General features: G+C 41.8%; 3 protein-coding genes across 10 annotated transcripts; 1 reads left to right on the top strand and 2 right to left on the bottom strand.

Annotated features, from left to right (window-relative positions):
• Nucleotides 1–901: 901 nt before the first annotated feature.
• LOC120301263 (ovochymase-2-like) lies at nt 902–10,723 on the bottom strand. The gene is made up of 5 exons (XM_039328257.1): nt 10,667–10,723; nt 3,559–3,730; nt 3,170–3,414; nt 2,592–2,731; nt 902–2,131 (listed from the first exon to the last, which is right to left on the bottom strand). The coding sequence occupies exons 2-5, from the start codon at nt 3,711–3,713 to the stop codon at nt 1,292–1,294; spliced, it is 1,380 nt and encodes a 459-aa protein (XP_039184191.1). The 5' UTR covers nt 3,714–3,730; nt 10,667–10,723; the 3' UTR covers nt 902–1,291.
• A 3,496-nt stretch (nt 10,724–14,219) lies between these two features.
• LOC120301260 (dynamin-1-like protein) lies at nt 14,220–29,845 on the top strand. 5 transcript variants are annotated; one of them, XM_039328247.1, is made up of 19 exons: nt 14,220–14,481; nt 14,669–14,810; nt 15,241–15,391; nt 16,579–16,625; nt 19,140–19,211; nt 19,309–19,395; nt 20,817–20,979; nt 21,906–22,026; nt 22,183–22,332; nt 23,695–23,901; nt 24,003–24,123; nt 25,380–25,535; nt 26,242–26,331; nt 26,814–26,912; nt 27,001–27,144; nt 27,605–27,714; nt 28,285–28,444; nt 28,961–29,013; nt 29,538–29,845. In XM_039328247.1, the coding sequence occupies exons 2-19, from the start codon at nt 14,709–14,711 to the stop codon at nt 29,539–29,541; spliced, it is 2,037 nt and encodes a 678-aa protein (XP_039184181.1). In that variant the 5' UTR covers nt 14,220–14,481; nt 14,669–14,708; the 3' UTR covers nt 29,542–29,845. The 5 variants fall into 5 exon arrangements, with proteins under 5 accessions (XP_039184181.1, XP_039184182.1, XP_039184185.1 ...); XM_039328248.1 differs by having other exon boundaries at nt 14,229–14,481; nt 22,201–22,332; nt 28,961–29,845; XM_039328251.1 differs by lacking the exon at nt 14,220–14,481 and adding an exon at nt 17,262–17,320 and having other exon boundaries at nt 14,672–14,810; nt 15,246–15,391; nt 28,961–29,845.
• A 1,009-nt stretch (nt 29,846–30,854) lies between these two features.
• LOC120301273 (IQ motif and SEC7 domain-containing protein 2-like) lies at nt 30,855–54,782 on the bottom strand. Of its 4 annotated transcripts, XR_005554854.1 has the most exons (14): nt 54,369–54,776; nt 53,099–53,497; nt 49,822–50,699; nt 46,270–46,431; nt 45,296–45,418; nt 43,122–43,288; nt 39,659–39,798; nt 39,421–39,546; nt 38,527–38,626; nt 37,891–38,052; nt 37,411–37,584; nt 36,587–36,681; nt 35,927–35,976; nt 35,475–35,564 (listed from the first exon to the last, which is right to left on the bottom strand). XR_005554854.1 is itself a non-coding variant. In XM_039328290.1 (13 exons), the coding sequence occupies exons 1-13, from the start codon at nt 54,759–54,761 to the stop codon at nt 34,515–34,517; spliced, it is 3,924 nt and encodes a 1,307-aa protein (XP_039184224.1). In that variant the 5' UTR covers nt 54,762–54,782; the 3' UTR covers nt 30,855–34,514. The 4 variants fall into 4 exon arrangements, 3 of the variants coding, with proteins under 3 accessions (XP_039184224.1, XP_039184227.1, XP_039184225.1); XM_039328290.1 differs by lacking the exon at nt 36,587–36,681 and having other exon boundaries at nt 30,855–35,564; nt 54,369–54,782; XM_039328293.1 differs by lacking the exons at nt 35,927–35,976; nt 36,587–36,681 and having other exon boundaries at nt 35,411–35,564.
• Nucleotides 54,783–66,603: the final 11,821 nt, after the last annotated feature.

A 66,603-nucleotide genomic window follows, 5' to 3' on the forward strand; every position in this document is an offset into this window, starting at 1 on the left:
AAGCCGGTGGAAGGGTTCTCCTTTCAGTCCATCAGGCAGGCACCAAGTCCTATTGCAGAGGACCGATACAAGATAGATGAGGTGCTAGTTTCCTGAGTCCCCCAGGATCACTTGCATTACCTGGTACAGTCGATAGGGTACCCTGTCACGGATGTATTGTGATAGGGGAAAAGGACATAAAAGCCCCCGGTTTGCTAAAACTATTCCAATGATGGAATCCCCGTAAGCCGAGGGGATGCTAACTGAGTTGATTGCCATGACTAATGACTAATCGCACGTCTCTTCTTGCCTTCCAGGTGGAGCCCTGGTAGAGGGGGCCGCCTGTTAAGCCCCTGTGGGCTTGCTACAATGGGAGGGGGGAGGGAGGACAAGACCATTGGATGGAGGCGTCTGGAGGCAGCGGATGGGACCAGTGGCAGAGACGGCAGTGACTGCCCTTTCCATCCTCGTACCTGTATGCTGGAAGGGGAACCCTGCAGAGCGCAGCTGCGAGGCAGTCCCGCCAAGCAGCTGATCGGCGTGGAGAAATGACAAGGAGACGAAATCCTGCCTCGCTTCCTTGCCTTGCTGCCATACCGGCGCTCACGCCGGATGCTGGCTAGGTGGGTGGAGGGTGGGGCCAGCCGGGAGGCATCTATTTAGAGCATTGGGAGGCAGTTGCTGCCAGCGCTGACTTTGTTTGCTGTTTGTTCAACCACTGCATGCTGGAGCATTCCATAAATAAACCGACCACTTGTGAACTCAAACGGCTTGTTTCTTGTTGGAGCCAGGGGTGTGGCAAGGACCTCTGACAGCTGGTTATTAAATTCCCTCAATATTTAATTTCAAATGATATCCATTCCTTTAAATATATTATGTGTACCTGACTTTTTCAAAAAATTGTTCTGTTGACTTAGTTTCCTGTTCACAGTTCTTTTCAAACGTTATTGGTTCGGTCATATTGGTAACTTTCTTTCACAGAGAGAATGGCTAAGCCATTGTGCTATACTAGAAACATTTTATTTTAAACCCATTATAGAAAAAGAAAAAAAAAGAGAACAAAAAGAAATAAATGATTGATTAGCCTGATGTCCTGTGACGTTTATGTTCCTGGACGTCCAATACCTTCATTATCCGTTCCTGGTTCCCCTCTCATTCTTGTGGGGATTCTCCTGATCAAGGCAATTCTGCGCCCACCTCACCGCACTCAATTTCAGAGCTGTCTGCTCAGAAATGAGGATGGGAGACTGTGGCTATGCTGAGTGGGGCAATTCATGCCAGAAATTGAAACCTCCTGTTTACTCCTTGGCAACTATGGTTCAGCTATCGCAATATGAACAGGTAAACCTTCATTGACATCTGTTGCAGTAGTGGATAGTGGAAGCTCCATAGGAGTGGTCTCTAAAGGTGGCAAAGGCGTAGGTGGCAACGTTATACTTGTTTGTGTGACAGAATGTGGTTCAGCTGTGAAAGGTAATAACTTTTTGGGGAAAGATTTTCCATGGGTTTCTTGTCGGACCGCTGTAATAGTTAGATGTTTTGGCTCTCTAGTGTTCCAAAAGGGCTGTTTTGTCGTGGGCATGTCAACACTTTCTTTGCGTGTAGAAGAGATTACATATTGAGACTGGTGTGCTTTTGTAGATATTGCAGATAAAGGCTCTGTAAGTTTAGAAGAGATTTTAGATGGTACTTTTGTAATTGTTGTAGAGATCCTTTGAGTGACAAAAGATATTACAGGTGATGTCTGTTCTGTTGTTGCTTTTACATTCTCAGGCTTTTCAGTTTGGGGAAGGAACTGCCTTGATATTGTAGATGTTTCGTTATTGTAGGCTTTTGTAAGGGGTACATATTTGGCCACTGGTAGTGATATGGTTGTTTGAGAAATTGGGGCTGCTGTTGATACTTGCTGAGTTGCTGGAAGTGTCTTGATCATTGTTTTGGATGTGATCGATACACCTGGAGTAGCTAAAGGTAATTCTTGCTGAAGAGGATTTTCTAGGGAACCCTCTTGCCTTAGCCATTTTAAGTGGGTTAAAAGCTGGGCAGCCAAAATAGGACCAGAACAATTGTATAAACTCTGGCTCACAATGCCCATCACTTCCCATTTTGATATAGCTGGGTCACTGCAGATCACTGGAGTACCTACAGGCACCTGCAGCAGAAGAGAAAGACAGCATGAAAATCAACTGGGTAACTCAAAGAGAGCCTAAAATACTTGCACTGGTGTGCTTTTTTTTGCTGGTGGGTTGGCTATCCAGCTGAGATTTTTAATGACACTGTTGTAGTAGGGATGGGCTCAGCCAGCGTAACAGGCTTCTGACACATCCAATGAGTTCTAAAAATAGATTTTCTTGGTTAGCTAATCCAAATTTTTCCAGCAAAGTTTCAGAACCTTAAAATGTTAGAAACGCAGAAACTATTCTGAAAACAGATTGAAAAGGCTTTATTCCCCCTTTGAAACAGTAAAATTCAGATTTTAATTATGTGGACAAATAAGTGGGTCTTGGGAGGGATATTATTTCAATGACCTTCATACTTAAAATAGTCAAGGAAAGAAAAGGGAAAATTTCTTCATCCACAGATTTGACCCTTAGTCCACTTACATAGGTTACCTTGCAATCTGCATGCCTAGGAGGTTTTTTTCTTTCAACACACAAGTTCCGTTCATTTGTAGATCCAGGCCAGTGCTTGGAACACTCTAAGACACTCAGACTCTCCACAATGGTTATCTTTAACAACAACTTTGTGGTTTCTACAGAGAGGGAGAAAAGATCCTCAGCTATCTGAACTGTTATGCTATGTCAAGGTTTCCTGCAATGCTTCTTTTTTCTTAATATATTTATGATTATATATGTGCAATATAATTCTTTAAATATTGGTGCTCTTTTTTATTTTTAAATTATCAAATTCTGCAAAAGCTACTTATCCTCTTTTCTGGTTTTTGCCCATATTTTCAAATATTTTCAAAGCAGCAAGAAGGATAAACAGTCCCTAAAAATAATATTGATTTCGGGTCAAATACTAGCTGCTATGCTTATCCAATAATTCTTTGCAGCTATGCCAAATACACTGAATTCTGCCCTTAGTTAGTTGGTTTTTAAAATAACCTGAAGATATTTGTACTTGTGGCATTGATCCTAACACATTTTTCTGAGGTCCAAAAACCCAAATGGAATGCTCCCAAACTCACCATTATTACTTTGCTCCAAAATCCTGCATTCCTCTGTTACGTCATAAGGTTTTTTTTCCTTGGGGATACAAGCTGGCCACATGTCTCGCCTTCTTAAATCAACTGGCTGACCAAGCAAGATTAGTCCCAGGTCATTATTGGGTGCCGTATTCCAAGAACTGAAGCCCCGATGTAGCAGAAATTGGCTCACTGTATTGGTGGAGAAACGCCCATGAGATCCAGTCAATTCTACTTGGCTCGGATTCCTATAAGACATACATAGCATGAGCTAATCAAGTATGCTCAGAGGCAGGACTTTCCCATAGCATGGAAATTGTTTGGTATTATATTCCCCGGTATGCCAATCATTCCTGAAAGGAAAAAGAGTTCCAATTTCTTCCATTACTCACATCAATAGGAAGCAGTTGGCTGCCGTCAAGACCCACCAACTGCTCAGGATAACTCCCTGGCATCTCCTGCCATTGCCATAGATGTTCACAAGCCACGGTATTTCTGAGCTGTTATTATGTTCCGATTGTTCCTCTTTGTCTGATTTGGTTTGCATATGCTGAAGATCACAAACTGTAGGAGACCAGTAGATTATTGTAGGAAACTCTAATCTAAATATCTTATCTGTGCAATATAACATACTCTTCAGTGATGGTAAGCTTTAGTTCTGGTCACAGAGCTAACAAGTTTACCAAAACTAGAATTAGTGAAGAGATTATTCACTCACCAATATCCAGACAATTAAGGGAATAAATAGGAGAACTTCATATAATTCTTTAATAAAAAATAAGAAAATCAAAATAAGGGTCTGGAAACAGAATTCCAGATTCTATATAATATTATTAATAATAGTAACAGTAGTACATGAGGAGGATAAGAATAATAACATAATCATGGATAAAAATGTCAAATCAAGTCTGAAGATCTGGCTAACTGTGTGATGAACCATAATAGACCCCCATTGAGGCACTACCTTGATATGGTTGTGGGACTTGTGTGCTCTGAGAGAGATGAAAGCTATACCAGAGGTTGAACCATATTGGAGAGATCTCACCATATTGGAGCCAGATGAAGAGAGTCTCTCCCATAAAAAATATGGAGACATAATTTACAAAATGCATACAAAAATGCCTTAGTCATCACCCAGGTCAACAAGAACCTCGCTAGGTGTGGAGTTCCTTGACATCTGGTAAAAATGGGCTATAGGACTCAGGACTGTTGGCTGAGCAACCAGGGCCAGCAGCTGCAAGATTTCTGGAAGGAAAGAGGTTTTACCCATTGCAAATCTACAAAGATTGAAAACAAAGAGGTTACAGATCATATCCCACAAGAAGAGGATTTTTGAAATGAATGCACTAGTCCTGGAAAAAAACTACAAAAATCAGAAATAATAGAAGGGAGGCTAGCAGATCAACATTAATTTATCATACGTAATAAAGTATTCACAGAAACAGAACTGGAAGAACTGCAAAGGTCTACCCAGGACAAAGAAAACGAAGCCTCCAGAGAAGTAACTCAGCCTGTTGAGACAAACCAGGGGGGATTGGCAGTAGAAGCTGCCAGCACAGCTATTGAATATTTTTCATTTGGAAACCAGGCATCCTCTCTTCTGCCTCAGAAAGAACACAGCCCCTAACTAAAGAAGTAGAAAAATTGAAACAAAGAACAACTGAGCATCTAGAACGGCAATAGAAAACAATAGAATAAGGTTGCTTGCATTGAAGCTTGTTCTAAAGAAAAAGCTAGCATAAGTATTAACGGAACAGAATAACAGAGTTGGAAAGGACCTTGGAGATCTTCTAGTCCAACCCCCTTCTCAAGTTGCAGACCCTATACCATTTCAGACAAATGGCTGTCCAATCTCTTCTTAAAAAACTCCAGTGTTGGAGTACCCACAACGTCTGGAGGCAAGTCTTTCCACTGATTAATTGTTCCAACTGTCAGGAAATTTCATTTCCTTCATTGATTCATTGGTACCTGACAGATATCATTTACCTCAAATATTATGGGTTATTGTTTAATTGCTGGGTGTTTTTAATCTTTGCATACTGCCCAGTGTCACTTCAGTGAAATGGGCAGCTACATAAATTATCTAAACAAAAAACCAAAAAGCCTTACCTATTATATCATTGTCTCAGAGTAGCCATGTCTACTCTGTCATGCTCAAGACTATGCACCCCTAGGAAGTCAATTAAAGAAGCAGAAAACAATATAATACATGAAAGTTCACACTGAGGGGATTAGGCTAGCATTTGAATCCCAGGCTAGTCTTAATGATCTATGAAATGGCCATGAAATTTAGCTGCATCTCTTAAAGCTTTATATTCCAAAAGCATTGTGTATGTTTGGGATAACCTTCTAATTGGCCCTTTGAAAATATTGAAATTGCTTTTTTCTCCTTCCTGTTTTTTCTTAAATTATTTGAAGATCAGAGTTTTTGCAGAATGTGACATTTCTTGAGAATATGGATATGGGATATGTAAAAAGCTATGAATAAGTGCAATTTTGAAGGATACTTTTTCAAACAGACCTTCAAATATTGATAATTTTCAGCTCAAAGGGTAGTGAGCATAACAAAGCTTCTGTTTTAATACAGAATTGAAGTGCTTAGCCAGAATAACTGCAAATGCTTAATAATGAATTATGCCAACACTGTATTTATTTGCATCATCCTTTCATACTTGATTATCATAAGCACCAGCTCACTGCAAGAAACAAACCAACTAATGCAGTTATAACTGAATACCTGGGATACAAAATCAACAAAGAAGAGAAAAAAAGCCAAACAGTGTACCACCAAAATAGAAGATCAGGTTGGAAAATAAGATCAGCAAGCTGAGATCAGATGAAAGAAAAGAACTGAAGAACAAGAAGATCAAAGAATACTGATCAAGAAATATCACCTAGAAATGAGGAAGATCGAGGAAGCACTGGAACTAATAAAGCAGCAAATAACAGCTATAGCCAAGAACATCAGCAGATACAAAGCTCAAAATGAAAATTATAGGCAGAAACTTCCATTTCAATCCAATTAGAAATATTTCTACCAATCTATCAATGGAGAGACTGCATTAAATCAGTCAAAACCTGACAAGGATGAAACATGCTTTTCTGGGCACAGATATGGGATAACCCAAAGAAATGCAATATGAGTGCAGCTTAGTTAAAGTAGGTGAATAAGAATAAAAAAGAAGTTGAAATGAAAGAACTTGTAATAACAGAAGAAATGGGAGAGAAAAAAAAGGAAGGATGATCAACAAATGGTCAGCACCAATTGAAGATAAATTACTTGAATTTTGGTTGAAATATCTTACTGGTCTATATTTACTCCTTGCCAAGCAATTAACACATACTGTAAGGAGGTGAGATTGAAGAGTGGTAACATCTGGCAAAATCTACCTGATAATGAAAGATCCAGCAAAAAGGGTAGCAGCAGACAACTACAGGCCAATTACCTGCTTACCAACAACTTTCAAATTGCTAACTGGTGTTGTAGTTTATGGAGTTCAACAACATCTAGTTGAAACAAGTTCTTTCCACCTGAGTAGAAAAGAAACCACCCAAACAGCAGAGGAACAAAAGATCAAGAATATTTGAAGGACAGTGAGGAAGATGCACTGAAGCTACTAGTATACCATGAAGGCTTACCGAGTACTGAAGTGTTAGGTTTTTGGTTTATTTAGGATGGTTGTTTATTTTTTCAAACACAAGTCTATTGAAAAACTACTCACACCAACCTAGTGCTCCACTACCAAAATAACAACCCAACTTCCCATAAGAGAAGCTGTTTCCATTGCACAAACACATTGCAACAACTCTGAACATCAGAAAAAAGAATCAGAGCATCTATACAAGATCTTCTAACAAAATGGATACCCATGCAACTTTATCAAAAAGTGCCTGACTACTCAGTCTACAATAGCTCAACCAATACAAGCAGTGGAAAGGATAACATTGCCATATATCAAAAATATCTCAGAAACCACCAAGAGACCATTATAACCACATGGAATCACTGTAGCACACAAACTAAAGCCCTCCAAAGCATCCTAAGTAAACCATATAAGGACTGTAACAGCCATTATGTAAGACAGGGGTGTCAAACTCGCAACGTCACATGATGTGTCGCGATGTATCGTGACTTTTTTGCCATTGCCGGCAATGGGGTGAGTGCAGTTTCGCTATGATGCATCCAGCCTGAGGGCCAGCAGTTTGACATCCCTGATGTAAGACAAACAGGCAGAAGACTAGCAGAACACATCCTTGAACATCAACTAGTAGTCAAAATATGATGAAAACTTCTTAATTTCACAACCCATGGACAGACTCAACCATAGTTTCAACTAGGAAACTCTCAGCAACCTAGATCCAGCCAAGTCCCAAAACACCAGAGAATTCCTGGAGGTTTGGCACTCAGACAAACCATCAACAGGCACAGAGATAAACAACATTTACATACCACTCAAAAGTGATAGTCAAAGAACACAAAAGGAAACAAAGAAACTAAAATACCTCCTCATCAGCAATCAACACCCATATAAGCAGAGAATAACCCCAACAACAATAATAATAATAGTATAATAAAGTTGGAAGGGACCTTGGAGGTCATCTAGTCCAACCCCCTGCTCAGGCAGGAAACCCTATACCATTTCAGACAATCTAGACCAACAGTCAAGAAGTAAACAATACCTCAGTCAAGGAATACCAACACAGACAAACAAGTTAACAGTAAGCAACAACCTAATCAAGCAACAACTAAGAAAACTCCCACCAATATAGACAGGGCAGTTGTTACGTGAGTCCTTGACTTATGACAACAATTAAACCCAAAATTTCTGTTGCTAAGTAAGGCAGTAGTTAAGCAAATTATATCCCATTTTATGACCTTTTTGTCACATTTGCGAAGCAGATCACTGAAGTTGTTAAGTGAATCATGCAGTCATGAAATGAATCTGGCTTTTTCCATTGACTTTTCTGGTTGGAGGCTGGCTGGAAAGATTACTAATAGTGATCATATGACCATGGAACAGTATAACTCTACTAAATAAATGCAAGTTGCTAAGCACCCAAATTTTGATTATGTGACCATGGGAATGCTGCAACAGTTGTGTGAAAAATGATCATGTCATCTTAAACAGTCACTAAACCAGGGCTTTTCAACCAGTGGTACGGGTACCACCTGTGGTACATTGGCACCTGGCAGGTGGTATGCGACCATCCTAGAAAAGTGGTAGCGGGGGAGGGGAATGAGCTAAACCGGTGGCAGCACTGCACAAGCCTGAGCGAGAGATGGCTGGAGCTGCAGGGCTGTCAGCGCTCAGCGGAAGTGCCAGGTTCAATATTGCTTTCCAGCTGATCGGTGCTTCGGGACTGTCAGGGCTCAGCGGAATGCCAGGATCAGCGCTAGGCTCCAGCTGGAGCTCGGCACTGATCCTAATGCTTCTGCTGAGCCCTGAAGAAGCACCAATCAGCTGGAAAGCAGCATTGATCCTGGTACTTCTGCTGAGCCCAGAAGAAGCGCTGATCAGCTGAAATGTTGTAGCATCTCCAGGTTGTTGTGATTTACATTCAGATGCTTGACAACTGATTCATATTTATGACGGTCACAGTGTCCCAGGGTCATGTGAAGTGACCAAAACTTGCTGCAACCATCCAGCAGACGGGGAATAAAAACCAAATACCCCCCCCACCCCACCCCCACTGCCAATCCTCAACAGAAATGCTCACAACAATGAAAACCTTGGACAGGAGGAAGAGCGCGGCCGGGTGGGCAGGCAGGTGTCTTGCTCAGTTGTGGCTTGGGGGGCACTTTTTTCAGTGCCATTGTAACTTCGAACAGTCACTAAGCGAACTGTTGTAAGTCAAGGACTAACTGTACTTTATCACTTTTTTTCCCTTTTGGGGGGGAGGGTGTCATCAAGCTTTTGACACTTTGCTAGGTGACTGGTGGTACTCGGATGTTGCCATATCCTAAAAGTGGTACAATGGGTGAAAAAGTTGAAAAGCCCTGATCTAGAGAAATGTGTTACTTAATAATAAATTGGAGTAAAATCACAAACGATAATGGAATTGAAATAATGAATGCCCAAACTATCAGGAGTCATCAGGATAAAGCCTCCAAGTATCTGGGCATTTTACAGTTGGATAATATCAAGCACGGAGAAATTAAAAATGTGATTACTAAAGAATAGATCCAAACAGTGAGAAAAGTGCTAAACCTCGACTATACCTATGATACCATACACTGCTGGAAATATTAAGAGGACTCAAGCTGAACTGGACCAGAAAACAAGAAAACAGATAACTATTCACTATGCATTACATCCTGTACTGATATTAATTAATTATATCTATCCCACAGAAACAGAGGCAAAGGTTTACTTCAAGTCAAACAAACTATCAAAGAAGAAAAGCATGCCTGGCTGATTACATAAAAGACAGCCAAAAACAAGCATTGATGCAATTTAAAAATTATTGAATGTGCAGGAAACAAAACATGAATATCAAAATAATGTAATAAAAACAAGAACAGCATGATGGCAAGGAAAAGTAATATATGGTCAGTTTTTACAAAAGTGTGAGGCGAAAGTGGATAAAGCTAAAACCTGGCAATGGTAAGGGCTCATAAGTGGAATATTAAAAAAAAGAAACTGAAGACTTGATTTTGGCTGCTCAAAAGCAAGCTATTAAAACTAATGCAATCAAGGCCAGAATTGAAAAAAATCATCAAATGATTCAAAGCTCAGATTGTGCCAAGAGGCAGAAGAAACAGGAGATCATATACTTAGCTCATGCAAGAAGTTGCACAAACTGATTATAAACAAGAAAACACAGCCATCAAAAATGATTAGCTGGAACATCTGTAAAAATTATCATGTGCCAGTTCTAAAAAGTTGTAGGAATATAGAGTTTAAAAAGTGGTCAAAAATGAGCAGGTCAAAATATTGTGGAATTTCTGAACACCAATAACCGAGATCTAACAGTGTTAAAAAAGAAGAAATAATAGGAGATAATAGCATTGAACACAAAGAATTGGAAAAGATCACAAATGATCAAGATCTGAAAATCAAAATTGAAAGATTATGGCATAAACTGGCTATGGTGGTCCCAGTGGTTATCAGCATACTGCGTACCATACCAAAAAATCTTGGATGGCATTTAGAAAATCTGCATTGAAAAAATTTCCATCTGTCCATTACAGAAGGCCCCATTGCTTGGATCTCCACATATCCTATGCCACTAGATTATAATATTCTAGGTTCTTGGGAAGAACTCAGTGCATATGAAGACCAACATTAACTAAAGAATTGGGAGCTGTGAATTTACATTGTTGAGTATGTAATAATATAGTTCTAACTTCTAAATAATATATTGTTTCTTGAGTCTTCCAACTTAAATATATCACTTAACTCAAAAAATATTAATATTGAGGTTGCCTAGACCTCTCTCTCAGTCCGCCCTAAGAGGGATTAGGACTCAAGTCTACTACATTGGCTTGTTGTTGCTTACAGTGGGAAGAGGAAGAGGAAGACAGAAGTAGCTGGAAGATAACATACAGCCTGAATAGATGCCCTATCTTCATTTCTGTGGCTAAGGCCACTGAGAGAGAACCTAAGATATCCAGGATGGAACTTTTGAACTCACAAAAGGCTAATCTGTGACCTCAGCACATAAAGCTCTAATGTCATGGCAGATAGCCTTCAGTATTACTGGTACCAACTCTTCTGATAATCCTTAGTCCTAAACTACCATAATTTGCATGCACATTTATTTCAAAGATGCTTCTATTACCAGCACAAGTGTTCTATATGTGTACTGTAAATGTAGTGCTGTGATAAAGTGACATTGTTGCACTATTAAAAATTGCAGATAGAAATGATATTTTATGACATTTGATAATTTAGCCTTTAAATGGCCTTTACCATTTAAAAGAAGGCTTAGCTGGCATTATTGCTACATGAATACAATAGTTTGTAATTTATTGGAATTTGTAATTTATTGGAACACTAGCAATAGAAAACAATCCAACCAGTGTCTTAAACTTCAAAAAAGCTGACTTTAACAAGCTCAGAAAGAACCTAGGAAAGATCCCATGCATGAAAATCCTAAAGGAGAAAACAACCCAAGAAGCGTGGGAAACTCTGAAAAATGTGATCATAAAAGCCCATACCACCACAAAACCACCCAAAAAGAAAAACAAGAAATTCAAGAAGAAACCAGCATGGCTGCACAAAGTTCTCTCTGACAAATTGAAAGACAAAAAGGACAAATACAAAAAATGGAAAGAGGGGCACATAACTAAGGCCGATTATCAACAGACAACCAGAACATGCAAGGATGAAATCAAGAAAGCAAAGACTCAGAATGGACGAAGACTTGCAACAAAAATCAAGGATAATAGAAAAAAATTCTTCCAACATATTAACAAGAAAAAAGTCAAGGAAACTGTAGATCCACTAAAGAGAGAATATGGCAAGGAAATAACGGGCAACAGGGAGAAAGCAGAGCTGCTTAATTCATACTTTGTATCAGTCTTCACACAAAAAGAAACTATAACCCAACATACCAAAACAACCACTGCAAAAGACAAACTAGAAACAAAAATTAAAATAAGCAAGAAAATGATAAGAGAACATCTATCTGACCTTGACGAGTATAAATCACCGGGACCCGACAGATTACATCCCAGAGTTCTGATGAAGCTGGCAGATGTTATCTCAGAAATGGGCTGATGTGGTTCCCATCTTCAAGAAAGGGAAAAAAACAGATCCAGGAAACTACAGACCAATCAGTTTAACATCAATACCTGGGAAGATCCTAGAAAAGATGATCAAAAAACAGATCTGTGAACAACTAGAAGCAAACAAAGCTATAACTAGTAGCCAGCATGGGTTTGTTAAAAACAGATCATGCCAAACCAATCTTATTTCATTCATCGATAAAGTGACTAAACTAGTAGACCAGCGAAATGCTGTGGACGTAGTATACTTAGATTTCAGTAAGGCATCTGATAAAATGGACCACAACCTACTCCTTGGTAAGCTACAAAAAGGTGGAATAGACAACATCACCACCAGATGTATCTGTAGCTGGCTTGCAAACTGTTCTCAATGAGTATTCCTCAATGGCACTACATCCACATGGAGAGAAGTAAGCAGTGGGGTACACAAGGTTCCGTCTTAGGTCCAGTACTCTTCAATATCTTCATAAATGACTTAGATGAGTGAATTGAAGGGGAACTCATCAAATTTGCAGATGACACCAAACTGTCAGGAGTAGCCAACTCCCCAGAAGACAAACTCTGAGCAATAGAGCAACTAAGATGATCAAAGGCCTGGAGATTAAAACATATGAAGAACGGCTGCGGGACTTGGAGACATGATAGCAGTATTCCAGTATTTGAGGGCTGCCACAAATAAGAGGGGGTCACATTATTCACCAAAGCACCAGAGGGAAGGACAAGAAACAATGGGTGGAAACTGATCAAAGAGAGAAGCAACCTGAAATTAAGAAGAAACTTCCTGACAGTGAGGAAAATTAACCAGTGGAACAGCTTGCCTCCAGAAATCGTGGGCGCTCCATTACTGGAGATTTTGAAGAAGAGACTAGACCAGACATGTCAAATTCGCGATGTCATGTGAAGTCGCACAATGTATCGGGACGGTTTTACCATTGCCGGCAATGGGGTGGGTGCAGCTTCCGGATGACGCATACAGCCCATGGGCCGGCAGTTTGACACCCCTGGACTAGAAAGTCACTTGTTTGAGATGGTACAGGTTCTCCTGCTTGAGCAGGGGGCTCAACTAGAAGACCTCCAAGGTCCTTTCCAGCTCTATTCTAGTCTAGTTTCAAATTAGCATGCTAATTCAGAGTTGAGCAACTCTGAGCAGAAGTCTGGATGGAGAAGCTTATTTACAAATATTGCTAATTCTCTTATGGGATTGATAGACAATAAAAGGATTAAAAAAACCCACTCTATTTCAATGGACAGAACAGAAAAGAAAAGAAAGCATGGTGGTATGTGGTTTGACAAAAGCAGCAAATTACATTATTTTGGTCATTATGAAACAAATCTCTCATAATTATGAGTTGATATCTCATATTCACACTCTAAATGCAGTGGATATTACACTGTATGGTAAATCATTTGATTATTGAAAGCAATTGTATTTTTTAAAAAATGCAGGCAGTTTAGTGCAGATTCTCCCCACCATTACCTGAAAGTGCAAATCATCTTTTTCTCTTTTTTTAGCACCAGACTTTCCAATTACAAACATTGGGAGGCATCCCTACCATCATTTGAATTAAAATGGGCCTCACATATCATACTGAACCATAGTTTAGTTAACCATGACTTTTCAAATAAACATTTAGATGGATTCATCCTAGCATGCTAGGCCATTAACCACAGATATCAAGTCACAATGGTGGAATTTGAACGATCTGCTAAGGTAAACCAAACAGGCTGTTTATTATTTATTTATTAATCAAATTTATAAACTCAACATTGTATTACTTTGTACAATGATTACGCTTAATGCAGATCTTAAAATCTTCATTGTTTTACTATAGTGGAATTTATAGTGGAATTTTGGATTTTCATGCTAATCCATATTGAAATAGGATATGTTTGAGCAAATATTGCCATACCCAAAAATATTGGCAAGAAAACTGCATGGACTTGTCCACGTGGTCACCAGGAGTCAATATAGATTCGAATGGACAAAAAAAAGTTATGCAGATTTTAACTTCTTTTTGTGTCTAATTTACAAGCCTTCCCCAAGCCAGAGCTGCATTGGATTACAATCCCCATAATTCCTAACCAACACCGACCAAGATGTTAATCTAGTTAACACAATGAAAGTAAAATAATTCATTTTCAGTATTTTAATTTAAAAAACACAAGGGGCGACTAACAAAACAGAGGTTGCTGGAAGCCTTCATCAGTTTAACCGCCGTTCCGAAAATTATTTTGCTAGTCGCCATTTTACTAAAAAGAATTCTTGGCTGTTGCTATAGTTTCGGTTGCTAAAACCTTTCTATCTCTTGTAACTTTGTCTCTATGGTCGTATGTTTAAAAAGCGTTCAAGATGGGGGGCGCATGATTTGTTCCCGAGTTGGCCAATGAAAATGTAACCTCGTCCTAGAAAATTTTTATTCTCCAATAGAGCTGAAGACTTACTTGATGGACAGACGAATAACCTAAAGAAATCAAGAAGATCAGAGATCTTGAGCAATACAGCTAGGGAAGGAGGCGGGCAAATCGGGGAATATTTCCTGGTTGTGGAGTGAATGGAGCTGTATTCAGAGTAAATATTCTAAGGGTGAGTGTTAAGCACTGCTTGGATGCTCGGCTCCGTTATTTGGGCTAAATTTGTCGGGAACGGCTCAGGCCCTTACTCGGAGAAATGAGATAGCGTGCTTTTTTGGAGGGGAGGGAGAAAACAAGGCTGCATGATGGCGGGGGGGGGGTTCCAATTTCCTTTTGGCTAATCGTCCTCTATTTTCTAGGGAATAAGAGCCCCGTTCCACGAGCTGCACCTTCGTCATTATGGAGACTCTTATCCCTGTGATCAATAAGCTACAAGAGATTTTCAACACAGTGGGAGCCGAAATCATACAGCTGCCCCAAATTGTGGTAGTTGGCTCTCAGGTGAGATTCTGCCTCCACTTAAAAGGCTTATCCATGCCCATTCTAAATAGCGCGGCTTGAGTCTGTAGTACAGTGTTTCCCAAACTTGACAATTTTAAGGACTTCAACTCCCAAGCGTTGCTGTCTGTGGAATTCTGGGAGTTGAAGTCCTCATGCCTTAAAATTGTCAAGTTTGGGAAACACTGCTGTAGTAGAACAAATGGTGGTTAAACCAGTGTGTAAAGCTTTTTGTCAGCTAAGCAAACTTCAATTTAAAGATAAAGTGGGAGCTGAAAATATCATCTGCCCTATTAATGTGCAAGTTTGAGAGGATCTCATGAAAATGAATTTGTGAGTATGCAAGGAGGCAATCAACATTTTATAATATGTTCTTCTTATACACAGGTAAGACACTGCTTTTTTCTTTTTCCACCTGTATTTGTTTCCACAGAGTAGTGGGAAAAGCTCTGTGCTAGAGAGCATCGTAGGTCGGGATTTCTTGCCACGTGGCTCTGGAATTGTCACACGGCGGCCCCTTGTTTTGCAGCTGGTCCATGTGCCAACCGTGGAGGAGAGGAGGCGGAAAGCTACTGGAGAAAGTGGTAAGGGAAAAGTTACTTCTCTTAGTGACAAAGCAAAACAGATGTGAGCATCAGAACATTACCTCTTTAACTCTGATCCAGAAGATGGAATATTATTACCTAGAAAGGGCTGACTTGATCTCTGCCTTCCCAGTACTATAAATAACATCATTTATTGACTGAAAAGGTTGATCACCGGGACCAGAGGTTTATCCTTCTGAGCTTTCAGACTCGTACTGGAGCCAATCTTCAGGGAACTTCTCTCTAGCAGTTCTAGCAACTCCTCCTGCTAGAGAGAAGTTCCCTGAGGATGAGGTCTAGCATGAGTCCGAAAGCTCAGAAGATGAAACCTCTGGTCCCAGTGACCGGCCAGATTGGATCCTGCAGCATTATCCCGGGAGAGGTATATTCGCATTCATTTGTGAAAAGGGTTAAGTTAGAATGAGTTAATGTTGTCATCTCAAGAACTATATTGGCTTGAGAGTCCTGCATAGTATTGCATAGTACTGTATGGGTACGGGTGTCTGAAATGTTATCATGCTGCTGCTGCGACTTACGCTTGCATCAGACTTCGCAGAGGAAGTACATAATGCCATTGGTATGCCTATACCCTCATTTTGGTGTTACCGCAGTTTGCTGCAGATGCTGCCGCACGATATCAGTGGACAGGCCTAAGTTCCTTCCTCTTCCCATATCTTTTTCTTCAGAGGAATGATTTACTGAGGGAGAATATAAAGATTCTGCATTCCCAGTGAACATTAGTAATCCAAAACAGTTCCTTTGCATGATGACAGACAAGAATTGAGCAGCAAGCAATCTCTAGAAATGATTTCATTGAGTACAGGCTAAAAGGCTGGTGCTGCCTGATTCTGAATGACTGTACTATCTAATGGGTGGAAAGGGAATAATGGGTGGAATGTTGTTGCCTCATAGGGAAATAGAATGGTAAAATTGGAGATTTTTGCATCAGTGAGCTGTCAGTTTTTCACTGGCTCAACTGTATTTGCTATTTTATCTGACATTTTTGATAAAAGCAAAATCAAACACCAACAGACAGCATAGGAGAATGGTTGTAAGCATCAGAGTAAGGCTATGGAGACACAAGTTCAGAGCCTCGCTTAGTTACAAAGTAAACTGACCGGGGCATATTCTTGTAAGAAAGTGGTGCTGAAAAGAGTCTCTCATATGTCTTTTGTTTTTTTCTGCAGTTGCCCAGTCAGAGGAATGGGCCACTTTCCTGCACTGCAAGCACAAGGTACTGAGTGGGTGAGGTAAATCTGGAAATATTTATGGTTAGAGTTAGCTCAGGCCAGTTGGCAGACTAGATAGGAAAAGACAATCTGTCTTTTCCCATCATACAATAACTTTGTTTAGGGGTATCCATTTTTCTCATTTTGTAAAAAAACTGAACATCTCAATTTTCTTGTAAGAAGTGGGGATAAAATGAAATCCTTGGGGCAGCTCATATGAGGAAGAGGCATTCCCTCCTGCCACACACTACAAGATAATTGAGGTGGGGAATGGAGAGAGAGAGAGAAAGACAGAAAGAGAGTTACACTTCTGTGCACAGATTTGCTTTGTCCTACTCGTGCTTTCTTGTATGTTTGATGGCTGGATTCCTGCATCATGTTGAGTGACGGCTTTTAATGCTTATTTGTTGAATAATCCATGTTGTATACACAGCCCATTAAGATACGAGTTGCTTATCTGTGGCTTGCTGAATCACAATTGAGTTCCCATGTGCAAACTCATTACATGTGTCTTAGAATGTGTATGAACCTAATCATTTACGTGTTTCCTTTTTGATTTGAAGGCCTGCAGTTACTGTTGTGGGGAAAAGGCTATTGTTAACTTTTTTTCTATGTATCTCCTGTTACTCGTGTCCATTCAGGGTTCCCCTTTCCTGTCTAATCATGGATTATAGGGCCAAAGAAGAGGGGACAATGGCATGTAAGGATACAGTGATTTTCTCTTAATTGGTGGGAGAATTCCTTCCTGTTACTAAAATATTTTTGTCATATTATCTTGTACAAATATTAAGAAAATATCCCAATGGTGGATGCCAGGCAGAAGGAGAGCCAAAAACCGGGGAGGAGAAATAGACATTCATTCCAGTCTTTCACTAAGCAGAATTTATAATGTCAAAAACCTTGATATGTTGGAGAAATGAACTGAAGATAGTGATAATAATATTACAGGCAAATACAAAGTTCTTCACTTATGGAAGTAAAAAAATCTATAGATGTAGGAGATGGTAATGATATTTATGAAAAGGATCTTGAAGTAAACATTGTTTGCACACAGAATGTGAGTCGGCAATGTGGTGTGGGCCTGCTACAATAGAGAAATACAGCTTTTGGATGGATCAACAAAAATATAATTTCTAAATTGCTGGAAATAATGTTTCTTAATTCTGAGTAGTCAGATCTTCACCTATTGCATCCAATTCTGGGCACTATACTTTCAGAAAGAAAGAAAATGACTGCAGTGGCCAGGAAGATAATCTGGGAACTAGAAAAATAAATTCTATGGCTAGAGATTGAAGGAGTTGAGTATATTTAGCCTTGAGAAAAAAACAACTGAGGAGAGTATGGCAGGATTCTTCAAATCCTTCAAAAGATGTCACACAGAAGGTGGCTAAGGCTTATTCCAGAGCACAGGACTCAAAAGAATGCATTTAAGTGATAAGAGGAATTCTGATTAAACGTTTTAGAAGAAATCTCTCAAAGTAACCAGTTCCTTTCCCCTGTATTGAGTGTCTTCAAGTTGAGGCTGGATAGCAGTCTGTCTAGCGGGGATGGTCTTGATGGCCTGACTACCCCCTTCCAATTCCATGGTACTGAAGGGAGCAGTCAGAAAAGAAATTCTGTCTGAAAAGGAAATCTAGTAGTTATCTTTTAATAGTTTTCCTTTTCCACGGAGCTTTCTTTTGACTGCTTCACTATTCCTGGAAAATAACTTTCTTCATGTCTTTCTTCTTTCTAAGGTGTAAATGTAAATAAATACATAAAACATGTAGATAAGGATTTGTTATCTTCCAGATCTTACAAATTTGTTAGAATAAAGCCTGTCACACGTGTACTTAGTGCTTACCTGAGTAAGTTGACTCATTTGGCATGTTGTAACTTAATATATGACTTGTAGACACTTCTCCATGTCGTGCTGTTGATCCTCCACATCTTCAGTTTTTATGGCCAACCAAAGGCATTTTATGTGCACACTGCCAAAAGTAGTGATTCCATTCTTTATGAAATTTGTATATAAAAGTTGATTATGATTTTCAGTCATGTTGAAAGACTATCAACTTCTATACATTTCTCTTTTTAAATTAACTTCTTCCCAAGGTTGTGTCTTCTGGGCCTTTCCTAAAGCTCACTTGGAATTAAAGCCATTGTTTTTAACAATATGTTTATAGGATGGAAGCCTAGCACTTCCAAGCCCTCACATCTCTCTTCTATTCTGCAGCTGCTGATTTTTTTAATTTATGTATTTGCCAGAAAGTTTGGAGGGTTTTGCCTTTACTTTTTATGCAAAGTTATAACATGATGTATTATATTTTATTATGTATTAAAATGTTTGAGGTGGAGTACTTACGCTCTATTCTTTCTTGGTTTCTCCTCTTCTGCTGTCTATTCCCTGCTCTGGTTCTTCCACAAGCAGGAAAGATGGGTAGGAGGATCCATAAAAGAGCAGGAAAGCAAGTGCCCTTGCACATTCTCATGCAGCTCTTCTGATGTTAGAAGCCTTTCTGTTTGTTCTCTTTCCTCAGACTTTTACTGATTTCAGTGTGATTCGGCAGGAAATTGAGATTGAAACCGAGCAGATGACTGGGACCAATAAGGTACTAACTCTCTTTGAGTTCTTTTCCCCTGTTGCGAGAGTCCTTTGGTCCAAATGCCCTTTTTGTGTCTTTCTCTAATAGCTTTTCTTGCTTCCAGGGAATCAGTCCAGAACCCCTGTACTTGAAGATCTATTCACCTCACGTGCTTAACTTGACGCTGGTAGATCTTCCTGGAATCACCAAGGTGAGACACTTAAAAATAGTGCTGTCTGTCGCCCATTTCTTAAGAGAGACCTAGAAGTTACTGGTTATTAGTAGACTTCCCAATGACCTTAAAGGCAGAACTTCATCAGCAGTATCTGGGAAATGTGTAGCCTTGGGCACCAATGCACCAAGTGATGGATGGTCTCCCTCTTTTCTTCTCTCTACCACTTTTTCCTTGTGACCATTCCTTTTTAACCATTTGGACACATTGGACCAGAAGAGCTGGGTTACAGTGATGGTGAGCAGAAGATAAAAGAGTGTCAATGAATAACGGACGTAGAATTGACTGTTCTTAGCACACCATTATATTAGATTCAAAAAAAAGTTTCAGTTGAAGGCCTGACCTTTCACAGGAAAACTCCCCAAATCCTCTGGCTATAACTGGAGAGTTGTGTGATTTGGGATAAAGTGTCTCCCACAGGCTGGCATTTTGCACTGTCGCACTACAGGCGACAGAAGCAATATTGGTAGCTTTGTTTTAGCTAGAGTCAGCTTCAGTGGAAAGGCGTGTTTACCTGAGGCAGCCTCAGTGTTTGCATAAATCGGCCTAGTCTGGAGCACAAGAATCTCATTTTTCTCATTTGCTTATTAGAAAAACTAAAAGCCCATGTGAATCTCTTCAAGCTTCTGTGTCTCACTGGTGTACATTTGTGCTTAAATATGTATTATTTTTCAGTTGAATTCTGTAGGCTATATAAAACAGATCAGCATTTGTGATGCTTTTGTTTAATTTGTTTTGCTTATGCTGAGTGTGGAGGAAGGGCATATATACAAACACCTCTCAGCCTTTTTTGATTTAAACATTTCTTGACCTCACATATCTAAGTTTATTGTTGCTGCTAAATCAATTCTAAAGCGTGTTTTGTTAGTTCCTAGATTCTAGGATACTGTTCTGCACCCATGAGGACTAGAAACATGTTCTTCCTTTCAGTCCACAAAAATATTCCTGGATTAGATGATATGGTCTTCACTGAAGATAATACAGTTAGGAACTGGAAGGGCATATTTCTTAAATACATGCATCCATGTTTTTAGGCTGCAGATATGTGAATTCAGGAGTCCTTTTGCATCTCAAACTTAGTTCTGTTTTTCCTCCTAGAGTGAGACATATAAATCAAGAGTCCTTGCTCCCTCTTCTTTGTTCCTCTCTCGGGTGGAAACAGCAGTAAACAAGAGAGCTTAATATAGTGTGATGCAGTTAGTATTGCATTATTAGCCTTCTCAATTCAGAATGGAAGTAAACAATAAGGAAGTTTTCTAGGATTGTCCTTTTCTAATTTCATAGTAACTCCGATCTCTTTTCTTAATAAAATGTGTTATATTTTTTACATTTTACTGCATGATACTTTAGGCCTTGAGTAACTTATAAATCTCTAAAATCCAACCTCTGCAATATCACAGGTGCCTGTTGGAGATCAACCCCCTGATATTGAGAATCAAGTCCGAGATATGATCTTATCCTACATCTCCAACCCAAACTGCTTAATCCTGGCTGTCACTGCTGCCAATACTGACATGGCCACATCAGAAGCACTCAAACTAGCACGGGATGTTGACCCAGATGGTATGACTATATTTGTACTTGAGGAGGAGAAATCAGGAAACGATGGAGAATCATGGGATGTTATAGTCCTCTTTTTTTGAAGCTCAGGGGAGTCTGATTTAGTAATACCAGCAGAGCAGAACTGAATATTTAATTGCTGTATGAATGTTAAGATCCATTCTTAAATTGTGGCTGATTGACAGGAAGGGGAATAAAGCAGAAGGGTGAGAGGGTGAGCTGAGGGAGCACTTTTCTCCCCTTGTTTATTCCCATTCTGTAAGATCCAACACAATAGATTTGCCCCAAGTTCCATCTGTCAGATGAGGCCATCTGAGTGGCCTAGGAAGCCTGCCTCTCTGTTAAATAACACCTGTCCTCTGGAACACCATCCCTGAAGATTTCTAATGCTCACTGTTTTCAATCTTGAAAATCTAGCTTTTCCCCCCCCAGGCTGTGGGATAGAATGGGAAAAAAATGAGTGGGTTCCACTCGTTTATAGTGTATGCTTATTCCTCCTATTACGATCATCTTGTAGTCTTTTTGGTTTTACGTACTACAGTCTTGTTTTTAATTTGTACATCACCCAGAATCCACCCAGAATCTCTAATATGTTGGGCAGTCTTAGAAATCTAAATTATAAATACATAAATTGAATGAATTCAAAAGATATGCAGTCTTGGGGGGAGCACACAAGGAATAAAGCAGCGGCCCCCAACCTTTTCTATACCCCGCACCCCTAGAATGCTTCTGATATATTCTCACACCCCTTACAAAAGTTTGAAATAACAAATTATATACACTATAATTTTGAAACTTCTAAACCTGTGTTTTTGCATCCCCTGGAATATCGTCTTGCACCCCCGGTTGGGAACCCCTGGAATAAAGGAACAGCCTCTGTCACCCCTCCCCCTTCCGATATCACTAACTGGAGAAGAGTTTCTCTGCAGGGCGAAGGACGTTGGCTGTGGTCACCAAGCTTGATCTGATGGATGCTGGGACTGATGCCATGGATGTACTGATGGGCCGGGTTATTCCTGTCAAGCTAGGCATCATTGGGGTGGTCAACAGGTCAGTGGTGATGCATGCAGGAACCAAAGAACCTAGAGTGGGCTCCTATGTTAGATGGAGAGGGCAGCTGGTTGCAAAACCTCTTGTTTTGCCAGAGCAGGATGTTGCTGGTGGGTGAATCCATCAGGCAGGTTTTGTTAATTGTTTAGATGGTAGTTTTGCTTCCTGTGATAGGAGCCAACATGATATCAACAGTAACAAGAGCATCAGTGAGTCTCTGCAGGACGAGCAAGGATTCATGCAAAAGAAATACCCTTCGCTTGCCAATCGCAATGGCACTCGTCATTTGGCCAAAACGCTCAACAGGTGAGAAGGAACTGGGTGTGGTTAGGGATTGACCAGGAAACCCCAGGTAGAATGGGACCCACTGCTTGAGGATGCTTACCTTCTATGTAGAAAAGAACCTCTTCTGTCCTTTACTCTGAAGATGAGAGCCTTAGTGGATTAGACTAAGACATTTCTATTCCCTCAACAACTCAGCAACAGAGTCGCTCAGAGAAGCAGCAGCGCCATCAGTATTGATTAGGCTTCCTCGCAATTGTACTGAGAGGCTGATAGGCCATGACGGTTTTAAGATCTAATCATCGTGACCTCGAGCACTGAAAGTCTTATATTTAGTTTTTTTAGGAAGAAACAGATAGACAGCATCCCTGTGTCCCCAGGACTGACATATTCATTGAGCATATAATATCTGGTGCCCATGAAAATGTTTAGCCTTGCACATGCCAAGCTTTAAAACAAAACCTCAAGTATGGAGTCCTTAGTGCTCTCTGAGCATGGCTATTTGCTTGTAGATGATTTTGTTACCCGTGTAGGTAACATCAGTGTGAGTGAGTGTGGGGTTCGCTCCCCGTTTATATACAGTAATTTGGCCTCCCAATGTTGGTGGAGATGTACTTTTCTCCTTGGCAATTCCTTGATTAGGGTGTTTTCTGCTTGGTCGATTACCTGGTGTTAATCCCTGCTTATCTGGGTGAAAAAAACCCACACACTGCTATCCTTGCTGGTAAGGCAAGCTACCATAGAGAAACAGGGAGCAAACCACACACTCATCAGCAATGATGATAACTAGGGTAATGAAAGGTCAGCAAGCAAATAACCAAGCTCATAGAGCACCCCTAGGACTCCACAGTTCAACCCTGAGCTACATTTACTCTCTTCTGTTAAAACTTCAGCTAGCATTAAAATCGTAAAGCGGGAGCTAGGAATTGTAAGACACATTCTGGACAGAAATACTGGGAGTTATTTTGAAGCCAGGAATTGTGTGTGAGCTCCTCCTTGCCTTGCCACAGCATTTGCACATTTAAAGGAGAATCCCACAGAAGCGTTTTCAACCTGAGTTGCAACTTTCCAGAATATCATCCTTCCTGTTCCTAACATCATTACACCGCTCAGCAGCAGAGTACAAAAATAGCATAACAAATAGATGGTTGGAATCGGTTCAGGTTTCCCCCAGCTTAAATATTGTTTAGCCAGGAAGTGAAGATTCAGCTCAAGTGAATGACAGGAGTCTTTTTTTTGGGGGGGGGGGTGGTCACCTGAATGCTGGCCTGTTTGGCCTAGTACTGTCCTCTCCAGCACTTTCCCTTTGGTCATTTGGAATCGTATTCCTTGAAAGTAGGACGTTTCCCTTAAAAGGCCAAGCTGATACCCTTCTACCTTTTCCAGGCTGCTGATGCACCATATCCGTGACTGCCTGCCTGAACTGAAGACGCGAGTGAATGTGCTCACAGCTCAGTACCAATCAGTGCTACAGAGCTATGGGCAGCCCATTGAAGACAAGAATGCCACTTTGCTTCAGATCATCACTAAGTTTGCCACCGAGTACTGCAACACCATTGAGGGTACAGCACGCAACATTGAGACCTCTGAGTTGTGAGTGAAGCCTCTAGTGAACAATATGGTGATGGAGCTGAATGTGGGATAAATAAGCTGGCAGTGGGATGCTGGGGCTGATCTGCTTCTCTGCTGGCCAGATGTGGTGGTGCCCGGATGTGCTACATTTTCCATGAAACCTTTGGACGCACTCTGGAGTCCATTGATCCGCTGGCTGGCCTTACGATGCTGGATATTTTGACAGCCATTAGAAATGCCACAGTAAGTTAATAAGATCATCCTGTCCTCCAATGCAAGGTTGCCTTATCCATTATCCTTCGCTTTCACCCATGTTCTCCTTTTCCAGTTAGGCCCCAATTACGTAGGTCTATTGCACAAGAAGACGTTATAGTGTAGGAACAGAGGTGTTGGGAGGTCACATAAAATTTTGCCGCTCCTGTAATTTAAAAGGGAGATGGATACAAGCCAAGTTTCCTTCCTCTGCCAACTGCAGTAATGGGTAATGAGATCTTGGCTTGGAGCATTGTAAGAATTAAGAGTGGTTGCCTATCCTACTGAAAGCATGACATTCAGTTGCAGATGCTGCAGGCAAACTGTTCATTCATGTAGCCAGAAGGACAAAATATTCCCAAAATATACATGCTTTGATAGATATCTGTGGATATTATCTCAGTATTTGTGTTTTCCAAGCAAACATCCAAGCTATTAAAGCCAGACAGTAGAATGGATTTTGTCTCCTGCTTCAGTAACAGAGAGGACTGGCAGAGGATTAACAGAATAATAGATTTGGAAGGGACCTTAGAGATCTTCTAGTCCAAATTCCTGTTCAAACAAGAGACCATATACTATTCAGGACAAATGGCTGTCCAATCTCTTCTTAAAAACCTCCAGTAATGGAGCACCCACACCTTCTAGAGGCAAGTCATTCCACTGGTTGATCGTTCTGTCAGGAAATTTCTCCTTCGTCCTAGGTTGGTTCATCATCCAGTTTCATTCATCATCCAGTTTCTAAATGATAGATGTTTTGGTACACATCTAGAAGAAGGAAAGTAGGGAGACTGTCGGACCCAACTTAGAAGTAGGATAGCAGAAGGCAACCATTCTATGCTTTCTTGGCATATTTAATTTCCCCCAAGATGTCCAGTTCTATATTAATTCCCTTATTTGCTTCTTGAGTGTCAGAGCTAGTCTTTCTCATGCAGGTCGTCTTCTGTACTTTTGGTACATTATGAATTTGTCTCCTTGAAACCACTATGCTGTCTAAATTATAGAAGACGTCACTGCCTGAAGGACATATTGTTGACTGGGCAATCCTATAACAATACTTTGGCTCCGTCGCGTGAGGCGGTAACAAAATACACGGTAAAGTTAGCAACACGGGAAGCGTGTATTTGACATTAACGCTGAGTTTGGAGGGACCGAGCTACTTAGAACATCAACTGACCCTCAAGTCCCTCTTGTGTAGGCTTTTTCCCCCACCACCAGTTTTTAAAGATGCTTCTCCATCTCTCTGGCAGGGTCCCCGCCCAGCTCTTTTTGTTCCCGAGGTCTCTTTTGAGTTGCTGGTGAAACGTCAGATCAAGCGACTGGAGGAGCCAAGCCTTCGCTGCGTGGAGCTCGTGCACGAGGAGTTGCAACGCATCATCCAACACTGTACCACCTACAACACACAGGTACTGTCTCACTAGGCCTAGGATCGGTCAGCCCCTCTGCCACCATACAGATGATCCTCAGCTTATGACCTCTATTGAACCCAAAATCTTGGTTGCTAAGTGGGACTGTTGTTGAGTGAGTTTTACGACTTTCTTGCTGCGATTATTAAGTGAATCACTGCGATAGTTAAGTTAGGAATACGATGGTTAATTGAATCTGGCTTCCCCATTGATTTTGTTTGTCAAACGATGATCACATGACCTCAGGACACTGCAACTGTCATAAACATGAGTCAGTTGCCAGGCATCTGAATTTTGATCACATGGCCATGGGGATGCTGTAATGGTTTATGTGTTGAAAAATGGTTGTCACATTTTTCAGTGCCACTGTAACTTCCAACGAATGCCAACAAATGGTTGTAAGTTGAGGACTACCTATATTCAGTTGGCCTTACAAGTAAGGAAAATGTATGTACCTAAATAAATATAATTTTCTATCAGATCAGTTGTCATAGAGGGAACCCTTTACTGGGTGGCCTGTAATGGCTTCTCTTAAGGATCCATTGGTAATTTTGCTCTCAATTTATTTTCAATAAGTCGGTGTGCAATACAGTGATGCATTTCACACTGACTGTGATAATAACTCAGATAATAGTTTAGACATCTTGATTTTATATATGTGTGTGTGTGTGTGTAAAACTAAAAACAAAACAAAAAAATCTTTTAGGAGCTGCTGCGTTTCCCCAAGTTGCACGAGGCCATTGTGGAGGTGGTGACAGGAGTCCTTCGCCGGAGACTGCCCATCACCAATGAAATGGTAATTGGGGCTTTTTTGCTATGAATAAAAGTATGGAATGGTCCTTGCTGCTGACATTCCTTCCAGACGCTTTGAAGCTGGTGGCTGTATCTGGAATTTAGAGTGTATAGTATATACACTCTCATATGGCAGCTGTTTCAGTAGACATGGCTAGTCTGAAAACACCTCACAGTGAAGTAATAAAGTTGCACTTTATTGCTCTCTCTACCTACTTCCTACTATGAGCCAGGATGTTTTCTATCATTCCAATTAACTGCAATGTTGTCTGGGGAGCTTAGTATACTTCCAAATGACATATTGGGTTATTTCTATTTTTTTATGAACTCTTCTGGGCTCTTTGTGAGGCTTAGAAGTAGTCTTGGAAATAAACATACTTAAGACTGATGTTTTGCTTCAGAGATCTTGGGCATTATTGATCTTGGAATATTGAGCACACTGTCACCTCACCAGATACCCTAGGCCTAATAATGCCTCTCTCCTAGGTTCATAACCTGGTTGCCATTGAGTTGGCCTACATTAATACCAAGCACCCTGATTTTATAGACACAGCACTGGTCTCTGCCTCAGTGAGCAGTTCTAAGGTAACTTTTCACAGATAGCCTCTACCCTGTCCCTAATGCCTCCCGTTGTCTTAATGTACAGCTTATTCTTGTATTTCTTCCAATCTAGAGTGACACTGCTATAGATGGTACCTGGCGATGGAAAAGTGAGAAAGCAGAAGAACCTGCCACTGATGATAGGCCTAAGGGATCATCCCACTCTTTGGTCTATTCTAGCCCCAGCCGGTCGCATGCAGTCAATCTACTGGACACGGTCAGCCGGGATAAAACTGGGAGGGAGGAAGAGGGAGGGAGAAAGCAGGTGGGCTGGCTAGAACTTAAGCTACTTTTAGGAGCAAAGAATGTTGCAAGGAGTTGCAATGCAGAAACATAAGGGTGAACTGGATGAAGTGCCAGTATTTGCATAAAAGCTACATGAGCTTACCATTAGGTTATTGCTTTTTGGCCCTATAAAATAGACAACTTTGGTTTGTATTTATGTGGCAAGATAGGTTACTACAAAAGGGAACATCAGAATAACAGAGTTTGAAAGGATCTTGGAGGTCATCTAGTCTAACTCCCTGTTCAAGCAGGAGACCCTATACCATGTTAGGGAATAGATATTTATCATCATCTCAGCCAAGGTGTAGAATCTTGAGTAGCTGCTCTCCCAGCTAAGCTGCTATTGCATTTGGTGAACACTGCTCACAGCCATTTCCCCTGCCTCTCCCTAGCCCATGCCAGCAACGAGGAAGCTAAGCCAGCGTGAACAACGAGACTGTGAGGTAATCCGGAGGCTTATCAAGTCCTACTTCCTCATTGTGCGCAAAAGCATCCAGGATAGGTAAGTGGTTGACAGGAAAATTAGGGTAAGCATTAGTGACTGAGCTGTGTCATCTGGATTTAGTACTGCTTCAGCAATGGATATTCTGCTTGTGAAGATTTGAGAATAAGCACTGACTAGCCTAATATTAACAGTGGCACAAATTGATTTTATGCAATTCCTTGTAAAAAAAATTAAGACTTTAGCCATTTTCAAATGAGTGGACAGCCTTTCTTCCTCAACTCTTAAACATTGTTTGGGGGTTTGGGAAACTGCTGTTCTCAAAATTCTTGGTCAGTTTCTGACAAATTTTAATGTTATGTGGTTTCTTGTTGCTGTAATCAGAACATTTTATTTTCTACAGGCACATCAGTTCCCGTGATATTTAATTCAAAGTATTTTGAATAATGAAGCATAATTTGAGAAGTACTACAGATGGAGATTATCTAAGTCAAAAGTGCTATAGTAACCTATTTCTGCTAGCAGTAGGAAAGATGAAATTATACTTGAACAATAACTGTCAAAGAAATTGAGGACTTTCTTTTAAGAATTTGTGATTCCAAATCAATTTATCTGCTTTCCATCCTGTAGTGTTCCCAAAACCGTGATGCACTTCCTTGTGAACTATGTCAAGGACCATCTCCAAAGTGAACTTGTGGGCCAACTGTATAAGCCCCAGCTTCTGGACACACTCCTAACAGAGTCCGAGGACATGGCTCAGCAGCGTAATGAGGCTGCCAACATGCTCAAGGTGATGGAGAGCAGGGTTGCTAGAGGTCAGCTCTGGTTCAATGATGGTGAAAGGAAACTATGTTTCTGGCGCATCTGGAGTAGAACCAGTTTGCTGCTTTAAATCTTTCCCCAAATTGGAAGCGGCAATATTCCCCAAAGGCTGAAAATGGCTGTGTTCCAACCTTTTAAAAGCCTTAAGCATCCCAAGTAGCCTTTTTCCACCTTGGCTCCCTCCATGTGTTGTCTAGCTTCATTTCCGAGACTGAAGGTGGTGTAAGGTTGGGAAAGATCCAAGGAGCCTATTCCAAGTCCCATCACCATTACCACCGGTCTTTTTTTCAGATCAGTGATAAAGCACCCACTTCTCAGATAGCTCACTCAGATAGCTAGCTTTGTCCAGTGTGTTAATTTTCAATACGACCCTTTAATGAAACCATTCTGTTCCCTAGGTTTTGATGTGCACTTTTGCTGGTTAGTTGTCAAGAGTTGGTACGGTATGTCTGGGTCCTCAGACAAGTCTTCTGCTCTTTTGCAGGCCTTACAGAAAGCCAGCCAAACAATATCAGAGATCCGAGAGACTCAGCTCTGGTGAGATGCACTTAAAGCCTCAGAAGATTCTACGTTGCAAGAACATTACTCACCCAGAACCGTGCAAGTGTTCAGCTCTGACTCCCACCTGAATCTTTACTGTTTCCCAAATGGGAAAGAAATTGTGTCCTCGGTGATCAAGTTCTAGTTTAGAACAAGAGTGTGTCCCTATTTTAACTGTGTTGAAATGTCCGTGGTACACGGATAGCATTTTGGAGCCTGCATATAGTGGCTCTCTCCTGCTACCTCATCTGTCTTCCATATTTTTCCAATTTTGCTAGATTCATCAGTATTAAATTCCTGTTTTGATTGTCAAGCTTGCATCCTTAGCAGTTGCTGAATTTGGCCAGTCTACAGTAGAGCAGATTTAATCTAGCTCTAAGTTCTATATATTTCCTGAACATGGTGCATTTGGTACACGTATTGAAATGAAACCTCTTGTCTTGTGTTTGCTTAACTATTAGGAATACACTGTTCTGTATTTGGCTTTGTAAATGCCTTTTATTCTTGTAACTGTTCTACAGGTAAAAAGAGGAGCCTCTTGATAGGTTAAAAATGCCTGAGTAACCTTGAATAAGATAAGTGGTGCCTGACACTAGAGGGATTCATCTACTCCAGCCCAAACAAGGCCCTGATAATGCTGGATCTCATGCTGGACTGTGCTTTCAAAACAAGTTTTACCCAAGAGTCATGTGCAATAACATCACTTATGGGAACCTTCGCCTGTTCCTGGATGCGTGATGGGTAGAGATAGGAACCTGAACAGTTCCAAGTTTGCGCGTATCTGAGCCAAGCTTGCACATTTTCATGAAATAAATTGTGGAAGATTGTACAGTTGGTGTGTTTTGTTTTCTTTAAAGGAAGTCAAAAACAGATGACAATTGTAAGTTACCATTAGGGCACCTGGATCCCGGCAACCATCCCAAAATACCAAGTGCTGATGCTGGGCTTACATTCTAGATTCCACAAGAAAGGACTAGAAAGCAAAAGGATTTGAATGTCTTACAAAATGGATTTTGTAGAGGGTGGACTAGAAGTCAAAATATGTATTTGGGGAATCTGAATCAATTTGATTGACATGGGTTGAGTTTTCTTTACACAAGCTGTCCGGGAATAAATAAGCCATTATTTAAAAAGGAGGATATTTGTAGCTCAGGATTGAAATGATGCGTCATAACCTGATGGTCTGGTTCATTCATCATGCAAGTGCCTTTTCAACATTCAGCGGTTAGTTCAAATTGGTGTGCAAAATTTCTATGGCATTTGGGGACTGGAGCTGCTACCCTAAGACCCTAAGTGTTATTTTCTTTGTTATCCCTTGAGCTTAAAAAGATAGTTAACTGACACCGAAATAACACAACCAGTTGCTGTGGTCTGCAGCACCCTCTGTGAACAGGTGGCTTGACGCTTCTGCCCTTCTGGATGGTAACCATTTCTGCTTGTAGGTGCAGGTTCATTCCCAAAAGACAGACTGGGCTTAGAAAAGCTGCACACATGTAAGGATTATTGTGAGGGAGATCAGTGTTTCTCAACCTTGACAATTTTAAGGCATGTGGACTTCAACTCCCAGAATTCCACAGCCAGCATTGCTGGCTGTGGAATTCTGGGAGTTGAAGTCCACATGCCTTAAAATTGTCAAGATTGAGAAACACTGATCTAATAGGTGCTGCTCTCCTACAGCCTGCAGGGGAATAATTTATAACTTAAGTGGAAAATGCTACTAAAAGCAAGCTCGTGGCTGGCTGGCGTCTGAAGGGTGGAAGGTCTGTTGAATCAAGCTTCACAGGCTGTCAAGTTGCTACATGGCTGATAAGGTAGACAAATAATGGACAAGACAACGCTTTTTCACACAGCAAGGACATTTGATCAATTTATGAAGCATCAAATATACATTTTCATATATACAAAGTGGAACTGATTGGGTGGGGGGGTGAGAAGGAAAGGAAACAAAAATACAGTCAATCTGAGAGAAGGGGCAGAGGGAAAGCCCCATGCTATAGAAAATACATGGGCTGGAGACACCACCCCCCTCGTAAAGGCTGGTATTTATAATATATATTATATACATGGAAATCTGTACAGCAACAAACCCAACACAGGAAGTGCAGTGCAGGGCAGGGACAAAGTGCATGCTCGGGGGTGGGGCACAGGGTGGGAAGACCTGACACGGGTTATTATGTGGGGGAGAAGAGGAACCCAGGACTTTGCAGGGTGGCACACAGAGGCCTGAGCTGCCACCTGATAAGATTCCTGGCTTCCCTCTCAAGGCTGTGGAGCATAATTGGTCGGCAGAGGGCAATGAAGCCTAGTGCTTCCAATCTGTAGGAATCAAGAAACCCTAAGCCTCCTACCATTTGCTCCTCTCCTAGTCTTCCCCCTTCCTCAAAAGAGTGAGAGAAATCTCACCTCACTCAGCTGGCTCCCCTTAGAGCAGTCATTTCTGGAAGTTTAACGGGGCAGCTGAGCAGAGCCTATACAGGCCAGAGCAAGCCATTAAGCCCAGCTTCTCCTCCCTGATGTTCTCTGTTATCACTGACTGAGCAATAATCTTCCTACTTCTGACTGGGGAAGATGGCAGTTGTAATTCAGAGAATCAAGAGGGCAGCGGGTGCGGCCAGCTGGATGAAATATTTTTAGCTTGGGCAACCTCTGAGGCTAGCCTAAATTTCTGCAGCCAGTAGAGCTAACCTTCAGAGGTGGCTAGTCTGAATTTTAGCATGGGTCACTGCTCTACTTTCCTAAGCTAGGGGGGGGAAAATAGTGTGCTTCTATTATTAGAAATCTGGGGAGCACCTCTTTGCATTTTTATTAAGCAATAAAATAATTTCTTCCATCCAAAATCCATAGCATATCCTTAAAAATATAAAAACAGGCACTGTTAATTCAGGCATCATTTCTTTAACTTTCTGAAATGATGACTTGATATCGTTAATCCAGCCTTTTCTCTCTTTGTCCAAAGCTAAAACCAGAAGAACCTAGAAGAAGCTCACCTCTAACATTACTAGGCAAGGTAGGTGAGTGGCAGAACAACGTAGCACCTCGAGGGAAGGAAGAAGGTGAGGTCTGGATGTGCCCCATAAGCTTGATTTGGGACAGCAGAAACCGGATGCCATCTTTTTCTGGAAACACAGCGCACAGGGATTAAAGTGCATCTAACTTCCCAAAGGAACTAATTGGGAGAGAATCCTACTCTGCCTCCTCATTACCAGGCATTAATGCACTGACTGGATGAAAAATCAATTTAGGAGAGAAGAGATCACAACAGTTTACTCTCCACTCTCCAATTCAATCGGGGGTGGGTTTAGAAAGCCCAAGAATATAGAAGTCTGTATCTTTAAAAACAGATTCAGTGCAAACCCCAGAGCAGGGGTGGGGAGAAGAAGGGAGTAAAAATAGCCCTTTATGAATAAGAACCGAGAGGGCAGGACACATTCCCTTCCCATGTCCCAGACTTCTCCATACTTTGGACTCGTCTCTTCCCCACAGATCCTTCACATCTCCCATCCGAGTCTCTTTCCTTTCTCTACTTGAAACAGCAGAAACTCACAAACTGTGCAAATTACCAAGACAGCCTCTCTTCATCGCCTCCCCAAAAGAGTAGGGGGCCCCAAGGACTCATCATCTCCACACGCTGCAGGTGACTGACAGATGTTTCTTTCTCTCTATGGAGCAAGTCAACAGGTAAGACAGCTTTGAAGAGGAAGAGCCTATTTTCCAAAATACAAAGTATTTGTCTAGTAATTGGTGACACTAGAAGGGCAAGAGAGGGAAGACCGATTGAAGGTATCTAGGACACCAAAACCCAGAAGCATCTTTGAGGAGCAACCTGCGCAAGGGGCATTGTGTAGGTAGGTGTAGATATTGCCTTTTCAGATATAATAAAGCACCTGCTTGAGTTTTTTTCCCTGTGGTAATGAACCCCCCCCTTGTTAGGGACAGGAAGGCCTACTCCCATCAGCACTAATATCAAAGTCAGAAGTTACTCAGCAAAAACAGTTGCTTAACACCGCAGCAGTTCCATGTCACAGCCAGGGGTTTGAAAGTGGGTATTAAATAAAACTGACTCCAACTGCTGTCAAGTCATGGCAATAAAAACATTATAGGTGAGAATGGGCAATATGATCTTTTCCTTGCTTGCTTATTCCAAAAGGGGCTGCTTTTCCCCAAATAAGGACAGATCATTGGGAAAAATGGAGGCTTATGAGGACTTGCAAGGTGAAAATGGCAGGCTTGAGAAGGGCTAAACTCCTGGTTCCTGCTGTACGTCTTCTGCACGCACATTTTCTGTGCCACTTTGCAGAATTTGACAGTGAACAAAATAGTGTATGTAGCCCCAAAGCTTCACCTATTGTCTTTAGAACTCTGTTCCATTTTCTGCATGCACTAGGGCTGTTTGCAATGAGGAAAAGTAAGTTCATGGTCCACAAGACCTATTAAAATCTGGGTTAATCAGATTAAAAACATGTTTTGGGGTAAAAAATGAGAGATTCTTCTTCAGTCATTCTTCTGAGTAAAAATTACATTAGAAAGCAGGATTCATAAATGCCATTTGCAGTTTAAACGTGACACATAGAAGGCAGCCATAGGGACTATCTGCTACCTATTAAAATTTTTAAAAGACAAAGCTTTCCCTCTTATCAACAAAAAAGAGAAAGAAGAAAAAAGACTTCTGAAAAGTCTTGTTTGGATTAGTGCTTTCTGGAGAGAGGATCTGAGCAGCTTAAAATATGAAAGTCCTTTATACAACTTCCTCTGCACATTAGAAACCAACACACTGGGCAAGATTGCCTGGGAGACTAGCTGGTATCCCACATACAGCAGGTACTATGATTACCTCTGCCCACTTCTGACAATGGGAGCATGTAGCAAAACCATATGACTGATTCCTTCCTTCCTTCCTTCCTTCCTTCCTTCCTTCCTTCCTTCCTTCCTTCCTTCCTTCCTTCCTTCCTTCCCATCACCCCATCATGAAGTGATGCTATCAGAAAAGAATTTGCTGCTCCCAAACACACAAATGTTACTAAAAGTTGGGATGAAAAATTTTACCTGTTTGGCCATACTCCTAAGACAACACAAACAGAAACTTGCTTTCCACGACACTGCAGCTTATGCTTTTGCCATCCACGGTCACCACAAAACTACCCTGCTGTCCGCAGATGCTCAGAAAAAGATGGTAGGAGTGAGGACAGATGACCCGCAAGGAAAAGAGGCAGAGCTCCCAAAAGCAAAGCCCATATGAAGCTGTACCCCCCTCAGGCCACGTGCGGCGTTGCAGGTCCAGGCTTTCTTCCTTTCCAAGGGATGCCCTCTCTCAGTTCTGATCCTAGGAAAAAGAGGGATGGGATGTGGAGTGGGGAGGAGGAAAGGGAATGGCCATAAAATCTAGACACCCTCCTGACCTCCATCCTTCCCCATCACTTCGGCTGGAACAGGGGAGGCCCCAAGCTCTGTTATTTATATATTTATAGATCTGCTATCAGTTCCATTGTGGTGGCAGCTGCTCACACAACGGTGCTGATTCTGTTGACCGGCTTAGGCTTGGGATTTGGGGGCCCTTGAGCAGGCATGGCTGGAGGACCCCCCTGGTGCATGGGCATGTGCTGGGCCAGAGGGGACGTAGGAGCGGCTGGAGAGTGGGGGCTGAGAGGCGTATGGGGCGATGGAGGGGGAAGAGGTGGATAAGAAGGGTGCGGGGGAATGGGAGAATGAGGTGGGGGCATTGGGGGTTGGCTGTGGTGTGGCGGATGGCCATGATGCCCAGGATATGGTCCCATGCCAGAGGGCAGAGGAGGTCGCTGTAGGAGCTGTGCGGGATGATGGCTGAAAATAAAGTGCTTTGGGGCCTGCTGCCTGTGCAGGGTGTGCTGCCCAGTGACCCCTGACTGATGCAGTTGCTGGGGGTAGGTGTGGGCCAGGGCATGCTGAGGGGCAGGGCTGTAGAGGGGCAACGGCGAGATGGGCTGGCGCCCATGAGGGAAGGGAGGGTGCTGGGAAGCGGCAGCAGGCATCTGGTGGCGCTTCTGCTGCCCAGGCCGACCAAGAGTGTAGTGGTGGTGGGGTTGTGGTGTCGGGAAAGCGGGCACTGCCTGCTTCTGAGGGGGAGCCGAGAGAGGAGGCTGCTGGGAATGGTGGTACCGCTGGACCTGAGGTGGCAGAGGGTTGGAGGGCAGGGCCAAAGGTGGGGGTGGGGGAGCTGGCTGCTGGGGGGGCGGGGGCTGCTGGGGATAGGGGGGTGGGGGCTGGGCAGAGGGGCTATGGCAGTACTGGGCATGAAGCGCCTGCAGCTTAGACTGGCCGACATCAGGGAGAGAGGGGTGGCTGTGATGTGGGTGGTGCTGGGGCAGATGATGGTGGGACGAAGACGCTGAAGAGGAGGATGCCGAGACCTGGCCAGGGGGAATCTGGAAAGGGCCCTTCCCACGCTTGCTGCCAAACAGGGAGCCCAGGAAGGAGGACGAGTTCGAGGGGGGCCGAGGCTGGGGCTTGTATTCCTCTGGAGGAGGTGGTGGCGGCACCCTCTGATGGGGATGTGGGCTGCTAATGATAGACCCCTGGAGGACACAAGGGATATGGGTGGAAAGGCAGAAGAGGAAGAGAGGAAGAGAAGGGAGAGAAAGATGGGGCATTAAACAACCGGTGTCTGTAAGCCCCCCTAGGCCGACAGTCTGGACTTCCCTAGATTTGCTCAGGCAGGCATGGCTCAGATTAAACTAAAAAGGTCTGGGAAAGGAAGCCAAGGTTCCCACAGCAAGGTAAGGATTCACATGCTCTTTGGCCTCCCTCTGGAGGTGGACAGAAAAGAAGAGACGGAAGCTGCAAGGCAGAAAGCGGGAGAAGGACGGAGGGACCCCACCTGCATCCCTCTCCTCCCTCCTCCACCCATCCTGGGCTGCTCTTCCTCTAGCCCACTTACTTCAATTGTGCTGTCCAAGGATCCCACGCTGTTACGGCGGCCCCGCTTGCCTGCAACAGAGCAGGGGTTAGCGAGACCTGAACTTCACCCCTTTCCCTTTGCGCCAACCCTCCATTCTGAAGGGGGAAGAAAGTGCCCCCATCCCATCCCACCAAAGCAGAGCAGCAGAGCAAAGGCAGAGTTAGCAGAGGAAAAGAGGGAAACAGAGTGTCTTGCCCTTGTTCACCTCATTTTAGTACATAGCAAGCCTCTTCTACTGCAGTACAATTACTTGGGTCGGGGTACACAGCTATCGTGCACCCATCACCTCCGACCTCTGCATTCCTCCTGAGACTCAGAGTGCAACTACATTTCTTCCTCACTCAAAGTTCGGAAGAGAGAAAGAGATCCATCCATCCATTCACCAGCTATTTGATAAATTCTTAACATTCCAAAATCCTGAGGATTTCTTATTCCTGAATCAGTTTTATGGAAGAGAAGTAAATGATGGAAATCTTCTTCCAGACATAAAGGGTGTTTTAAAAAAAAAACAGTAGAGGGAGCCATAATAATTATATTTTGGAGATAAACTGATTTCTGGGATGGAATTAAGTTTGAATGGAGCTGGGTTTTTAAGAGAGCTGTGACAGAGCCAGTTTTAACAAATTCAAATGCTAAAACCTTGTCCTTGGCTGCATTGCTCCAGCTTAAAGGTGGTGATGGGTGCTCCATCTTGAAAAACTCCCCTCATGCAAAATCTTCCTGCAAGTAGAAACCTAGGAAGCCAAGGGAGAAAGGTTCAGTCTGAATTTCTCCCTATTTTTTTTTTTTTACTTGCAGGGATTTCTGTTGTTCGTAAGAGAGCATCTGAAGTAAACAACCATTTAAAGCAGAGGTGGCCAGTCAACAGCCAGGACCCCACAAGCCCACAAATGCTACCAAAACCTGGTGGAACAGTAACACACCATTTTGAGGTAGCGTATGTATATTCATAGTTAGCTACAAAAGAGGCTTTTCATAGTTTTAAACAAGAACACTTTAAATCCCCCTCTGCCAATCCCGGAAAACCGAAAAAAGAAATCTCAAGTCTGTTGATTTAGCCAAGAGCCACAGCTCTGCTCACTGTGGCCCTTGGCTTCCCCAAAATAGTTGTCCACGCTCAATCCAAAACCTGAAGTAATACAGTTAGGAATTGTCCCGGCAGATCCTGTCAAATGCATATATTAGCTCAAATTCTGGAACCCAGAACCTGGATACCAGAAGGGCAACTATGCATTGCCAGCTGCATTCCTAGAGAGGCCTCCAGGAGACTGATGATGTCATCTGCTACATTCTGCCACACATTTCCGTTTCGTGGAATCTGGTGATATTCCTCTTAGGTTCTCCTCAGCATAAATGGAGAAATTCTGGTTCTTTCCTGATCTTCATCCCAGCCCTGAGCCTCCCACGGTCTCTTCTCCTAGAGCCATAGAGAGAACCTAGAGTCCTGAACCCCTGTCCCTCACCAGCATCAGAGAGGTCACGCAGGGAGCTATTGAGGGCACTTCTCTTCAGGCCCTCTCCCATAGTATAGGCATCCTCTAGACTGCTCCGGGTCAGGGTGCCATTCATGGTGTCCTTAGGCCCAGAAGAAGGAGAGGCGTTGGGGCGCATTACTCCTTTCTGTTTTTCAAGTTCCGCTGTGATGGAAGAATAAGACAGAAGCAGACTGGTTATTTACAGATCTTAGGATGGTGCCTCAGCCTTGAGTGACAGAGCAACCCCATTTCGGATTTATAATGGCGCAATGCAAAGGCTACGTTTGGAAATAATAGAGAAGTACCACGAATATTTGTGAAATATCCTCCCAGATGGAAGGACAATAACTTCTAAACACAGGTAGCTTATGCAATATTCCCACCTCACTTCTAAGCTTTCAAGTACTTGCCCATTTTCAAATACATTCCCTGTAATAACAATCTGGACCACAGCAGTTCTTCACTCACATTCCACACGGTATTTCTCCATCTCTTGCACTTCAGCAATGGACTCCCGCAGGTCACTTGTGAAGCGCAATCGATCCTGCAGACTGGGGGCATTGAAGATGATCAGGACTTTTCGTTCCCCACCGGGGACAGCTGAGAGTAGTTTAATCCCGTACTGGTAATCTGGTTGGAAGAAAGTCAGATGATGGGTGATGAGGAGTCTGTGGCAAAGCAAGGATGGCAATCATGAAATGGGCCAGAGTGATGGAATATTCCTGAAGGTTAGCCCAAGAATGAAGAACTGAAGGATATATAACAGCAAAGAACAAAGGCCCTTCAAAAGCTGGCTCACAGCAGGGAAGATAAACATGCCTGCCCCAGCTGGACAATTCCAGGCTAGTTTGGATTGCATTCTCAGCCTGCCTGGAAAGCACAGGGCAAGAAAGGTCTGGGTAGGTAGGGGATCCAATGACTCTGTTGTTGCTGTAGGAGGCACTGAAGGTCCAACAATTCTTCTTTAAAGGGGACTTAAAGGATCAAGATGGGGAGAAGGAGATAGATTATAATAGGAGCAAGTAGTAACGTATCATGGAGTCTGAGCCCAGAGAGAGGTGACTATAAGGCCTCCCAGTTGGGAATTTGGGCAGGGACACTCACAGGAATTCTGAAAGAGCTGTAGCTGCATCTCAACAAGTGGGAAGCTCTGGCGGAAACTGTAGGTCACAAGGATCTTCTTCTTTTGGAAAATCTTTGTCACCTAAATGGAGGAGAGAGAACCATGAGTCAACCGCCATGCTTCATTTCCTAATCTACAACTCACTGAAAAAATAACGTATACATTTATGTAATACTAAAGATATAAAACGGAATCTCTTTTCATATGGCTGGACGCAATTGACTCTAGCAACTTTTTAAAGAAAGTGCCACATGAGTCAGTCCAGTATTTTCATCTCACATTAGTCATAAACTGTACAAAATGAGTGTCTAATTCATCACAGGTTTTCACAGCAAACTGGGATGTAGCTGCATGGTGGAAGCTCTCGTTGATATCCCTCTCAGACACAGCTTTGAAATTCTAACTTTTAAATTGCTTTTTAAAAAACAATAATTTTACAACACTATGATGGCACTACCAGTCAAACGCCTTTCAAATGGGCATAAATTTTTAAAATTTCGTTTATATGTCTATCTTTTCTTCTTAAAAGGCCTCTTTCCTTCCCAGTAAGCAGTTTTACCAGAAAGCCCATTTTCATTATTCTAATCCATCAGTCTATCTCCAGCATTGAAATACTCTCAGTATTTCCTCTGTGACGTTGGCTCAACTAGATAGGCAAAAGAGAAAAAGAGATCCAGGATGTGGCAAGCCGGCAAATGGCCCAATTTGATAGAAACAGAGCCTGTCTAGGCCCCTTTGCTTCTCAACAACGCCCATCTTGTTCCAAGCCTTTCATCACCTGGGTTTTTCAAAACTTTTGCATGAGAAGACAGAAACTTTCCCAACTCTATCTCTTCCCAAAGAAGCTGAATTCCCTCACCCCCCCTTGACCTTACCACTAAGAGGTCATTGAAGAGGAAGACTTCCCTTTGGTGCAGGCCAAGCCTCTGGGGCCGGTTGGGATCGGGGACCTCATACAGCTGGCAACAGCACACCAGGCGCCTATGGGGCAGAGAGAGAACCTGGTGGGATAGAGAGGAAGAACATGCTGGGAACAGATCTGGAAAATAAGTGCTTGGGAAAGCTCTCTTTGCAAACCACAGTCGACCATCCCTGAAGACAGCTTCCACTCACCGGCTTTTTGCCCACAATCATGCGCTCAACTGCCTGGACCTGAGAAACGTGATCATCATTGGTGCGCAGTTCTCGGCTCTGTATCCGCTGGTAAATCCCTACCAAGAGGTCACGGGGAATATCCTCCCCATTATCAACCCCTGGCAAAGAAACCAAGAGGGGGAGTCAACAGAGAACAGAAAGGCCACATTTAGTCTGCCTAATAATACCGTAACCACATAGCATACTATTGTATGTTTTAGGCCTTGTAGGCCAGTCACAGCCTTATGCTTCAGTGTAATTTAAAAAATGAATTTTTGCAAGAAATTCATTCAGATCTCTGGCAAGATTTTATTTCACAGGTCCCTGGCAGCATATCATTAGGGAGGGAGAGGGGAAAAAAGGGAAGGGGAGCAACAAGTGCCACAAAGAGAAAATGAAAATGAATGACCTATGTAATAAGTGGTGACTTTGTTCTTGCACCATTTATCTCAAACCTGTCCTTTGCCACCACATGGCCCCCATAGATTGCATACTGACAAAAAAGCATTTTTCACACGCAAAAAATTGTTCAAAATAAACCCATATATCATTTTCAAAGCCTGCAACAGCCCTGAAAGTTAGGCTAGTACAATTCCCATATTGGGAACTGTGAGAATATATACTGCCACCAAACAGCCTACAGTAAAATAACAATAAATAGCTGCTTTGGAATTGCATCCAAGGCGCCTATGACTATTGATTCTTTCTTTGCTTTCTTTGTTCTATTTCTATTTGCAGGTCTTTGCATTTTGTGATTTTTCTCCCCAGTTCCTTCTCCTAATCTGTCTCCAGTTACTGCCACATCTACTATCTACACTTTTTTGTCTTTCTTATCGACAATGGTTAAGTCTGGGGTGTTATGGGGCAGGTCTGTTTGAAGTCTAAAGTTCAAGAGTATTGTAGCTTCTTCACTTTCTATTATTTTCACTATTTTATGGTCCATCAGTTCCTGCTTGCAAGCAAATAGTATTTCTTGCAGATATTCCAGTGCACCATTGCTGCTGCTTTCTCATGCTGTTGTTTATAGTCAGTTCTGTGTGTTACATTTTAAATTTACTGACAAAGAATTAAAGGGAGACTAGTATAGCTATTTCGAACTATTTAGTTCTCATCAGCTAGCAATTTCGAGCTATTTAGCTCTCATACTAGTCTCCCTTTAATTCTTTGTCAGTAAATTTAAAATTTAACACATAGTCTGTCGCAGAATGCGAGTGCCTGTGAAGGCTCCTAGATTGGGGCTAAAAGGCAAAAGCGGAAGCAGTATAGTCCATCCCATATTTGGGTAGACCAGGTTGCCCTGATAGATCTGTCTCACCGGAAAACACTTCAGTTCTATCTGCTCTTCTTGCAACGGCTAACTCTTAAACATTATTGGCATTGACAAAATCACCACCAGTCAATTGCAAAAGACAGTTTCTCTTGAAATAGCTTACATCCTTTGATGATACCTTTTATACCATCAAACAACATCTGCCTATCTCAGGTCCTTGGGAAGGATTCGATAGGTGGATAAAAGTGCCAGATCCAGTGTAAACATCTGGTTGACCATGCCACCAGACATAATAATCATAATCCTATCCAATTCAGCCCTGGGCAACATTTGTTCATAATCCAGAAAATTCTAGGTCCTAAACATTCCCCAGAAACATGATCTGGGCAACTTTTTCTATTATGGAAAACAGAGGTCTGTCAACCGAAGCTGTTCTTCAGTCCACAATATTCTGGCTATTATGTTTAATCCAAATTGATCTTCATTAAAAAAATCATTTAAAAAGCATTTGATCAAAACAATATCAATTTCTATTTTGAAATAAATCATACCATTGAGTTCAGGTTGTACTTCCTTACCATTTTAATTGAAACTGGTAGTAGCTTTGCTCATGGTAATGAGTTACATATAATCATACAGTGTGACAGCTGGAAGGAACCTTATAAATCATCCACTACTGCTGACCATCCAGCTCTTTAAAAACTTGCAGCAGGACACCACTGTTCCAGATAGAATATTCAGCTGCTTAACATTTCTTACCATTAGGAAATTCTTCCAAATATTCAGCCTAATCTTTTTTTTTAAAATAACAAAAGTCAGTGTTTGTTCTATCTCCAGTTTCAACAGACGGCTAATCATTTCTATTTTTCACTGGACAGTCTTCTCTTTGGAAGCTAAACATGACTGTAACTGGTTTTTTTTTCCATTCCTTAGTTTCCAGAGACCTTATTGTCCTGATAATTCTCCTTGCTTCACCTTCTTCATGTCCTTTTCAAAACACAGTGGCCGGAATTGAACACCGTACTCCTAATGCGGAGTAATCAATGCAGAGCACAAAGGTATGATTACATCCCACAGTCTGGATGCAATGCTGCCTAAGATTGTATCAGTCATTTGAACTGCTGCATCGTTGCTGGCTTATACTCAATTGGGGGTCCACTAGGACCCTTAGACCTTCTCATATACATTGCCCTCAAGCAGGTTCTCTTCAATCTTGTATCTCTGCATCTGAATTTTCCTACACAGATGAACAACTTAGATTTGTTCCAATATTCAAGCCTTCTGAAATATTTTTGAACCACAATTTTGCTTTTTAAGGTGTTAGCTATTTCCCCTAGCTTGAAGTCATCTGCAAATTTATTATAATAATTTGCTTTTTATATATTTTTATTTTCTTGTTTTTTCATAGTTCATTATTGCTGAGTCACCTCTAAAGAAAAAGGAGAGGCAATGTTTAAGATGACACCTTACTATTTTCATACCCAAAGCTTTGAGTAGCTTGTATTAAAGTATTGACAAATTATGTCTAGGTATTATAAATTTTGGACCAAAACAAGCAGAAGTCTGGAATGCGCAATCTCTTTCTTGCCATGTAATTAATTTCTTATTATCTTAATCATTTGCAATAATTAATGGCACTGAAGTCATGTCTCCAAAATTGCTGCAACCTTTTCTTGCATCTCTCTAGCTTCTGAGATTTTACCAAACTTGCTCACAAACTTGCAAGTATGTATTCTCAGCTTTGAGAACAAGGAAGAAATTGCTGGGTTTAAGGCCCAAGGTTCAAGCCTTCTGAAATAATTTCAAATCATGATTTTGTTCCTTAAGATATTACTCCTTAAGATATTACTCCTCCCACCAACTTGATGTCATCTGCAAAAATGATATAACAATTTGCTTATTCTTTACTTTTATTTATTATTTTTTCATAGTCCAGTATTGTTGAGTCACCTCTAAAGAAAAGAAAACTAAAAACTTTCAGAAACCAAATGGTGCATTCACCAGTTCACCATTTTCTGAGCTCCCACAGAATTACACATAAGTACAGACTGAAGAGAGCAGTGAATGACATATATTCTGCATGGGAATCAAAAGAAAAGCAAAGAAGCAACAGCAGCAAAGATGTTGGGAATTCCAGAGACTTTTTTTTAAAAAAAGAGGATTCTTACTTACCCCGCAGGTTTTTGATGAAGTCATCCAGCTTCATCTTCCTCTCTGCTTTGACACTGGGGCTATACATGTCAGTGTTGAGAAGGATGATGGCAAAAGCTAAGATGAAGATGGTGTCAGGGTTCCGAAACTGGCGCACCAATGGGGCATTGCATACACAGTAGCGCTGGCTGGAAGAAATCGGGTTGAGGTTATGACAAAGAAGCAAACAATTCAGATGGAAACGCACTTCTCAGTTCTCATGAACGGTACATTGGGCTCAAGCCATAGCCCACCATTAAAAAATATTGGTCATAGATACTATTTGAATATCTAAATAAACCTTTAGCCATGAATTTGCAGGTAATATATAAATATATGGGCATATTAACCTATTTATCAGTTTTAAGATATAAAATCAATTTTTGTAATGCTAATCGACTGAAAATTTAGATCATGAATCTTTTGATTAATCTGATTAATACAGCCTTACCAACTGATTCATGTATTAATATATTCAAATATTAATTGGTAATTTGTTAAATTTATATGCCACCCATCTCAGGGAAACTATGAGTGGCTGAAACAATGCTGAAACACCAGTGCCTGGTAAACCATGCAACCATTAGTTAGAAATGAATACTGACTATCTATGAGGTGAAGGAAAATGGAGATTACTAACAACAGACTTGTAACAAATTGTGCTTTTATATCTGCAGCATTTTGATTTAACTTAACCAGGAATTCCAGAGTCACTCCAAAACCTGACTTCATACTTTCCACCGAAGAAGGGAATTCTAGCAATATTTTAAAAAGGGGGAGATTTTGTGAAGGTGTTTCACTAAGTGTGAATGCCAGGCAAGTAAGACAAATGAGGAGGGAGGGACTGATCCATAGAGAGGAAGCTCATATTCTCAAGGCTGCTCCCAGTATTTAGGGAGTTAAGCTCCATTTCTGAACATGCTTTCCCATGTGAACTACACCTCATTATTCTGTCCAATTCTCTTGATCTCTGCTTCTTAAAATAAATTCTCCAGTCCTGCAATTATTTCATAAAAGTGCAGCTGGTGGTAGCAAAAGAAATAAGACATGCTATGGTATTCTTAAAGACTAAGTTCTTCACCTTAAGCCTGACAAATTACTTCACTTATTCAAGATGATTGGCTGAAAATCTTATCACACGCTGGCCTGTGGTGCATTGTATTTCTCTACAATGGAAAAAAGACTGCTGTTTTTTGTTTTTTTTTACCGTGAGCATCCTTTCAGTGTGAGAGTAGATGGTTTTGTCAGGCTCATACATTCGCATTCTACTCTGATAAATGGACTGAGTGGATGAGACTGATGCCAATAGATACAGGCAGACAGGCAGACATATTAAACATATCACAACATGTTTTATACACTGTGGAAATAAGCCTGCACACCTAGGAGACTTGTGTCTATAAAACCTATGCACAAGAATCAATACACCAATATTCCCTTTCATTATTAGCAAACCAACATCTTCAGCCAGCCTGATATTAGAAAGAACCAATTAGCTGAATATACCAGCAGGCTAGCAGAAGCTCAACAAGAAATCTACAAGAATGATAGCTGAAGAACAAAATTTGATCCAAGGTATTGGAATTACAACTTCCACTGATCATATCCAGCATCATAAATGTTTGCTAAGTAGGACAAAGGACACAAATGACTAAACATACATGATGATATTAAGCAAACAATATAAATTAGGGAGTTGCATCAGACATTGGGACACAAAAACATAATCATAGCATTTACATCAGGGGTTCCCAACCGGGGGTGCTCACACTCCCTGGGGGTGCTCAACAATATTCCAGGGGGTAAGAAAATGTGGGTTTTCAAAATTATAGTGTATATGCATAATTTGTTGCTGTTGTTTTGATCTTTTGTAAGGGGTGCAAGAATATATCAGAAGCGTTCTAGGGATGTGGAGTATAGAAAAGGTTGGAAGCCACTGATTTACACGATGCCACCATCACATGTGCTAACTTGAGGATATGATTTGCTGCACAAGTTGCTGTCAAGCATGGTCATAGACAATACAAATTCACAGGGATTTTTGGACAAAGCCATACATTTCTATTGCCTGTGGTCTGTTTTCTAGACTAATCTCTCCTCTCATACTTCCAAATGCTAAAGGAAACTGTGGAAAGATGGTTCCATCTTCAACATACCTGAAGGCCTCAATGAGACGCTCCACCTTCTGGGCCTCACCTTGCACCCGAATGTGTGACTGGAACTTTCTCAGGGCATCATCCAGGTCCATGCTGGAGAAGTCCATCTCATCTACAACACAGCTATGAAGCAGAAAAATACAGGGAAGGAAAAGAGACACATTGGTTCAGTACAAATAAGGTTGAGCACCGGGAGACCATGAGCTCTTATCCCACCTCAGACACAAAATGAGTTGTGTGACCTTGAGCTAGTCACTCTCTCAGCCCTAGGAAGGAGGCAATGACACACCACTTCCAAAAAACCCTGCCAAGAAACCTATAGGGACTTGTCCAGGTAGTCACCAGGTGTCTACAATGATTTGAAGGCATGTATGCACACACACACACACACACACACACACACACACACACACGTATAAGGATATTCCTTCCTTTGTCCATCTTCATTTCCAAGTCCATATACTTCCTTTAAAATGCTCATATAAACAGTAAGGCTTACTTTGAAGAAACTCTTAGAAATCCCTTCACAATTTTTAAAAGCAGTTTGTAGGATAAGAAAGAAAATAATGGATCACTTTATTTAACCATTTCTCTCAGCACAAAATGCACTACATCCCAAATTAGTAGCTGATTCTTCTAGAGACCATTCAGAAAGAGAAATTCCGCAAGCATGATTACTTCTTTGATGATGTTTAAATTGTTGCTTTCTTGTAAAATTTGTTCATTTCTCTCTTCCAACAGACATCTTTTAAAAATATCTAAGAATAAGTAATATGTCTTCTTTTCTAAAGGCCAATATTTTATCTAATCTAAAGTCATTCTCTACAAAAGTTCTCTTGTCTTCAATAGCATGAAAACAGCAAGTTAATATTAAAAACAAGCAAGTTATAGCTTTACATAAGGCTTAGGGTCCAGGTGGACTGTACGAAGCAAAATTGTGACAATGGGAAGGAAAAATGTGTAGATCTCCTTACTCAAGTACATCTCGGTTGAACTGCTTCTGCCGGTTGCCAAGAAATTCTCCAATCATCTGCCGGCTCAGCCCCTTCCGCTCCAGGATAAATCGGGCCACGCCCACCGGCGTATCCGACAAGAAGCCTCTCTCAATTAAATACTGGATCCCCTTTTCTGGTTTCCTGCCAGTGGGATGAGAAGAATTCATGTATTCATACTTGCCTGAAATTGCTTTTGTCCCAAACCCATTTTCCTTCCATCTCCTTTATTAGAGAAGAAACACTGACCCTTTTCCAAATAAGCTTCTGTTTCCAAAAAAACACTATAACTTTGTCTCTACTGTATATTAAAATTCTAGATATTCACTATGAAAGTATCCTGAATGCCCAGCCTGATATAGTTTTGTATCATTTATCTGGGAGAATAAGAAAGCTAGTGAAAGCGTCCTTAGTTATGGAATGTTAGTTATATTTATTGCAGTTTGCTAAACATTATAGAGAGTTAATGAGTTTTCGTTCATTTTGATCCCTTCCCTGAATTCCATCGGTCACATTACCAGATCCAAGACTGAATTAGATTTATAATAATAATAATAATAATAATAATAAAGTTGGAAGGGACCTTGGAGGTCATCGAGTCCAACCCCCTGCTCAGGCAGGAAACCCTACACCATTTCGGACAAATGGCTATCCAGTCTCTTCTTAAAAACTTCAAGTGTTGGAGCATTCGCTGCTTCTGGAGGCAGGTTGTTCCACTGGTTAATTGTTCTAACTGTCAGGAAGTTTCTCCTTAGTTCTAGGTTGCTTCTCTCCTTGAATTAAGGAGATTATGAAATGAGATTATGCAGAACCAGATATTCCTCCTTTAAAGCAGCTACAGAAAGCCCCACCAAGCTGACATATGAGGTTTCATTGCCATAGTTGGCAACAGATTGATGAGCCTTCAGGTGTGCTTACTTACACATGGTATAAGAAAGAGCTGGGGAGAAGATGTAGGTGAGGTGGGAATTAAGCCATCCCATTTACACCTACTGCCTTCCAGATGCTGCTGCTAGCCAGAGGGCTGGAGAAGATGGGATCTAAAATCCAGAATCTATGAAAGTAACCTCCACACTGACTTCGGTCAAAGAGAAGAGTATTAATATTTCAAATAAATGGACTGTTCAGATGGCTTGCTAGATAAATTATATTTTTTTAGTATAATTAATGATGTCACTTGAGAAAGTAGGGCCATTCTTTAAACCCCCTTTTCCACTTGGGGTGAGAGATTGGTTTTCTAAAGCCTTAAATAATAAGGAAGGAAAGATTATAAGGCTGAACATTGCCATTTACCACTGAATATTCACAGTATGATCCTATACGTAGAAAAGGGGGGGAGGCTTGGAAAAAATGGAATGGGGGGGCAAGTTGTTCAGCCATGCTTGTGATCTGATATCTCGAAGCCTCAGTAACTTAGCTGATAAGGAGCAGTGAAGGCCTCAGAAGGCAGAAATATTCAACATCTTTTTAAAGTCTGTTCTTCCGGAAGTCTATTCTGCCACCAACCGAGCTCCCTTACAGCCACAAGATGTCAGCATCACCCTTTTCATTCTCTGTTTCTCCAAAACACATGCTTGAGATTTTTGAAAAGAGGTCAGTGGTTGGGGAGGGGGAGGGGGCAGGGGCAGACAAGGAATTTCTGTATCCACAAGAAATTAAGTGGAAAGCAGTCAAGCGCCACCAAGCCATACCTTACCAGATTCTTTTTTCTGATTGCCCAGAATGTAATAGTTTAAGGGACAAGTATGAGGCATTAAATTAAAGGTGCTCCAGGGATTGCATGTCCCACTTGGTGCTGTTAAAACCTTAGGACTCCAAAACAGAGAACATAATTCTCTGAGCTGAGAAGAGATAAGCAACAGGAGGCAGTGAGCTTAGACTTGTGGGCATGAGCAGCTTTTGCTCACGATTACAGGTTTTAGAGCAGAGAACTTCCTCACAGACTGTTGTCCTCATCTATTAATCTGTGTTTAAGTCTCGGGGAGGTTTAGATTTCCTGCCTTAGGTACCAAAAGGCCCTATCATGGACCAGACTAATTCCTCAATTGCCAGATTGAAGGATGCACACAGAAATAAATGCTCAAGGATCGCCTCCAGGAGGAAGGGCACAGAGATTTCCTATCCTGGCACATTGCCCCAGGCTTCAATGTGAGTCATGATTCCAGCTGGTTAATGTGATGTGACAGCGGGCTTCCCAGCCCCCAAGAGCCTGCTTCCTGCCAGTGATAAAGATGCTGTCTGGCTCAACAGCAATTAAAGCTCTAAGGACCAGAGGTAGCTAAAACCTAAGCCTTCCACCATCACTTTTGCTTTGACCTAAAGACCTGATAGACACTGTAGGAAGCAGCCACTCAAATGGAATAGCTGGGGAAAAGCAACAGGGGCACAGAAAGGTATTAGGTGAGGTCTCCACCTTCAGACTGGCAATGGTCCTGTCCTTTAAAAAGATGAAACTCTCCCCTTATCATTTATCTTACACCATCAGGCTGGAAAAAAATTCATTTGCTTAAGTTTGGTATAGCAGAGCCCATGTTGTTGTTGTTTTATTAAGGTAGCAAAAGGTAGCAGTAGAAATAGGTAAAAAGGAGATAATGCTATATATTTAGGATTGAAATCTCATGTTTCAAAATTTGGGGATGAGAGAAGGAAAGGGAATCAGATTTTTGGAAAGCACAATTCCAAGTAAAATCCAGTTGCTAAAATAACCATCCTTCAGGTTGTCTACTGGGTGTCTCTAGGAAAACCTTCAGAAATAGAAGGCTGCATGCGTGAAGATTAAGAATTGTTGCCCAACATATATATATATACATACTGTGGGTATCCATGTTTTTAAAACTCCATAAAATATTCAATTTTTGACCAGCAGAAATCCTTCTATAATGTGACCTGTTTATTTCTTGTAGACCATATTTCATTCAGACGATGCCCAGACCATTAAATTCTGCTCCTTATGTGTTATTTATATACTCCATTGGTGATCCAGACTATACAAAGAAAAGAGTCTTCCCATACTGCCTATCTTTTGGAGAGCAATTTGGAAGTTACAATAGGCAGAAGGATCTCAGTCAAATGGCTTTGCTTCAAAGAGAAGGCCACAGCAATTCTGTAAGACAGTTGGACACGGGGATATACCCAATGCATCCTTGGTGATAAAGACTGGGCTTGTACCAGGGAGATCCAAATTCAAGTCGCCCCTTGACCCCTGAGCTCACTGGCCAGCCATTCTTTTTCATTATAATCTAATCCACAGGAGATGAAATTAGCTACAGGTACAGCATGTCACTTGGAGCTCTCTGAGAAAAGATGACAGATGTTAAGTAGCAAAAAAAACAAAAGTGAAAAAAACACTCAAAGCTGACATAGCACTTCTGTCCTCAAGTCAAAGAGCTACTCAAAGTCATCCCCCCGCCCTGCCCATGCTAAATCCAGCTGGATCTCTGTAAGCCAGACCAGCCCTGGAGCCTAACACAGCCTTCTGCTGAACATGCTTAAACTACTGTTTTCCTCATAGCGCTCTGCCCACACCAGTCATACTTGTTGAAAAGGTTGAGGCCGATTCGGTACTGGCGGCGCTGCACCACGTCATTGTTGAAGGCAGGAGAGTCCCAGCTATGCCGCGTCTCACGCTGGTAGGTCTGCTTGCAGGGCCCGACAGTTGTTGTGGTGGCTGGGGCAGGTGGTGGCGGGTCACGCAGGCTGTCCCGTGAGGAGGATCCTGAGCTGCAGTTGATGGTCTCGTTGGAGTTGGTGGTGCTGTTGAGGCTGTCGTTGTCGCCATCTGAGTTGTCCGGCGGAGGAGGCGGAGGCAGGCGGCCTGGGGCCTGAGGAGGTGGGATGGGCAAAGGTGGAGGAGGCTGGCTTTGCTCGGGATGATAATGGCGGTGTGGGTGTGGGGAGCGGGCAGGCCCGCCAGGATGTTTGAGGGTGCCATGGGGGCTGCAGCCATCTTGCTCATACATGAGCCCCCGACTGAGTGAACCCCGATCAGAACGGTCGCTCAGATCCACTGAGCTGTCACTGGGAGGCTCAATTGTGAGCAAGGGCAGGTGAGCGCCCCGAAGGCGGTAGTCCCGGCATTCCATGCAAGGTGTGCTGCGCCGGCTCCCACCCCCATTCTCCCGGTTGTCCTCCCGCTGGGGCACCCCCCAGTACTCCGGCCGGGGGGGTGGTGGGAGGGGCACTCCCGGAGCAGGCTCTGGGGGCTCAGTGCTGGGGGGGCGCTCCAGAGAGAGGGGTGACGTGAGAGCGCCTTCGTCCAGATAGAGTGTGACATCACTGAATGAAGTGGCAGCACTGTCACCCTGCTGCTCCTTGGATTCACTTTTTTCCAAAGTGGGGCCACCAGGTCCTCCCTCCTGGCCAAGTGGGTGGCAGTTTAAAGCTTCATCAATCGATTCTGCCAAGGACTTCACCTATGGAGAGGCAGAAAAGGAGGTCAGCCAGGGCAGATTCTCTTTGACACTGTAATGGTGCGGGAGACTGGAGGAAGAGCCACAGACTGGACAACAGTCAGATAAGATGCAGATTAGTTTGCAGAAGGAATGGGGACATGGAAAATGTCTCAGAGGGGAACCTCCCTAATTTCTCTGACTGTAAAAAAAAAAGGGGGGGGGGGAACAATGGGCTTTCAGATTTGCAAGAGTCTATTAATGTAACCTTATCCTAAGGATAGATCTAATACTTTGGGGTGTGCTTCTTAACTGGACTACCTCGCAAGGCTGACAGGGGCTCAGTACATACTGTGAGAAAGAAGTGGGAAAAAACAATTCTCTACTGATTAAATCAATCCTGTACCTTATTTTAATTAATGAACTCCCATTTGAATAATCTTTTATGAAACATATGGTACTGCAACAGTGAGAAGACAAGTAAGTTACCAATGCAGAATGCAGAATTGTTATAGTATCAAGCTCATTATAGTATTGATGTACTGAAATGAAATCTGTGAACACAAGTGATCCAAAGCATGATTTATAGGCAAGATGCAGTTAATAGTTTTATTCACACTAAGTTTCTTCAGTACTGCTGTGATATTGTTTTTCTTCCATTAACTGGGAAAACATAGGATTCCATACAAGGTTTTCATATAATCTCTCCTATTTGCAAGGACTTTTGTTTGACATTTCCTTCAGTGCTATTGGGGGTGGGTGGGTGGGAGTCATCTGCAGTGCAATGTCAACTCGTGCTGTTGCTTTCCATGAGTAAGTCTGGGACACAGAATGGCAACCCAAGAGAAAGAAGCTAATGTTTCATTGCCATCGGTTGCAAGATTCAGCATAATACGATGAAGTGAGAATGGAAATATTTTCCATTCAGATATTCAAAAACCCCAAAGACACCTATGAATTTACCTGAACTTACTTATTTGGTACACAGTATTTCAGGCTTCAGAACAGTCTATGACTTGGAGTGAGTAGAGATTGCTTCCAGATCAGTAAGTACCATAAAGTAGTTGTTACACATTATATGAGAAGTCATTTTGAGGGAGAAGTATTAGGCCCATTATCATCTCTTTGTTGTCGTGTCAGAAAAATTGTCCATCTTGTTACTCATTTGCCAAGGCTAAAAATCAGTGCTTTTTAAATGAGACTCAAGAGGCTGTTTTCTGTGCCAAGGAATCCCTAGATGCAAAACTCAGACAACCCCTGGATATAACTCTTCCCTGCCATTTAATGGTCATCCGAGTTTTTGCAACCCAAACATGGTACAAAAAGCTCTGGGAGTATCTAATCCTGGGCAGAGCATGAAGAGGTTCTAACATGGTGAAACAGCAGAAACTAACATAAATGGTATTAAAAGGAACTCGGATTGTTAACCAGTCTATAAACATAATTTTAATAACACTAAAGTATGTTAATTATTTGATGCTGAACTTGATTGGTTATCCCTGTACTTTTGCATTCCACAACAGAAATACGCCATTAATTCTCTGAGGAGTATCTACTGTGTATGAATTAGTTGCGGTTCCTAGGAAGAGTCAGTAAAATAGAATTTCAGAGTAGAGGTGAAATTCCAACGAGGGATTTGCTAAGTCATGATCCATTTTTTATAGCTTGTCTCGGTATATACAGAACAATTATTCTTGCTGCTAATAAGAGGGTGAAACTTTGCGGCTAAGAATTATGATTGTAACATATTCAAAACCAACAAACCAGTGAGCCTTGGCGTTGTACTCATTAGTTTTCCAACATTTCTTTCCATTTTTTTTTCCTGAAAGAGGCTTACAAAGTAAAAACCACTACAACTGAAAACTCAAGTAATATCAAGGCAAAAATCAAGAAATGTTTCAGCTTCCAATGCAATCCCAAATGGGATTATCTTTTCTAAAACGGCTCATCCTGATTAGGGGCAGAAGATTTGTGAGGACACAAGGTTCCCTTTGCTTGCCCTGTGGGGTTATAAGCAAATGAATTCTTGCTGCTTTGCCTGGGGGGGGAGGGAAGATGTGGGTGAAGTGAGCTGCAAAAACAAATGAAAACATCAGCTTTGCCAGCTTCAACTGAGCCTACTTTGAAGTGGAAACCTGGACCGTGATGAAATAGAGCAGTTTTGCCCATCCTCTGCCTCTCTTCTATGTAGATGAAGCAGAGCCTAGTTGCAGCATAAGGAAAAGGCCCTTCAGGCCAAACATGAGACTCACAGGCTGGGGGTCCCCTTCTATGCATTGGCTTAGTTCAGGGGGCAGCAGAAGATACTTTGATAGCAGAGAAACAATGAGGTTTTGGGAAGGTCTGAAGAAGCATCAATGAAGCTGGAGAAGACAAAAAGGTCTCATTTGGGCAAAGAGTTTTAGAGTTTCAGGGAAAACTACCTGCTTGGAGAAGGAATCCTCCAGCTCCGTGATGTCATTGCAGAAGCCTCCAGAAGAGGAATGCAGGGAGACACCGTCCAAGCCAGCCCGGCAGGAGCCACCGTAGGGAAGGCCATGATCCAGCAGGTGAGGTCGAGCAGTAGCCATGGAGCCCTCATCCAGAGAGGCAGGTTTGCCTTCAAAGTAAGGGGCATTCTGGGCCTTGTCATATTCCTCAAACGAATATTGCATCCGCATGTTGGACAGGATGATGCGCCGTGACATACGGCTCTCTGATGCCGAACTTCTTAGACGCTCAAACTTTTTGTTCATGCGGTACTGGCGAAAGGCTGTTTGAATTGTACGAGCTGCCCGCCGGCTCAAGAAATAGCCCCCATACTTCCGCTCCAGCATCTCCACCTATGATGGGTATCAATAGGCAGAAGGGATTCGGAAAAGACAAGAAGGAGATGAGTGAGGAGAATAGGAAAATCGGAACATGAAGCTAAGAACAAGCCAAACAGCCAAAAAAGCTGGGATCTGAGCAAGATATCACGCAGGATTTTCTCAGAGCAAAAGGAGCCACAAGATATTGTCAATTTCCTCCAAAGAAATACATGAAGCAAGCTCAATCCAAAGCAGCCTATTGGTGTAGGGATGGCTCTTGAGTATTATGTCTTCAGGTCCTCAGGCACAGGCTTTCCCTCACTTGTTTTTTAACTGGAGGTGCTGGGGATTGACCTACAGCAGTGTTTCTCAACCTTGGCAACCTATTATATATTATGATGCATAATATTATATGTTAATACTAGAGCATGTGTTTTGCACATGGAAGGTTTGTAGGTCAGTGCTTCTCAACCTTGGTAACTTTAAGCTGTCTGGACTTCAACTTGTTGGCTGAGGAATTCTGGGAGTTGAAGTCCAGACATTTTGAAGTTGCCAAAAATGAAAAACATTGACCTGCAGAATTCTTCATGTGAAAAGCATATGCTCTAGTATTAAGCACTCTTTCTTAGGGTTTCTGCCTCTGTCTGCCCTTCCAATTTACAGATATTGGATCTTTAATCTTTTAAAGGCTTTTGTGGGACCATGTTTTCCTATTTCATAGATAGTTCCCACATTGACTGAATCTACAAAATCCTTTACTGCAGCCTTCAGACAACTCCCAAAATGCCCCACATTAATGCTGACTCACTGGACTTCAAGCAAGCCACAGGATCTTATTCCTGCACATCAGGAACCCCAGAAGCAAGGGTGCTCTCAAAGCTCAGCACAATCTATGACCAGATACCTTTTTGTCCTGAAGATCCGTTGAGAGCTCATAGCTGTCTGATAGTGCTGATCGTTTACTATCCTCCTCTTCCTGCTTCCTCAGCGCCACGCTGGCTGGCTGTAGCCGAGCTCGCTGGGCCCACGGAAGACCTGGTGACGGAGCGTGACAGACAGAAGAGGAAGATGGCACTAAATCATAGTGCTCAACCTTGGTCACCTCAGGGATACATCGGTATGGCTGACTGCCCACACTATCCACTATAGTTCCTGCCTCGCTTCCTGGAGGGTCTCCTTCCACACTGCAAGAAAGAGAAAAAAGGCTACATGAATGTGAATGAACAAAGGTTTTTTTTAAAAAATCATAGAGATCAAGAGTGTACCAACACCGTTTTGAACTCAGAACACTCCTCATAATGCTTGAAACCAGCCATTTTGCACTTGCAAGCAGTCACTTTCTTCTCAGAATGGCGGCTCCATGGAACATTTTGCACTCCCTTAGCAGCAATCCATCAATACTGTACTTTTGTACTATTTACTGTACCTTTCTCTCACATTATAGACCAATTCAGCCATGGAGAACTACAATTAATCTGTTGCACAAATTCTTTCATTGAACAAATTTCACAAATCCCTACTACAGATAGTCCTTACTTACTGACTGCCTCCTTCGCTGACTGTTCCAAGTTATGACGGCACTGAAAAAGTAGGCTTACAATCAATCTCGAAAATTGTAGCATTCCAGCAATCATGTGATTGTGGTCTGGCTGCTTTGCAATTGGAATATATTTATGATCACTGCAGTGTCTTTTGGGTCATTAAGCACAACATCCTATGATCACTATTTGTGACTTTCACTGCCAGGTTCCGACAAGAAAAGTCAGTGGGGAAGCCAGCAGGAAGTCGCAAGTTATGGTCATATGATGTTGTGCTTAATGATATGTGGTGCTTCAATTAATGACCACAGCAGAACAGATGCTCTAAGTCCAGCGTGGTCACATATTTCACTTAGCAACTGCATTGCTTAGCAATGGATCTGTCAGTCCCAATTGTGATCAGTAAGTGAGGACTGCCTGTGATCACAATAATTCTAGATTAATTTTTTCTCAGCAACATTTTGTTCTTATTCTCCTGAAGTAAGAAATAGACCCTGAAGCTTCTATTAGCATGTATTTCCTGAATGTAGAACAGGAGATGGGGGTGGGGGAGGCTGATAGATCAGAGGAATAATATGAAGGTAAGGGTTAAACCTTGATATAATCCACTCCAACTGTTTTGCGTTTGTTTTTCTTTTTTAGGAGAAGCAATTCTTTGTGCCCTGTAAAACTCCTACTGGAATAGTCATCTATACTTGTGAAAATCCAGAGGATGTTCCTTGCTTCTTTCAGCCACACCAGCTTGCCTGGGTTCTTCCAGGAGGACATTTCCTATCTATGAAAACTACTCTGTCATCTTTCGATCAGAAGGGAACTTTTGTAAAATAGAAAATTTCACGAGAGTTGCAAGTGGATGACAATATAGCTGACCAAAGACAAAAGGAATTCTATCCAACACATGCACATCAGCTGTCTGCGTCAAATAACATATGCAGCAAATCACACTGCAAACTCTGCTCCTTTTGTAGTGTGCCATGACATCACATACATATACATTGAGAAGCAGAACTTATAGTGATGGAAAACAGTATTTGATCCCCTGCTGATTTTGTACATTTGTCCACCGACAAAGAAATGATCAGTCTATAGTTTTAATGGTTGTTGTTAATTGCGAAGTCATGTCCGACCCATCGTGACCCCATGGACAATTTTAATGGTAGGTTTATTTTAACAGTGAGAGGCAGAATAACAACAAAAAAATCCAGAAAAACTCATTTCAAAAAAAGTTATAAATTGATTTGAATTTTAATGAGTGAAATAAGTATTTGATCCCCTATCAATCAGCAAGATTTCTGGCTCCCAGGTGTCTTTTATACAGGTAACAAGCTGAGATTAGGAGCATTCTCTTAAAGGGAACCTCCTTCTCTCAGCCAGGGCATTGAAAATGGGTCATGGATGGGTATTCTGGCATGGCAATAACCCAAAACACACAGTCAAGGCAACAAAAGAGTGGCTTAAGAAGAAGCACATTAAGGTTCTGGAGTGGCATAGCCAGTCTTCAGACCTTAGCCCCATAGAAAATCTGTGGAGGGAGCTGAAGGTTCAAGCTGACAAATGTCAGCTTCGAAACCTTTATGACCTGGAGAGGATCTGCAAAGAGGAGTGGGACAAAATCCTTCCTGAGATGTGTGCAAACCTGGTGGTCAGCTACAAGAAACATCTGACCTCTATGATTGCGAACAAGGGTTTTGCCACTAAGTAAGTATTAAGTCATGTTTTGCGAAGGGGTCAAATACTTATTTCACTCATTAAAATGCAAATCAATTTGTAACTTTTTTGAAATGCATTTTTCTGGATTTTTTTGTGTTATTCTGTCTCTCACCGTTAAAATAAACTTACCATTAAAATTATAGACTATAATTTCTTTGTCAGTGGGCAAATATACAAAATTAGCAGGGATCAAATATTTTTCCCCTCACTGTATGAATTATGAAGAACATTTCATCATTTTGACGCAAACTCTGGATTCATCTGGAGATCTTGGAATGCACCAAGAGGGAACCAAGTTGGAGAAGGCTGCTCCGTTCAGCTATTGCATCATAACTTTGACAAGTCCAGACTCCCCTGAACAGATGCATTCTTAAGCACAATAAGCATGTATGTTGTACACATCTGTTTTAGATAACAGTATCGGGTCTAATAAAATCAAATATACATTTCTAAAACTTCAGCACAGCTTAAAATTCACAAAGACAAACAAAGCTCACTTGGCATGTTTGTAAATAAAATACATTGGTGCCAAGGGAACTCTGGGCAAGATGGTTGCCAGGGACAACCAGTTATCTGGCAAGGGATGAATTCTGACAGGATGTGAACGTGAAATGTGGGGTTTCCTGCATGCAGGGGTCCAGACAGACCTAGACATGGCACTGGATATTTGCCAACAGCCTCATTTGCTAGTCTCTGGGAAACTCTCAAAAGCAAATGACTGAGACTGAGCTTTTACTGCCTAGAAAACTGATAGATCACAAGTTATTAAGGCCTGCTTCCAGTTTACCAAACCAGGAAGAAATACTCACTCCGTTGGGCAGGAGAAATTTACACTAGAATCACGCCCATCCCTCACTGTAACTTCACTCACCACCCAAATGTGTTCTCTCATCATCATCATCCCTAAGGAATGCAACTCCAAGTAGGAAAAATGTTCCTCAACATCCCTAACAGTCACATATGCAAGATGGGCAGCTGTGCAAACTGAATAAACAAATATATTCTAGAAAATTACAGTGTTGGCTGTGCCCCACAGGGGGTAGATTAGTGGTAGCCAAATAATCTGGTTTGCCATTCCTAAGGGATATTTTTTTGTATTTTTTATTAGACATTACATTTATTAACTACCATTAAAAAGAAGGAATAAAAGTATTATTGTCAGAACAAATTGGACTAAATAGGTCAGAGGACTGATCCAGTAAAATATAGATAAAAAGGAATAAAAGGAATTTAACCTGTGGAGGTTACAGTTTTCCAGTACATCATAAATCAGCTGTAAATAACTGATCATATTAAATCACATTCACATTCTAAAATAAAAATTAATACCAATAACCATGATCAATGCAGTATAACTTACCAAGTAAATTATAAGCTATAATAAAGTTCAATCCATATTACTAAGAGTCTGTTCTGATTTAAATAAACTTGTAAAACTGAATTATATAGGCCATATACATAGAGAAATGTACATTTTGGATGTGGTGGAATTCCCTAAATTAAATTGTAGTTTAGGAATGGTTTCCAGTTGAGTTGAATTCCATGTCAGATTTACAAAGTTATTACAGACATCAAAGCTTACTCCCACAGCTTGGTTAGCCATTTTTCCACAGAGGGTATCAAATATCCTTTTCAGTAAAAAGCTTATAGTATCTTTGTTATAGTTAGCATTTACAGAGATAATTCAGTAAAATTACTTTGAAAGAATATATGTTTAGCCAGAATATTGAAAGTTGAAATGGAAATTGAACTTTAGTTTTTTATGCTCTTCCCACCTCCTTGAATGGCCAAAGGCCAAAGGCTAAGTTGTTCTTCATTCCAACTGATGCAGTGGTGGGATTCAGCTGGTTCGCACCATTTCGGCAGAACCAGTAGCTAATTTTTTGTTGCCCAGGCCCAGAATGGACTTCTGGAACCGGCATCCACACAGAGAACCAGTTATTCACATATTTGAATCCCACCACTGAACTGATGCACAATAAAAGGAGTGTAAGCAATTCTACTTTGCCATGAAACTTACACCTGCCAAAATCCCCAATTCTTCATAAGAATTATACAGCCAGTGAAGAATCCCTATCTTTTCTTTTCCCTTTTGCACATTCATTCTACTTCTAAAAGCTCTTAAAAAGCTGAGTTCTTCTGCTTAAAAGTATAGTACTGGAACTTTATCCTCATTGGACTAAAGTGTTTTTTCTACTTTTAGCCCAACAATACCTTGGTTCTCCTATACAGAACTTTCAGACAATATACGAGAGTGTAGATTCTTCTCAGATTGAGATGATGGCCTGTAGAGGGCTCTGGACAGGAGACATTGTTGGGGTAAATTCAGCCAACTCGATTAGATGTCTACCTAATCTACGTCATTCCTCTACATTCCAATCTACCAATCTTAACAATGTCTAAAATAGACCACTCAAAGAAACTGTCTTTACTAGCCACAATATAATGCCTCTTTCTCTGTTTACGCTTGTGTCGTGTGTTCACATACGCTTTTCCTGGTCTGGTCTGGCTTCTACTCTAAAAACTTATTGCAGCTTTACCAGCACTACAGGTATGAGACTCTGGAAGGCTCCAGACTGGAGAAGGTTGACTTATTTAAAAAAGGTTATTTAGCAACCAACAACATAAACCCATGCAATGACTTTTCTGGTCTGAAATACCTAGAAACTTAATCATTCATAGCACTTCCAAGTCACTAAAGCAGTGGTTCTCAACCTTTTTAATGCTGCGACCCCCAACCGGTCGTAAGTCGAGGACTACTCAACCGGTCGTAAGTCGAGGACTACTCAACTGGTGCAGCACCGTTTGCAGAATGGGACTTTTGGCGGGCTCAGCAGGGCAGAGACAGCCTGGACAATTCCTATTGGTTTTTGAAAGCCAATAGAATTAGATTCTATTTAAGAGAGTCTATTTTATTGGCTTTCAAAAGCCAATAGAATAAAAGGGAGTAGCACAGCTAAGGAAAAGGGGGGAAAAATGGCGGACTGCGTTGTTTGGCGACCCCCGTGAAATGGTCGTTCGACCCCAAATGGGGTCCCGACCCACAGGTTGAGAACCACTGCACTAAAGGATGCACTACAATAGACAAGCAGTCTGTTATATGTCTAACACCTGATCTTGTGTTTGCAATTTCAAGCAGGGAGGACGGTAGGCTGAAGCAGTTCTAAGGATCTTCTTGGGCCACTAGACATAGGCGAGGGATAGTGCTCTACATGGCAAACCACAAGTAGTCTAAAGCCTGATCTAATGTGATGCCTTAACAGTCAACCTTAAATGGTGACATCAATACTCTTACAGGAGTCTGTTTTATTTTAACAATATGGTTTACAAAATGAAAGTGATAGAAAACTACCATTAAAATAATAGTGATGAAATGAACTGGACTGAGAAAGCACATTAGCACAAGGACACAAAGTCGCTTGATTCTTTACCGTCACTGCCCAAACAGTTCCACAATGCCTTAGCAGACAGTAGTAGAAGTAGTGTATACCTTTTTTTAATGAAAATTATCAGCACTTTTGATCAGTGACGTCATCAAAGTAAACAGGCCCACGTGCTGATTACGTCAACAGGGCACAGCCCTAAAAGGAAGTGACGTGCTCAGCCCCCACCCTCCGGATGTGACTTTTTGGCCTAATCCCATCAAGATTGGCAGTCAATCCTCTGGGTACATGATTAGGTTAACCCTAGACTAATTCTATGGACATTCAAAACCAAAAAGAGCTAAGTAAAGTGAATAATTAGCAGAGGCCTGTGTTTTTGGGGAACAAGCCCTACTTTGGGGAGCTGTTAACACTAGACTATTTCTATGGACATTCAAAACCAAAAAGAGCTAAGTGAATAATTAGCAGAGGCCTGTGTTTTTGGGAAACAAGCCCTACTTTGGGGAGCTGTGAAATAAAAAATAAAAAAGGCTTTTTATTTCTAATCATTCTAGCCTAACGATGCTTTTAATTTTTATGGAGTTTTAAAAATCAGTGCCTCAAAAGCTGGGGAAAAAGAAGCCCCTGAAAGGCAGCCAGAGCCTGCATTTAACCCCTTTTTTCTAAAAGATATTTTTTTCTAAAAGGTTTTTATGTCTAGGTGGTTTTAAAAGCATTTCCTCGAATGCAGGGGGAAAAACAAACAAACACAGCCCCTTTTAAAACCCACAGCTGGTTTTTACCTTTGTAAAAAATCTAAACACACATATTTTGCCATTTGTACCCTGAATAAAATTTATTCTGCCCGCCTTCCCACTATAGCAAAAGACAAGGAATATTAACAGGAATTAAAATGCTCACAAGAGGCAAGCAGCCAACCAGGCTCACAAGAGGCAAGCAGCAAGCAGCCATGTGTGTTTCTGTCTGTCTGCTAGTAAAAAAAGGGGGGTTAGGCCTTGTTTGGGTCGTGCCCGGGCATGTCATGCTCCCCGTGATCTAGGCATGCGCAATGCTCAAGGGCGTGTCATTGCAAGGGGCAGGGGAGTTTGCTCCCCGTGATCTGGGCATGCGCAATGCTCAAGGGCGTGTCATTGCAAGGGGCAGGGGAGTTTGCTCCCCGTGATCTGGGCATGTGCAATGCTCAAGGGCGTGTCATTGCAAGGGGCAGGGGAGTTTGTGTGGGCAGGCCTGAACAGCTAGCGATTTAACCCCAGCAGTCTTTTGAAGATGGCAGCCTCGGATGGAGATTTGTTTGATGTAAATTTGACCCCCAAACCACCCAAGCGTGGGCGCAGAATAAGAAAAGGACCTGAGTTATACAGTTTCATTGAAGAGAACAAACTTATAAAACCTTGTTATTGCAGATTCTGCAAAACATCAAATGGTAAGTAAATATGTTTTTATTTATGATAATGTAAATGGTGCTGGAGCGGATACACCGCTAACAGGATGTGCTTTATATTTTGCAGACTCTGAATTAGTAATACCTAGACAGCAAACACTTCAAGACACCCCGCTTTTAGATTCCTGTGGTAATCGCCGTGGTCAGAAAGCTTCTGCAGATTTCTCTGATCTAGACTGTAACAGGGATTATGAGCTATCCCAGAGACCACGCTATCTACCTTGTGAGTTAAAGAGCTGCAATTTGTGTAAAGACTGGTTTGCTTGTGACTGCGGACGTGATTTGTGGGGCTCAGACGTGTCAGAGTATTATAAAATAGTATTATCTTCTGATTCTGATAGTGGTGATGAGGGATATTTTTCTGATGGCGGAGCCGTTCACCCTCTGAATTCTGTATAACCAATAAAAGACTGTGTTAATGTCAACACTTGAACATTTGTCAGTGGTCTTTCAGTATAACGATGCATGAAAAGCTTTTAAGTCGTATTTATTATACTCCGGGGTGTGTAGGGAGTTATGGAGGTGTGAATGCCCTTTTTCAGGAAGCTAGAAAACATGATAAAAACCTGACCATGAAGCAAGTCAAGACGTGGCTGTCAGGGGAAGACGCTTATACGCTTCATAAGCCTGCAATAATTAATTTTCCTAGAAATAAAACAGTAGTGTCTGGCTTAGATCATCAATGGCAGGCTGACCTCATAGATGTCTCCAAATTTTCTAAAGAGAATCATGGAAAAAAGTACATCTTAGCAGTTATCGATGTGTTATCTAAATATGCCTGGGCCTCCCCTTTATCTGATAAAACAGGGAGGGAAGTTATATCCGCTTTCCAGAATATCTTTCAAACAGGACGTGCACCCCGAAAATTACAGACAGATGCAGGTAAAGAGTTCTTGAATATTCCACTGAAGAAACTTTTAGCACGTTACGGCATTCAACATTTTGTCACTCATAGCGAAACTAAAGCAGCCGTTATAGAGAGGTTTAATAGAACCCTAAAAAACAAACTCTGGAGATATTTCACAGCTAGAAATACCCACCGGTAGGTGGACATTTTAGCAGATACTATTCAGGGGTACAATAGCTCTTACCATCGTAGCATCGGTACTGCTCCTAACACCGTAAATTTGTCTAACGAAAGGGGTGTGTGGATGAGGCTTTATGGGGCAACTTTAAAAAGAAAAAGAAAGGAAAAAATGTCTTAAGATGGGGGATCATGTCAGGGTATCCAGACTGAAGGGTAAGTTTGAAAAGGGCTATCAGCAAACCTATACGGATGAGATATTCATCGTCAAAGAACTGCAGACAAGGGGGGAAAGAGCGGTGTATATATTAAATGATTACACTGGTGACCCTGTAAAGGGGGCTTTTTACTTTGAGGAGCTCCAAAAGGTTCCTGCTGACCAACAGCGCATATACAGAAGAGAGAAAATTATCCAAAAAAGAGGGCGGGGGAGACACAGAGAATTTCTAGTCAAATGGACTGGATGGCCAGAGAAGTTCAACAGTTGGGTTAAGGAGACTGAAGTACAACATCTTTGATATGGCAGAGTTGGGGATTGTTAGGGTTAAGAAAAATTGGACCCTAGAAACGCGGGTCCTCCGAAAAACTCTAAAAGTAGTGTATAATAAAAGGTTATTAAAGAGTGAGGATTACTGTACGCTGCCTTACGGTTATTAAGGATGGCAGAAAACATTGCACAATTTGTACATCCTTTCTCCTGTATTATAATCGGCCCGTCCAATTCTGGCAAATCTTTTTTTATCAAACAAATGTTAGAACATGGTGATGTTGTGTTGTCTCAAATGCCTCAAAATATTGTATGGTTTTATAGTTGTTTGCAACCTCTGTACAAAGAACTGCTTAATAAAATTCCTTATATTAAGTTTATGGAGGGGCTTCCGTCTTCTTTTGAAGATGATGATTTGTTTCCGCCAAAACAAATCACTCTAGCTGTGATAGATGATCTCATGGCATCGGCCGTTGACAGCGATCAAATAGAGAAGGCTTTTACACAGTACGTCCATCACAGAAACCTGAGCATTATTCTCATACTACAAAACCTGTTCTTTCAAGGTAAGAAAATGAGAACAATAGCTCTGAATTCCAAATATTTGGTTTTGTTCAGCAGCCCCCGTGATCAGATGCAAATTGTCACCCTGGCCAAGCAAATGTATCCCACTAACACAAAGTATTTTTTAGAAGTATTCCAAGATGCCACTCGCAAACCACATGGGTAACTTTTGGTAGATTTGGCAGCCACCACTCCAGAATCCTACAGGTTGAGAACAGGCCTCTTCCCGCCTGATTGGCCTACTGTTTACACAATGAAAAAGAAGTGTAAAAAGCAGTAGCTCAGTTACCCTAGCGCTAGTTCAATTAAGATGTCAGAGAGGGTACGTAGAAATTGGGGGCTTTTAAAAATCTTAGTAAAGGCTGGACCAAGACAGAGAAAAGCCATCTTATGCAATGCTAACAATGACCTGGTGGTGGCAATAGCAGAAATAGCTCTGAACACCCTAAAAGGAAACCTTCCTCTGAAACCTTCACAATTCCGGTCTCTAAAGAGAAAGAAAGGTGTCATTAAAAAGTTGAGTGATAGAAAGGTCTCACTAAAAAAGAAGAAGATCATACTTCAGTCGGGTGGTTTTATCGGGCCCTTACTAGGGACAGCTATTCCGCTGTTGACTAGCCTGTTAGCTGGATAAACCATGGATCATGCCGAGAAAATGTACCTGGTGTCGCGTCATCAGATGGAGCAACTACAGGGTAGGCCACCTACTATGGGGGCTATAGCCCCTAACCGGTTGGATGATGAGATGCGTACCATTCTTCAGAGAGCTGATTTGTCTGAGGATGACAAGATTAAGCTCTACAATTCTACACTGCAGAGGTATCTAAGACTGACCAGGCAAAATGAATCTGAAAAGGACAGACTGACTCTCATTTATCCACCGGAAGAGCCTCGACCACTTCCAACTTTACCAGAACAGTCGCCACAGCCATCTCCGCAGGACACAGCGATGGATGAGATCCTAAAGGGTGTGAGCACCCGTTACAGGAAAAATGCAGAACTTTTACTGAACAAAATGAAGCAGCATCAGGACGTCTCAACCTGGGATGATCGTGGTACCTTTTTATACAAAGGGGTCCCTATTCCTGGTACTAATCTTTTAGACTTGGTAAAAGGAGCCTCACAACACCGAGCTCCTACTGAGAAGCGGAAACCTAAAGGCTGGGGTGACTTTATGAATGCTATGGCCGAGGTGAATGTTCCAACCTCTGTGTTGGGATCTACAACTGTTAAAGAGCAAATAGAAAAGTTGAAAGATTCTCTGGTTGTTAAAGATGAAGCTGCTACTAACCCCGTCTCTGTTATGACACCCCCTTTTGGAACTCAGAAGCCTCTGATTACCGGTACCCCCTCTAGCCCTTGGACATTAAATCCTAGAAGTAGGTTCAAGTTTGGTGACTGGCTCAATTTGTAAAATGAATAAAAACACAGTGAAACAAGTAAAAACGTTTAAGTCTTTTTCTTTATTTTACAATAAGGCATGCATGTCTGCATGCATTGGTGACGGTTACAGGTTCCAACCCCCCTTCCCACCTTTATAGTTTTTACAAACAGCTTTACCATTTGATCATTTTTAATATCGGCATTGGAGTACATCTTTAAAATATTTTCATAGTCCACTCCTTTAGTCCGGTTCAGTAGAAAAAACGCACAGTGTTGCCCGCAGGTCACAGCGCTGGGTGTTGCAGTTGACGTTGGTGAAATGTGTACTTCTCAGCTTGCTGCTCTAAAAACATCACTATAGAGCCAGGAAAGTCAGGGCTATCCGGCGGTCGTCCATAAGAATCAAAAAATTCACCATATCCAGGAGATGGGAAGTAGAGGGCCAGCCAGTGTTCACCAGGCAGAGTGTGAGGGTGAGTATTTACAATTAATCCAAAAGGTCTTTTGGAGATATGTCTCTGGGTTAGCAGATCACAAGGGTAGACCCCTAGAAAGGCAGTATTTCCAGAGAACAATTGGAGGAGCTGCAGTGTGTCCATACTCACATATAATCAAAAAGCACATTCCTTGTGTGACTTAGTTCAATAAGGTTTTCAAAAATTGCATAGAGAATCATGTTGACGGTGTTGGGGAGGGGTTGTGCAAATCTAATTTCGGCTCTGAGGTTACCATTCTTGATCAAAGAATAGTGCTCAGAGCATCCCTGATCAGGACTCAAGTCAAAACAATACAAAGTATACCCTCGGTTAAACTCTTCCCGGCTGATTATCAGTGGCCTGTCTTTCATGCCTTTGCCTGTGGCTTGCACCATCTGCATGTACTCTCTCACAAAAAGACCGTGTTCATAATCAGGCTGGAGAGGCTTTGCAGGGATCTGCTCGCCATCACAATACAGGGCACAAAAATTGACATTGCAGTGTTGAAAATTGAACGGGTTTCTTTCATAATCCCCACTAAAAGATGCATTGTCCACAAACCCAATCACTAATTGTTTAGGTAGCTGCCCCAGAAATAGATTTTCCTGATTACACACAAGGCTCCCTGCAGGAATGCTGTAAATCTTCATCCCCACTCGATCAATGGGGTATTTGGCATTGGAGGTGAGCAAAGCTTCTGCATGCCCAAGGCGCACTCCCGGGGCTATTTTTACACGTTTTACAAAGAGAGAAGCTGCCAGGAGTTGCACTTTATAATTCTCATTGCCGTCCTTCATCACACAAAATTCATTTCTGCTTCTTGTGAGTTTGACTTTCACATCAACGCCATTAATCAGCAGTCTGTCTTGAAAAAACAGATCGCTATGCAGAGGCCCTAGAAAATCCCATTTACGACTACCGGCCGTGTGTCTTGCTCTCGCTTTGAAACCGGAGTTCCCAGCAGCTGTCAGTAGAGTACTCTCCATGAGTTCTGAGTCATCTTTGTAAAACCCCCCAGCTGTAAATTGGGAACCCAGTGCATCACTACCAAAGTTCAGAATCAGTTCAATCATGGCCCGATAAGAATAGCAATGATGGCTCTGTGTAATGAGCCGATCTCCCAAAGTAACATC

This window comes from Crotalus tigris, unplaced genomic scaffold, assembly GCF_016545835.1.
Source record: "Crotalus tigris isolate CLP2741 ecotype Arizona unplaced genomic scaffold, ASM1654583v1 scf7180000024375.2447938, whole genome shotgun sequence".
Lineage (NCBI taxonomy): Eukaryota > Metazoa > Chordata > Lepidosauria > Squamata > Viperidae > Crotalus > Crotalus tigris.

Coding starts and splice junctions, on each gene's coding strand:
- LOC120301260 (XM_039328247.1), top strand. CDS start 14,709: ATGGAGACTCTTATCCCTGTGATCAATAAGCTACAAGAGATTTTCAAC. Junction 14,811..15,240: donor TTGTGGTAGTTGGCTCTCAG/GTGAGATTCTGC, acceptor TTGTTTCCACAG/AGTAGTGGGAAAAGCTCTGT. Junction 26,913..27,000: donor CCTCAGTGAGCAGTTCTAAG/GTAACTTTTCAC, acceptor CTTCCAATCTAG/AGTGACACTGCTATAGATGG.
- LOC120301263 (XM_039328257.1), bottom strand. CDS start 3,713: ATGCAAACCAAATCAGACAAAGAGGAACAATCGGAACATAATAACAGC. Junction 3,415..3,558: donor GCCAACTGCTTCCTATTGAT/GTGAGTAATGGA, acceptor TATGTCTTATAG/GAATCCGAGCCAAGTAGAAT. Junction 2,132..2,591: donor CTAGGCATGCAGATTGCAAG/GTAACCTATGTA, acceptor CTTCTGCTGCAG/GTGCCTGTAGGTACTCCAGT.
- LOC120301273 (XM_039328290.1), bottom strand. CDS start 54,761: ATGAGGAGTGTTCTGAGTTCAAAACGGTGTTGGTACACTCTTGATCTC. Junction 50,700..53,098: donor AGGATTCCTTCTCCAAGCAG/GTAGTTTTCCCT, acceptor GCCTCTCCATAG/GTGAAGTCCTTGGCAGAATC. Junction 38,053..38,526: donor ACAGCTCTTTCAGAATTCCT/GTGAGTGTCCCT, acceptor TCTTCCAACCAG/ATTACCAGTACGGGATTAAA.